Source organism: Solanum stenotomum, chromosome 8, assembly GCF_019186545.1.
Source record: "Solanum stenotomum isolate F172 chromosome 8, ASM1918654v1, whole genome shotgun sequence".
Lineage (NCBI taxonomy): Eukaryota > Viridiplantae > Streptophyta > Magnoliopsida > Solanales > Solanaceae > Solanum > Solanum stenotomum.
In genome coordinates, this window is record NC_064289.1 from 2671312 (window position 1) to 2741690 (window position 70379).

The 70379-nt window shown below is 33.9% G+C and overlaps 9 protein-coding genes and 1 pseudogene across 10 annotated transcripts in view; 4 read left to right on the forward strand and 6 right to left on the reverse strand.

Annotated features, from left to right (window-relative positions):
• Window positions 1-6020, forward strand: part of LOC125872598 (transcription initiation factor IIA large subunit-like) — a 6472-nt gene extending 452 nt beyond the window's left edge. The window contains exons 2-11 of the mRNA XM_049553345.1: window positions 95-265; window positions 374-604; window positions 798-849; window positions 938-999; window positions 1799-1918; window positions 3356-3484; window positions 5025-5085; window positions 5174-5328; window positions 5456-5539; window positions 5654-6020. Of these exons, the coding sequence (XP_049409302.1) occupies window positions 95-265; window positions 374-604; window positions 798-849; window positions 938-999; window positions 1799-1918; window positions 3356-3484; window positions 5025-5085; window positions 5174-5328; window positions 5456-5539; window positions 5654-5677 (1089 nt within the window). The 3' untranslated portion in view covers window positions 5678-6020. The remainder of the gene's footprint in view (window positions 1-94; window positions 266-373; window positions 605-797; window positions 850-937; window positions 1000-1798; window positions 1919-3355; window positions 3485-5024; window positions 5086-5173; window positions 5329-5455; window positions 5540-5653) is intronic.
• A 2802-nt stretch (window positions 6021-8822) lies between these two features.
• LOC125872599 (uncharacterized) lies at window positions 8823-10557 on the reverse strand. Its single transcript, XM_049553346.1, has 5 exons — window positions 10458-10557; window positions 10118-10372; window positions 9481-9999; window positions 9074-9382; window positions 8823-8967 (listed from the first exon to the last, which is right to left on the reverse strand). The coding sequence occupies exons 1-5, from the start codon at window positions 10537-10539 to the stop codon at window positions 8924-8926; spliced, it is 1209 nt and encodes a 402-aa protein (XP_049409303.1). The 5' UTR covers window positions 10540-10557; the 3' UTR covers window positions 8823-8923.
• Window positions 10558-11581: 1024 nt separating this feature from the next.
• LOC125872593 (protein TOC75-3, chloroplastic) lies at window positions 11582-15912 on the forward strand. The gene is made up of 7 exons (XM_049553340.1): window positions 11582-12855; window positions 13501-13722; window positions 13818-13925; window positions 14035-14226; window positions 14550-14798; window positions 15105-15359; window positions 15437-15912. The coding sequence occupies exons 1-7, from the start codon at window positions 11677-11679 to the stop codon at window positions 15674-15676; spliced, it is 2445 nt and encodes an 814-aa protein (XP_049409297.1). The 5' UTR covers window positions 11582-11676; the 3' UTR covers window positions 15677-15912.
• Window positions 15913-16857: 945 nt separating this feature from the next.
• LOC125872602 (transcription factor PCL1-like) lies at window positions 16858-19656 on the reverse strand. 2 transcript variants are annotated; one of them, XM_049553348.1, is made up of 2 exons: window positions 18548-19656; window positions 16858-17237 (listed from the first exon to the last, which is right to left on the reverse strand). In XM_049553348.1, the coding sequence occupies exon 1, from the start codon at window positions 19504-19506 to the stop codon at window positions 18562-18564; it is 945 nt and encodes a 314-aa protein (XP_049409305.1). In that variant the 5' UTR covers window positions 19507-19656; the 3' UTR covers window positions 16858-17237; window positions 18548-18561. The 2 variants fall into 2 exon arrangements, with proteins under 2 accessions (XP_049409305.1, XP_049409306.1); XM_049553349.1 differs by having other exon boundaries at window positions 16858-17242.
• Window positions 19657-21313: 1657 nt separating this feature from the next.
• Window positions 21314-30554, reverse strand: LOC125872592 (pumilio homolog 2-like). The gene is made up of 10 exons (XM_049553338.1): window positions 29595-30554; window positions 27754-28186; window positions 26700-27681; window positions 26451-26592; window positions 26236-26343; window positions 25739-25951; window positions 25550-25660; window positions 24702-24896; window positions 21858-22032; window positions 21314-21766 (listed from the first exon to the last, which is right to left on the reverse strand). The coding sequence occupies exons 1-10, from the start codon at window positions 30171-30173 to the stop codon at window positions 21729-21731; spliced, it is 2976 nt and encodes a 991-aa protein (XP_049409295.1). The 5' UTR covers window positions 30174-30554; the 3' UTR covers window positions 21314-21728.
• Window positions 30555-42676: 12122 nt separating this feature from the next.
• On the forward strand, window positions 42677-45884 carry LOC125872595 (laccase-2-like). Its single transcript, XM_049553342.1, has 6 exons — window positions 42677-42853; window positions 42943-43094; window positions 43747-43991; window positions 44070-44198; window positions 44306-45286; window positions 45691-45884. The coding sequence occupies exons 1-6, from the start codon at window positions 42737-42739 to the stop codon at window positions 45819-45821; spliced, it is 1755 nt and encodes a 584-aa protein (XP_049409299.1). The 5' UTR covers window positions 42677-42736; the 3' UTR covers window positions 45822-45884.
• A 10111-nt stretch (window positions 45885-55995) lies between these two features.
• Window positions 55996-56395, reverse strand: LOC125872611 (cyclin-dependent protein kinase inhibitor SMR5-like). Its single transcript, XM_049553360.1, has one exon. It carries the CDS (start codon window positions 56386-56388, stop codon window positions 56158-56160), a length of 231 nt encoding a protein of 76 aa, XP_049409317.1. The 5' UTR covers window positions 56389-56395; the 3' UTR covers window positions 55996-56157.
• A 2962-nt stretch (window positions 56396-59357) lies between these two features.
• On the forward strand, window positions 59358-62414 carry LOC125872605 (uncharacterized protein C24B11.05-like). Its single transcript, XM_049553353.1, has 10 exons — window positions 59358-59505; window positions 60663-60738; window positions 60836-60901; window positions 61010-61107; window positions 61191-61228; window positions 61313-61400; window positions 61515-61653; window positions 61741-61829; window positions 61921-61986; window positions 62093-62414. Exons 2-10 carry the CDS (start codon window positions 60678-60680, stop codon window positions 62234-62236), a joined length of 789 nt encoding a protein of 262 aa, XP_049409310.1. The 5' UTR covers window positions 59358-59505; window positions 60663-60677; the 3' UTR covers window positions 62237-62414.
• Window positions 62415-62544: 130 nt separating this feature from the next.
• LOC125872343 (scarecrow-like protein 14) lies at window positions 62545-64305 on the reverse strand (annotated as a pseudogene).
• A 1977-nt stretch (window positions 64306-66282) lies between these two features.
• On the reverse strand, window positions 66283-69508 carry LOC125872594 (scarecrow-like protein 14). The gene is made up of 2 exons (XM_049553341.1): window positions 69357-69508; window positions 66283-68731 (listed from the first exon to the last, which is right to left on the reverse strand). The coding sequence occupies exon 2, from the start codon at window positions 68707-68709 to the stop codon at window positions 66451-66453; it is 2259 nt and encodes a 752-aa protein (XP_049409298.1). The 5' UTR covers window positions 68710-68731; window positions 69357-69508; the 3' UTR covers window positions 66283-66450.
• Between the last annotated feature and the right edge of the window lie 871 nt (window positions 69509-70379).

Sequence of the window (70379 nt, forward strand, 5' to 3'; positions counted from 1 at the left end):
TGTTTCTTGCTTCTGTTTTTTTTTCTAATGGTTATGGATCCAGCTTGGTGAATTTAAGGGTTTTAAGTTTGGTGATTTTCTGTGAATATTTTAGTTATGGGAGGTGAAGATGATGAACGCTGGGGCAATATTGGGTACGATTGAAAGGAATTCAGCTGCCAAAGCGACCCCTGGAGGTCCAATAACCCCTGTTCATGACCTTAATATGCCTTATGAAGGCAATGAGGAGTATGAAACTCCTACTGCGGATATACTGTTTCCTCCAGTGAGTAATTGGTTTTTTTTTTTTTTTTTTTTGGTTTTAGCTTGCCTGGTTTTGATTGGTAAGCAAGCTAGGTTCCTAAATTGACATTTGTATGCTCCCAACTTGCAGACTCCATTGCAGACTCCCTTGCCTGGTACAGCACAGACACCATTACCTGGAACAGTGCAGACACCCCTCCCAGGAACTGCTCAAACACCTCTTCCTGGAACAGCTGATAGCTCAATGTATAATATTCCTACAGGTGGCACTCCTTTTACACCTAGTGATTACTCTCCTTTGAATGATACTGGTGGTGCAACTGAGCTGAAAGCCGGTCCAGGGAGACCTAGCCCATTTATGGTAGGCATTTCATTGTCCTGGTTGTGTTCTCTACAAAGGAATCTGCATCTGTTGTGTATGATTTACGTTGGTGACATGCACATTTTAGTTTTTCTAATAGGATAATTTGCTGGCCTTTCCCATTTTTCGGTTGCTGCTAGTATTCTGGTTGCTAGATAGTATGGTATTGAAAAGTTTGATTTTACTTGTGCAGCATCCACCCTCCCCTTGGTTGAATCAAAGACCTCCCCTTGATGTTAATGTTGGTGAGCAAAATATTTAAATATATTCCATGGAAGCAAATCATTTTGATACATATGTATATTAGCATGAGTCGCCTTCCTCCTGCTGCAGCTTATGTTGAAGGCCGAGAAGAAGTTGGTGATCGTGGAGGTTCTCAGCAACCCATGACTCAGGTGAAATATTATGCTTTTATTAAACATACATACACATGCATAATTTTAACTTCCACACCTGGAAAATTTCCTCTTATGTAGACAGGCAAACAAGAGCAACTAGAAACTCCCAAAATGACGTTTAAAGATGATCCTTCTTTTTTCTCTCTGGAAACTACCAAACTGACGTTTTTTAAACATTTAGTAAGAACTTGTACAGTTACTTATCTTGGTAGTTTAGAAAGGATCCTTGCCAATCTTGGCTTCTGTGACTGTAGTGAGCAAGTATTATTAGATGCTGAGAAATGTGTGGTTGTTTAACTGCAGATCGGTCTTGAAAAACTCTTGTTCAGAATTTATTTTTCTTCCTGATTTCATTGACTTTAGGGCTCAAAGCAACACTTAGTAATCTGGAGACCAATTTAATAAAAAATGCAGGGATTCATCCTAATGAGGGAGGTGCTAATTAGAAATTGCTTTGCTTCGTACATATTTTAATATCAGAAAGTTGCTGTGCATTGAACACATGAACTCATTATTTATGTTCTTTAGGATGGGAAGGGGTAGTTGTTAGATGCTTTTCTTTGTAATATTGAGTTTACATCATCATGTTGGATGCAATTGAGTATTGTGTATAAATCCAGGGAAGGAAATATTTGAGTTTGATTTGAACTCTTAATTTCAACCCTCGTGTACTCAAGAACACACCTATTTATATATCATGTCAATGTCCTATACTGCTGAATTTTCCCTTTCTCTTGGCTCTAAACATGTTACCTTTTGGTTCAGTATTGGACTTGATGTCTCAGCTAATTTGCAGGACTTCTTTATGAATTCTGCTGGAAAGCGGAAAAGGGAAGATTTTCCACCTCAATATCATAATGGGGGATACATACCTCAACAAGATGGTGCTGCAGATTCAATATATGACAACTTAAAGGCAGGGTTTTTGCTTATTCACTGAATGGGATACTTGAATATATATCATGAATCTGTGATATTAACTCTTTAACTTTAGCAAACAAGACTTGTGATCATATGAGCATTATAGCTGGAAAGAGCTGTTTTTTTTTTTTTTTTTTTTTTGGGGGGGGGGGGGGGGGGGGGGTGTATGTATCCTTTCCATGTGTCTAAGTCTTGGTGGATAGAGTAATCCAATATCTATGTTGGTGGGAAGTAGCATGTATTCAGTGGAATTGATGCGTTTTTTAAAAAGGAGATTCTCTGAATTTCATAATCCCTCTGCTGATGTATGAGTCTCTAGCTAAAGTGTAGCCACAACTAATCATTAATTCCAACTAATTAGTATCACCTATATCTATCCTTTGCTTTCATTGAGGGTTTTTTTTGGCCGAGGTGTTCGGGCCAGCTTTCACACGCCTCAACTAACTCAATGGATACCTTTCACCTGGGTAACTCTGTCTACCAAGGCGGGAAGAATCACCTAGTGTTTTTTTATCTCCTGTTTTGAACCTGAGACCTCAACCACTTCATTGACCACTAGGCCACACCCTTGGGTGCTTCATTGAGTTCCTTTACTTAGCTACTTATTTCGAAAAATTGCAAGTCTTTTGAGATAACTTTTTGCCATGTTATTTTAGGACTAACTTGTCCCATTGTAATTCATCATTGTATCATCACACTTACGTATTGGTGCATATGGAGGGTTACATAGGACATGCCCAGTCTATCACAGAATTCATTTGCTCCTTCTATCCTTGATATGTGCTACTTGCATCCTCTGTATAATATGATATCCAATCTTGTATGACCACACATCCATTTCAAAAATACTAGATGAAGTCTGTTTTTATATCCATGGATGTAGACCACCTCTCTCTCTTGCCCCCCCACCCACCGAGACCATTATATCCTCGATATGTGCATCCTCCATATAATTTGATAGCCAATCTGGTATGACCACACATCCATTCCAATGAAATATGTTTTATATCCATGGATTGTAAAACACCTCTCTCCCCCCCCCCCCCCCCCCCCCCCCCCCCCCCCCCCCCCCCCCCCCACACACACACACACACACACAAAAACACCTCTTTTTGCTCCTGCTCCTTTTGTTTTGGGTTAGCTTGGGGTGGGAAGAGAAAGTAGATCGATTACTTTGCTGCGAGGTCAATAACATGAGTCATTTCTGGGAAATTAATTCCTACAAGGAGGATGGAGTTGAGTTACCGACATTATTAAAATAGAGTTCTTGGCATGGAATTACATAATCACAAGATAAGCATAGTGGTGCCCTACTTGTCTGAATAGATGCACACCATTTGGTGATCACCCTTTTGAATTATGTTTCTGCATTTCAAAATAGCCTATAGCAAGAACAAGATGTATTGGTTTGATCACAGTTGGTCCTTTACAGAGTGGTGAAGGCAGCAATATTCAGCTTGAGTTGGTCACAGTTGGTCCTGTCCAGGCTTCTGCTTATAGAATTCCTCAATTTGACGGTCCAATTCCTGACTCTTATGATGATGCACTTTCTACACCCAATGTAAGTTCTACATCCTCATTGAGAGGCATAGACACATGCTATACAAAGATTATGTCTTTTGTCCTATTTATTCAAGTCGTAATTATCCTGCTGATTGCACATGTGTTATTTTTATTGCAGTTATAATCCATGTGCAATTTATCTGCTTTTGCTTCCGTTGCCTTTTATACTCTTGAGAATGAATTCCAAATGCTTTTTGAGTTTTGAAAGGTGTTTTTTGTAGATCACCTTCCAATAGATCAAGACGATCAAAATTTAGATTATAGATCTCTTAGCAGAATAAGCTTGTTATAATGATTAGCCGACTTCCTTACACTGCTCACCTGTGGTTATGATCGATTTGAGCATTATCCCATGTGCATCAGGGAAATGGTTATGCATATGAATGGCTGACATGCCTTGTTCCCACTTACCACCACAACCCAATGAAGCTTCCCTTGTCAGGGGTAATGTGACCCAGTAATTCAAAATCTTAGTATTTTATTGACTTGGTCCACAAAGTGCTTATTTGAATGAGAAACAGATATGTTGGTTTTTTCTTTTGATGAACATAGGCATGTATTTTGATGGGATAGACAGTTACCTACGTAGGAAGGCATGGTTAAGTTGGTTTGGAGCTGACCAAGATCCTGAAAACCTTAATTATTATGACATTAAATAAGCTCACGAAAAGATGGTCTAACATTCATTTTTATCTGATTGTCTGTGTCCATCCAAATTATCCGACCCTTCTTGTTGAAGACCAAAATTTTCTATATTTAAGAATTCACGCCAATGCAAACTAATATTGTTTTCTTTTTCACTTATAAAAAGGTCAGAGACTAATTTTGTTTTTGTTTAAGAACAGCACGCACTGATCCATGATGGTTGATGTAATTTCTGTTTAGTTTGACCTGGAAAAAACGTTTTTTTTCCTTCAAAGGCGAAGTCCACTATATCAGGAAGCAGTTTATTGTTAAATGGGAGTCAGAATTTGATGCGACATCTCATACCCACCCATGTCTTCCTACTATTATCTTAACATATTTCTAACATACTCAAATATAACAAATCAGTGGAACTCTTCTCTCTTAACCTGCATGAAAAGTCAACCTGGTTAATACATCAATGAAAAATTGCATAAATAAATAACCTAACTCCATTCTATTTTACTTTTGACTGAAGTTTCACATCTTTTTCGCAAACAATTACCTGCCACGTTTCTTCTATTTTGAAATCCCCTAACCTTGGTATTTTGGTCAGTATAACTTCCATTCCTAGATTCTGCCCTAAATTTTGGACTATGATCAACTAGTAAAGAGAAGTGTTACCTAGTGTTTGTTTCTGAATCCTGTCTGTAATCATAATGTTGAATAACAAATACAATCTGTCCTTACTATTGTGCCTATCCTGTAGCATTTAACTCTGCTTCAAGATCTTTTGTTGGAGTGAGGATGAGAACTTCTTTATCCTCTTCTCCTCAGATTGTTTGAGAAACATGAAATCTGTCTTCTTCAGAATTATATTTTTGTAACCTTCTTTGTTTTCTTGTAACTTGAAGATCTATTATCAAGGGGTGGTCAATGAAGACTATAATATAGTCAACACACCAGCACCAAATGGTAATTTATTCTCAGTTGCATAATTTCTATTTTGCTGTAACTTATCTTTATTCTGATGCTGCATGAACATCTTCTTTGCATCCTTTAGATATGCAAGCACCTACTCCTGCTCCTGCCCTTCAGAATGATGATATTGATGATGATGACGAGCCCTTGAATGAAGATGACGACGATGATTTGGATGATGTGGACCAAGGGGAGGATCTAAACACAGCACATCTTGTTTTGGCTCAGTTTGACAAGGTTATGATGTTTTTTGGTTAATGTATTGAGTGGGGAAGATTTTGTATACCCCATTTGTTGTTTATCTAAAAACATGGAAGTGTCTTGACTTGTGCTACAAAAGCTGACTTGATACAAACTTCTGTAGGTGACACGTACAAAGAGCAGGTGGAAATGCACTCTTAAGGATGGCATAATGCACATAAATAATAAAGACATTCTTTTCAATAAGGTTGGATTTTTAGAACCTTTTGTTCTACTTATCTTTTTTTATTTGCTAAGTAAGTCCCTGTTTTTGTTACTGTTGTTTTTATCCTTTTGAGTTAATCACTGGTTACTTGTCTAGGCAAATGGAGAGTTTGACTTCTGAAGCAGTTGAACGAAAACCTAATGCAACATTAAGGAGCTCAAATTGGGAGTCAATCAAGCTGATTTACTTGTTTTGTTGATGGTATTTCAGTGAAAGTAAAAACTGGAGGAGACGAAGTTGCCTACTGCTTCTTTCGTGGATAAGTTTTTTGGTTGGCCAAGTGTTGTAACACTTTTGGAACATCTTGGTTAATTTTTAATACTAGTGGAATATTTCTTTTTCTCTTATTTATGTAATTTTAGTTGAACTGAGCTCATGAAACCCCTTTTGGGTTATTACCATGACTGTGTGCTCCTTGGATCAGCTGTGTTAATATAAATTCCCAATTTGCTTGTTAGGTATTTAGCTGTGATGTGTCATTTGACAATTTTGTTTTAGAGTGCGGCTGCCGCTTGGTTTCGATGAATTTAATGTGCTGCCTGCATTCAACCATTTACTACTTTGTGTTTTGCCTTGTTACATATTAGACGGGTACCTTGTATAATTTGTTACCTACGTGCTAGCAATTGGAAAGATAAAAACTTTGAGACAGGTCAAGACTTTAGTTAATTGATATATATGCTGTTTTTTAATCTTGCAATTATAGTTAATTGATGCGTATTGTTATGAAATATACTGTTAACGTGAATGTTAGTATTAAATAATGTATGGCAAATTGATATGAGTTGGTGTAAACATCGAATACAATCAAGTATTATATCCCATGGTGTAGCCACCCGGCAGTGCATTCTTGAATCTTACTTTCTATTCGACTTTGATTCATTTATACTAAGTGTCTATTTGTCATCCCGTTGGTTTCTCAGATTGTAAAACATGATAACTTTATCATCTCAAACAGTTACGAATCCTAACTCAAATGAATATACAAACAAGATAACAAAATAAGGTTTTACTTTGTAAAACAAATACACACTACTCGATCCTTATCCTCTTATTTTATTATATAAGAGAAGGTTCGACTTATTAATATCACAAGTTCAGGAAATAGTACAATCTAATTCACCAATACTCAGAAATAACGTCAAGTGTGTTTCGGATCCTTCAAAACAAATGCATATTTTGTAGTATCCTTCACGAGTACAACAACATTTCTGGAGGGTAGGAAGCAACATATATAAGGATAAACCTCAACGCCCTGAATTTGCAAGGGTGCATTGTGACTGAAACAAGGCGAAAATGGTCGAAGGTTGTGTATATGTCCCTAAAGCAGGATGTTGCCAATTACCACTATTCTCCAAAGGACCATTTCCTTGAATAATGTTTTTGGCTTGTCCATTAACGTTGTCAACACACTTAACATTTTCATCTTGAGATGTTGTAGGAGAAAATATAAGTGGAGACAACAAAGGAATTGCACAGTTAGAAGAAGCTTCTTCCATGAAATTGAAAGGTACTTTGTAACCATCAACATTCATTTTGTCATCAAGTTGTAGAGAAGAAGGTGCTTTCTTTTGCAACCTTGTACAAGACATTTTCCCTTTCCCCTCTTTCTTGCTTGTTTCCATTGTCACAAACTAATAATTATGATTCCTTAAGGAATCTTAATCTTAGTTATATTTAAAAAATATAACTAAGTTGATGATGCTAAATTTGTTTTAAGAAAGAAGAAAAGAGAAATGTGTTTTTATGGTGCGGAAAATATGGGGTCAGTTGTGAAGGTACTATTTTACTTTTCACGGTTATAATTTTTATGTACAATAATTAAATGATGATTTAAGAAAATAACGAACAGTTGGAACCGATAATATTTTATTTCAAGGAACATTATATTCACAAGTTCCCATCACTTTACTTTACGCGGCTATTAATGTCGTAACTCCTTGTTCATATTCTGATTTGTCATTAGCGGGGTCAAGATTTTCACTAAGAGATTCAAAATATGAAGATGGATGAAGTAAACATGAGAAAAAGTCGAATGCGGTTAAACATCTTTTTATTTATACATAAAAAATAATTTTAATCACGTATAAATAGTGTAATTTTTTGTAGAAAAAGATTTAGTGATCCGATGAACCTCTCAACCCTACCTAGCTCCCTGTTGTCTGCATATTGCATCGATCATTGACACATGGTTGGATTTGCAGTTTGTTTTATGAGTAAAAACACACAATGACTAGAGACAAATTAATAATAATGGTCCTTATTCATTTAATAAATGTAATTAACAAGAAAAGTTAAAGATTAAACCGGATTTTCAGTAAAACCAAGTTTAGTTTCAAAATAAGAAGGGACCCCAAAGTGCTGGTGGCCCAAATTAATCATTAGCTGGGTCATGATTTTCCCCTAATAGATGGTGTCCTTTTCTATGCGTGGGGTCTGAAAAAGGACCGGACACGAGTCCATTGGCATATAACATGTAAAATGATACGAATAGTATAAAGACATATAAATTAAATCCAATTTAATTATATTGGGACTGTTTTTCTATGGTTACAAGTGAACGGTCATCAAAATTGTGATGAAGTGGTAAGTACTCATCCATTATTAACTAAAAATCTCATGTTAAAGCCACATTTGATAGGGAGGCTTTACCTCCCAAAGTGGGACTTTCATGTGCAAATTCGGATTAATCACATCCCAAAGTAGAGATCGTACTACGGATGAGAAATCAATAAAAAAAGTTTATGTTAATCAGAGCAACAAAGTTGCTTGAACTTTTTCCCTATTTACGATTCGAATTGTGATCAAGTTTGGATGAAAACAATTGAAACCATAGCCAATTTATGTCAATTGAGTGTTAAAGTTCTCAGCTAAGAATCATGGACAAATGCATTATTATTATTATTATTATTATATATTGATATGCAACATATTAACATACATTTACAAGTATACAAATGTACGTACGTATAGAGTTTTCTTACAAAATCATCAAAAATATAATACCACTAAGAAAACTTCTTGTTGCTCATACATAGCAACAATGTTTCTTATAAGATCTACCAAAACTCGAGGAACTTTTCCTACTAATCATCAAACAAAAGTCGCTAAAGACATCCATCCATCCTTCCATTTGATCGAAGACTTTTAGAGTGTCAAGCAACCCCAAAATCTAGCCTCAGAAGGCTCAATAAAGCAGGAAAATGCTCAAGTCCGTTATGTAATTCCTATTTTGGTTTTAAACTAAAAAAAATACAACATTTTCTTTATTTATTTTGCTGACTAATACACAAAACTAAACTTCAGAATCAGTAGATTGATTCTTTATTTTATTTTGGAGATGTCTGTAACCAGTCTTAATTAATTTCAGTTTGGTTGGAGAATCCTCTCATGGTTTTGTTCCTCAATAACTGCAATAAATTAAAAAAAATTCCTTCATTAGAAACTAAATAATTTTTCCATGCTTATTAATAAGTAATTAGTAAACTAAGCATTTCAATTAGAATGATTAATTACCTTCTTGACTACTGGAGGAGATAGGAATGAGTGGTGATGATCTTGCACTGTGGAACTCAGGAATTTGTGATATTGATGAAGGGTCATTAGTAGTAGATAAATGACTCTTATGAGGCATAGTAATGGGATTATCCTGAGGCAAATTATTATTCCTAGCGATAATTACATTCTTAGGAGACATTATGTCACTTGTAGAAACTGGAATATTGGAAGCTGATGCTGATTTGATGCTTTTTATTGTTGATGATTTTGGGGAAAATTCAGGCTGAATAAATGAAGTTACAGCCCCCTTCATTTTCTCCATTATACCTATTAGCAACAAAAAACAGAGCAGTGAAATAGTTTTAATGTGCGAAATAGGCTTTAATTTCCTTAAAGAGATATAGCACGTATACATTTAACGTTACCTATATCACTGGAAGATGAATGCCTAGGGCTCATAGCCTCAGTTATGATCTGTGAAAGTGATCTTTCGCCTTCACCGGGCTCAAACTTTTCTGCAAAGTACTCTTTCACTGAAATACCTTTGTCCCATTTTTTAACTGGACTTGTAAGAGCGTTAGCATTTTGGTCTACATTTTGTCCCAATTTATTCACATTAGCAAAGTGAACATTTTTTGGTGTTTTTTGGATATCAGATTCATGGTTATCGGTGTTTGATAGAGTGAGATTTGAGATTTTAGAAGCAAACACGTGTGTTGCATCAGATACTGCAGCATAAGCTGGTGCCAATCTCTCCGTAACAGTTTCTGTTATGGTTTTACTTGGACTATCAAGTAATTTCTCCATATTATTATCGTGTTCAAAAACCTGATTGCGTTTGATGCTTCTAGGAGTAACATGTTTCTCAGATAACACTGGATCTGCTCGTGGATGTTGTCGTGCTGCCTCCTTTAATGGCTCAGGTGCCAATTCTGATTCATACACTAAACAAAAACACAAAAGTTATAGATAATAACATACGTTTCGATCAACTAGATTTGTTGTACCAATAATGAGGATGTTCGTATAAATAATAACGGAGTAATGTTAAGAACATATTACTTGGAGCACCAAGATATTCAGGATCTACATCTTCTTCATCATCGTCATCCAACGTAACACCCCATGAAGGTGCGTTATTGTCATCATGAACATCATTTTCTTGCATTTTTTTCCTACCACTTAAACTGTGTTTGAGTTTTTTTGCCTTTTCTTTTACTTTGGAGATAACTGATTTCTTGCCATGAGTTGGTGTATATTCTTCATGATCATAATAAGCTGTTGGGGATGAACTTGTTGACCAACTCCTTTCATTTCCTAATACAAAATTAGTGTTAAATTAAGCCACTAAATATAGAAATAACAAAAAATTAAAATTGTTTATGCTCTTTAGAGTATTAACCTGGTAAAAGTTGTTCAAAAGTTGTTGAATTAGACTTGGGACTACTTCTGGATGAGTGTGAAAACTTTTCAAGTTGAGCCATACGTATTTTTTTTTGTTTTTTTTTATGAGATACCTTGAAATCTTTTCTTTCTTTGTGAGTTTGAGTTTTTTCTTCGCCTTTTCGTACATATGAATTCAACGATAGCTAAAGCATGGTTTGCGGGTTCCTCTGGTTGGAAATTAAAAGCCAATTAGTGTTATTTAATCAAAGTGTTTGTTGCTAATTTACAAATGGCGATAGATTAAAGATGCATATATATTTTTAAGAATGTTTTTGATTTGAAATAGGAATTGACCTTGTCTTCAGAGTAACTAATTTCCTTTATGTTAGCCTCATGTCATGGGATAAGATAATTATGTCCAAACATCATGTTTAGAGACAAAAATTTCATGACAAGAAACAGTTTGGTTATTTAAATAACTAAAGAATTTTTTTTTTCACTAAAAAAAGAAGAAGAAAATAAGAAGAAACTTGGCATTTTAAGTTCACTATATAATTGTTGACTCTAAAAACATCAAATATTTTTTAGATTAAGTGGTCTTGAATCTTGATTAATGGAAATTTTATTTGTATTGAGATGAGAAAAAAATGTTGGGTACATATATATTGTTTAGCTTAGAACTATTTCAAATATAGTGATAATATACTACTCTATTATCTTTGGGGTAATAAGAATTTGAAAGACAGTCACTCTCCTTTCAAGGTAGCAATAAAATTTGCATATACATACATGTTCTTTTTAAGTCTTACTTATGACATTACACTGAGTGTGTTATTATTGCACTAATGATCAGAGATAGAGCTATCTTATGGTCAGGGTTCATCCAAACTCCCTTAAGCGAAGAATTATACATATTTAAAATAATTTTCTTATGTATATATAGTAGATGTCGAACCTATTTTACCTAATTAGTTTGTCTACTTCTTCATAATTTGAATTTCATTAGTGAAAATCCCAACTTCCGCAACAGAGAATGAACCTTCGTTTTGTTGGGGCCTCGATATTTCAAATTTTGATTCATGGGCCAGGATTCATATTGATTGGACAGTGAAAGCCCACCCAATGGCGTAATCGGGTCCATCCTGAAATATCCTAATCGGTACACTCATATTACCCTTTTCAAAAGTGTAGAAAATCAGCATTCTCGATTTCTTCACTCTCCATTATCTCCTGCGATGGCGTCCATCGCCGCTCATGGTCTTGCAATTCCCGTCAACCGTTCTCACCGCCGGCTCAATTCAGCTAACACAACCACCGGTACCTCTGTCACTGCTGCTTCACTCCATCCCCTTAAAATCAAGTCAAAACTACCGACATTTTCATCTTCGCAAAACCCTAAACCCTCATCCTCAAACACCCGTGATAATTCTAACATTTTTGCCTCAGAACAGCTCCAAAATGTGGTGAAAACCTCCGCCGCCATTGGTGCTGGTCTTTACGCGCTCTCCAGTGGTGTGTCTAATGTTCTCGTCAGTGGGAACGGTGGTGGTGGATCCGGAGGAGGTGGTTATGGCGGTGGAGGTGGAGGTGGAGGCGGTGGAGATAGTTTCTGGTCGAAGATTTTCTCTCCTGCCGCGATTGCAGGAGAAGAGGAATCACAGGAATGGGATTCGCATGGATTGCCGGCGAATATTGTGGTACAGCTGAACAAGCTCAGTGGGTTTAAGAAGTATAAGGTTTCCGACATCCTTTTCTTCGACCGCCGTCGTGGGTCGACGGTTGGGACGGAGGATTCGTTCTTCGAAATGCTATCCTTGCGGCCAGGTGGTGTTTACACAAAGGCGCAGCTCCAGAAAGAGCTAGAAACGCTAGCAACCAGTGGAATGTTTGAAAAAGTTGATCTTGATGCGAAGACTAACCCTGATGGGACAGTCGGGGTTACTATATCCTTCTTGGAAAGCACTTGGCAGTCAGCTGATAAGTTTAGGTGTATCAATGTTGGGCTAATGCCACAGTCGAAGCCCATAGAGATGGATGCAGACATGACGGAGAAGGAGAAATTGGAGTACTTTAATAGCCAGGAACAGGATTATAGGAGGAGGATTGAAAGGTCTAGGCCATGTTTGTTGCCGGTGTCTGTGCAAAGGGAAATTTTGCAGTTGTTGAGGGAAAAAGGAACAGTTAGTGCCAGGTTGCTGCAGAAGATTAGGGATAAAGTGCAGCAGTGGTATCATGACAATGGGTATGCTTGTGCTCAAGTAGTGAACTTTGGAAATTTGAATACAAAGGAGGTTGTTTGTGAGGTGGTGGAAGGGGATATTACTCAAATGGTAATTCAGTTTCAGGATAAGCTGGGCAATGTATGTGAAGGTAACACTCAGTATCCGGTCGTCCGGAGAGAATTGCCTAGGCAGGTAAGAATTTCTTTAATGCAGTGGACTTCGTTTGAATTTTTAAGTTAGTTTTTTAAAAGAAAAAAAACTTGCATTTTTCTGACATGCTATTAAATTTGGTTCCCATGTTGCATTTTGTTAGTATCATTGTATTTATAAAAGAACGACTGCTTCACTACATGCCAGAGCTGAATGAGAGTTGTGCATGTTATGCTTTTGAATTGCGGGGTTTCCTTCATTGGATTGATTTTAATTTTGTTTGGTTTGATTCACTAATAAACATAAATTTGATTAATGCATAGTCATTGTTGTTTCTTAAAGTGCTATATTATTATTCTGCTGATGGAGGTACTACAATAATTTTTTGCTTCATCGTTTTAATTTTTTACTACACTTCTGGTACAGGTTGATGATTTGAGTATTCTGTTAAATCTCATATCTCTTACTGGTCTGTAGCATGCTTAGTGGTCCTATATCTTTTGGTTCTTATTCAGTAAAATACAGTATTGGTCTAAAGTGATTTTTCTTATCAAAATTTCTTTCGACATTTCTGCACTTTGGTGTAGCATTTTACGTGTATACTTCAATTCTAGTCTTTTTGTGCTCTTATGCACTGAAGCCTGCAATTTGGGATTAACATGGCTCTAACAATGTGTGATAATTTAGCTTCGTCAAGGGAAAGTTTTCAACATTGAAGCTGGAAAACAAGCTTTGAGAAATATAAATTCTCTAGCCCTCTTCTCTAATATTGAAGTCAACCCTCGCCCCGATGAAAAGAATGAGGGAGGGATAATTGTTGAAATTAAGCTTAAGGAATTGGAACAGAAGTCAGCTGAAGTCAGTACTGAATGGAGCATTGTCCCAGGACGTGGAGGTCGCCCCACATTGGTACACCATTAAACATCTGAACTGCATAGTTTTGGTACGGATTACTACTGTTAGCCCACTGCTAAGTGCCTTCATTTTCTGTGTCATGCATTCAGGCTTCAATTCAACCAGGTGGAACTGTTTCATTTGAGCATCGGAATCTTTACGGGCTCAATCGCTCAATTCTTGGTTCAGTTACTACTAGTAACTTCCTCAATCCTCAGGTTATTGTTTCATTATGTTTTCGTTGTTGATGCTTTTGGTTGTGTTCTGCTGTCCTTTTTTGTGGTGTCTTACACATTAGTAATGATCCCAACCTAATCTTTTTTACAGGATGATCTTGCATTTAAGTTGGAGTATGTTCATCCTTATTTAGATGGTGTTTATAATCCTCGAAACCGTACACTCCGTACTAGCTGCTTCAACAGCAGAAAGTTGAGTCCTGTCTTTACTGGGGGGCCTGGAGTAGATGAAGTCCCTCCCATTTGGGTTGATCGCGCTGGACTTAAAGCCAACATTACTGAGGTATGCCAACACTGGTATAACTGTGATGCATCTGGCCAACAGGTCTCCGTTATGAAATGTTTGTCTAATTTGTAGAGAACCTTTATAGCATTTGGTGGTTAATAGCAAAATTCAACAAAAAAAGGATCTCTCTCGTGGGTGCTTAAATGACTTGTTGAATATTATGGAAGTTGGTATTAATTTTTTTTTTTTGATAAAGCTCGGAAGTCGTATTCATAGGACAGTATAGAGTGTCTGTTTTGATTACTCGTTTGGGACTGATAAAAGTTTCACATAGATAATGTACTAATTACCGTATGCATTTAACCATTTGTTTGCTGCAGAATTTCACTCGTCAGAGTAAATTCACTTATGGACTTGTGATGGAAGAAATAACAACACGTGATGAAAGCAGCCACATCTCTGCTCGTGGACAGAGGGTATTGCCAAGTGGTGGAATTAGTGCAGATGGACCTCCCACTACCCTTAGTGAAACTGGCATTGACCGCATGGCATTTTTACAAGCTAACATTACACGAGATAACACCAAGTTCATAAATGGGACAATAGTTGGTGAGAGGAATGTGTTCCAGGTAAGATTAGTTTCTGTTTTTGTTTTGTCTTCACTCATTGAGTTTGTTTTGCAAATCAAAGTTTGGAGTAGCTTTTGGGCTTTCGTAATAAAAAATGCATAGCAGCAACTGGTCGGCTTTCATTGGGAAATTATCTCATAACATTTAATAATTGACTGTTTCCTATGCTCCAGAAGTCCATTTACCTTGTGACTTTTGTTGCTACTCTGACAAGCCCTCTAATTCATGCTGTAGATGTACGAGATCTTGGATATAATATCTGGTTACATTTCTTTTATGGATTCTAATGTAGTTATTGTGTTACAGGTCGATCAAGGACTTGGAGTGGGCACTAAGTTCCCTTTCTTTAACCGTCACCAGCTGACAATGACCCAATTTATCCAGTTAAAGCAAGTAGAAGAAGGTGCTGGTAAGGCTCCACCACCTGTTCTAGTCCTCCATGGCCATTACGGTGGATGTGTTGGAGATCTTCCCAGTTATGATGCTTTCACACTTGGGGGACCTTATTCAGTCCGGGGTTACAATATGGGAGAGATAGGTGCAGCTAGAAATATTGTTGAGGTATGTATGGTTTGTACTATTTTCTCAGTTTTTGCTACAAAACTTATCTAATGTAGTGGTTGCAATGCTTCCTCCAGTTGGCTGCTGAGCTGCGGATACCTGTTAGAAACACACATGTGTATGCATTTGCAGAACATGGAAATGATCTTGGGACTTCAAAAGATGTCAAAGGAAACCCAACAGAGGTCTATAGGAGGATGGGTCATGGCTCCTCATATGGTGTCGGAGTAAAACTAGGTCTAGTACGAGCAGAATATGCTGTTGACCACAATTCTGGAACTGGGGCAGTATTCTTCCGTTTTGGAGAGAGATTCTAGTTTCAGATTTCGTGGTCAGATCCTTTTTTTGCAGCTAGTCGGATTTAATGAGTCAAGAACTACACACGGTTGAGTTTGGTATTCGGTAAACTCTAAAACTTTGTTTGGTAAAAGATCTTCTAAGATTATGGTTAGAACCTTGTTGAAAGAAAGTGAGTATCCTCTCTAGCTTTGATGCTTCATTCGTGTAACCCAAAAAATGTAATATAGGAATTTGTGCATTTCTTGTTCCAAAATTTCATTTCTTTCCCTTGGTGGGGTTTCTTGAAATAACTAAGTAGTAATTGCTTTGATTGGAATCTGCCGTTATGAGATGATTTATAATGACAATATCTATTTCTATTGACAATACATAATTTAACTATTTTTCACAAGATTTCTGGATGATCATCAACACTAGAGTAGAGAAAGCATCATCTTAAGATAAAACCTAAATGGCAACTATATAAGCAAATTGTGTGCAATAATTACAACTTTGGTTAAGGTAAATACAAAGAATTGCAGAAGTAAATTATATTTCAAGAGATTTCATCAATTATTCAAAGAATAGCAAAGTAAATACAACAAGAGTTGCAGAGCTTGATTAAATTTCAAACTTTTGAATACACAGAATCTTATACCAGCAGGATAGGGCTGCTGAATTTTACCTACTCCATATTTTTTGAAAGAGGAAACAGTACAAACCAGACACTCACTAAAAGATAGTTCATACAAGCATACATACAAATAACCTATGTAGGGAAATACATCTGCCATAATAGAAGGCTCAAAGCAGGACAAATGAAGGAACCAACGCTTCCATGTAATTGTCAACAAAATGATGCACAAAAAAGTCATCTATAGCTCTCACAGATTTAATCCCCATATAATTTTAGTCGCGAAGTAGATGAACATAAGAAATATATACAATAAATATGAAGGTGAGACATACAATTACTTAATTCAACAGAAATTCAGCAACTTAATTCAACAAAGACAGTATAAGAAATTCAGTTACTGTATCCTCCCAATGATTTGATTATCAAGTTTGTCATATTAGGGAACCGGGGCAGCAAAATCTAGGTGAATTACGAAAATATATGCTAGAATCACTCCAATAATATGTACAGACAAGTTCTTCCTCCTATTACAGAATTTGAAGCAAGCACAAAACTAAGGAGACATAAAATATGTTGACAAAATATGGAGCAAATAATTAATTTCTTATAGAAGAAGAGTGAAAGAAGAAGAAAAAGAAGGATGAAGATTCAAATACCCAATATGTTCGGGCTGCTGACAACGTTTTATATTACTCTCTAGATCATTGCGGAAAAAGAAGGTTCAACACACCCATTACTACAAAAACGATACACCATTTAGCATTCAAAGGACACGTCGGTGTTGTACTGCAAACGATTTGCTGCTGCTGGACGAGACATATTTCAGGAAAAAGACAACTAAAATGCATCGCAAGGATAAATCAGACCAACTGCCTATCTGCTGTCTAACTCAAATTTGTCCCAGATTTTACCAGAGAACACCACCACATGAATCTGCCATGATTCCTCCATGATTTGCAGGTCTGCACTACAAATGAAGTTATGTTGGGAGCTGTTCTATAATGACTAAATTTTCAATAAAACATAAGTACATGTAATAAGGCATGCCATAGAATTTTCCAGATGTGTAGAATGCTCGTCTGATCTGCGAAAGCATCTCTGCTCATCAGAAACAGAAACCAAGAAAAATGCCTAACATGAATAAATGAAGCTCTCCTATTTACTTAATTTGTCCTTCCATCTTTGTTTGCATCAATTCAAAAGAATAGCAAAGAAGTTACTTCTAATATCTTACTTTACAGATGCTGAGAAGGCATATTCACCCAACACGATCTGTACTACACAATAATATCTTTCCATGGCAATAATCTCTTAATATGCTATGACCGAGACCACTTTTGCCAGTCTTACTCCCAGATAAAATGGTCAATATCCCCAACCCTCTACAGAAGCATTCTACCTTCAAGTCCTAAAGCCCAAAAATGACATCTGCAAGCTATTGTAATTGTAAAACCCAAAAATAAAATCTGCAAGCTTTCGTATGAAAGTCTTTCAGCTTTATTAAGTTTCACAACTGAATACACTAAAAAACCATGAATATGAGCAGAACACAAGATCTATGGACTATGAGTAGTGGGGTGATCCTAAGTTGCTTTCTCTCATTTCTACAAAAATCATGGATTCACCTCCAAATTCATATATGAAGAGAGTGCCAGAACACAAACATGTAAACCACAGTACTGACCAATACACAAGGAAAAAGTGAATTACATATATTATTCTATGAATTCTTCTGTTATGTTAGAAGATCTTTCGAGTTAGGAACCTACAGTCAGAAACAAAGAGCTAACAGGAAAGCTAGGGAAATAAGTCTAGTATTTGACAGGAGACCTTTTAGACTGGCTAGAAACTTGTGTTTCCATAAAAAAAAAGCTTGATATTTAGAAAACTTCTACTTCTAAAGAACTTCTAATTTGCTTTAAAAGATAAATGATTCAGTATCGGAACTATAAAGGAGTGGAACCGTTAAAGGACTCATATAGCCAACACAACTAGTTTGGGACCTAGGTATACTTGATTGATTGTTTACCAGATTGATCAATGCAAATTTATTTTCTTTACCACAAATGCAAGATTATATGCTCAAACTCGTTGTCCTAGTTGCAAACCACCAAGTCAGACTTCTGATAACTTAAATCAGTATTCATCCCTCTACAAGCAATTGTAAATAATTGAGTTCGGAAATCTATCCAAAAAAATGATAACTTTTTCCTCAAAAATACTCAAATAAACATTTTAGGACTTGGCAGCTCGGATAATTAAAGGACCTTACCCCAGCTTCTGGAGCTACTTATCATTAGAAGCAACAGGATGATAGTAACCAAAATTATTTCCAGACCAGTCCCGCTGCGGCACCATATTATAGTGATGATGAAACCCAAGTGGCGGTCCACCCCCGTAACCAACAGGCATGCCTACATGTCCTCCATTTGGCATTCCCATCATTGGCATAGGCACCATTTGTGGTTGGTACGGCATCAGAGTTGGCGTTGCCATGTGGCCATTAGTATTGCGCAGGTGACCACCCTCACTGGACTCACGCATACTCTCTGCCGCCGGTGTGGAAGTAAACAAATGATCAGACGAAGAAGGACCCTCGTTCGGCTGCATTCTCTTCGTATACAATCTGTATTTCTGTAAATGACTTGCTACGTTCTCTCTCGTCAATCCTTCCACATTCATAAGCTGCATAATTGTTTTCGGCACAGCCCCTTTGATACCTAAGTGCGCCACCACTTCAATAAAACGCTTGTGTAACTGCGGCGTCCAAACAAGTCTGGGCCGCTTCGGAGTCTTAGCAGAGGAATCATCCGCAAAATTCTCGTTACACAGAGATGAATCACCCTCCTCAGTGCCTCCGGATTCAACCCGTCGGAGCTTCCTCGGGTCGGATCCCTCTCTTATCAGATCCGTTTCATCTCTTTCAGTAACAGTCTCTTCTCTAGTCCTCTCATAGCTAAACGGCTTGAAATATGAGTTATTCATCGAAGCCATATCCTGTGAGTGCCATCTCTGGAGAGAAGAAAACGTATTCTGCGAAGCACGATTTACATCGGCCATCGTCTTTGACAATTCCGGCGATATTCTGAACGCAGCAGCGAGTTCCGAGGGAATCAACTGCAGAGTCAACGGCGTGAGATCATCGATGTCGGGAAGTCCAACCTCCCAGAGAAGTCTGTCATCGTTACCACCGCTGTATTCATCGTCGGTTAGGTTCACTTCTTCACCCATGGTAACAATATTTTGTAACTACTAAATTATATTCCGGTCACCAGAAGATATTCCGGCGAATTTGAGAGAGATGCCGTTGAATGAACGAAAATGGAGAAGGCGAAGAAGATGAGGAAATGGGAAAGCGATAGGCGGTGGAAAATGGAAATAAATAAGCTAAAAGGGAAAAAGGTCGATAGCGTAATAAAAAGTACAATATCTCATTGCAACGTGGCACTGGCCCACTACCAGCGTGGATGCTTTACCAGATATTTTTCATCTCTTCTCTTTGTTAAAGGTCCTAAAACTCCCCCCCCTGAATTATTAAAAATAGTATAATTACGCCCTTTTTGTACAAAATTACATTTACTTTTTATGAACTGAGATCCAATGCAAATGATCAGCATTCAGTTCTAAGTCTTTAGCTAGAAAATGGAAGTAACGACTTAAATTATTAGGTATAAGCGTTTTTAGATGTGAGATCTTTTTATTTAATTTAAAACTAATTCATTTAGTTACAAGTAGGTTTAAGAGAGTTCTAGCATATGCCTTGAAGGACTAAACCCCTCGTATGTGGCGATGACTTGTAGCTAAGGGGGAAAAGTCCAACCAAGATCGAATATAGCTGATTTTTAACCCTTTTCCCAATTTATTTTAATAAAGTGTATGAGGTGATGGTCTGAAATAGAGCATATATGCTACTGAGGTTTATAAGTAGAGCATAATAGATTTACGGCGTTCTATATCCGAATTCACAATTAAAAAAATTTAAAGTTTAAATTACAGAGAAGATATTATTTGTTACTCCGTAAAGAAAAGTAGTAACTTTTAGAGTGAAACGTTTTATGAAAAAAAACAGTAATAAATAATAATATTAGTTTAAGTAAACTTTATTTGTTAGTGCCATGGTGCTCGTAGCTCCAACGTACGATAAATCAAATATTAAAGTTACTACTATTTGCTCTTTCTTTAATATGCCACCTACGTTTATTGCACTTTGTTATGTATTTTACCTTTTAAAGAATTGACCTCACCTATTATATACTATATATATAGATTTTCTTTTTAAAGAAGCAGATTCTCATATTATCCAGAATCAACTCTCTTATTTATTTTAATCCTTTTTTAACAATATATTTAACGTCCATATTCACAATGCACTCAATTCCCATAAAATAACTACAAGTGGCCGAATATTTCCAATTTACTACGTATAAAAAACTGTAATGACGATTGAGGAAGCTTACGACTTACGAGTAGTTAGTACACACGTATGCTTTTTATATTGTTAAATTCTCACCATTATTTTTATGAAAAAAATGAAAGAGATTTACCAGTGCATTATGAATTAGTTCTTTGCTATGTATTCACCTTACATTAATAATCAACTATTAATTCCAAACAAACATATATAACAATTTCTCCTTATAATTATGATTACTACCTCACAAATAATCACTGATTTTTAGTATTGCTAAGACAATTTAGACACTCACAAACTAGAGATTCTTTTTAATGCCCCACACTTATCTACCCAAACATTAATCCGCTTTTAACCTACTCTGAACTAGTATGTATAAGTTCAACAACAATAACTAACCTTAATTCAGACAAATTTAAGCTGAGAGTCAATTGAAAACAGTCTCTCTACCTCACAAAGGTACGGATAAGGTCTGTGAATGTACATCTATCCTCCCCAGACCCCAACTTGTGGGATTATACTTGGTATGTTGTTGTAGTATGACTTGCATAAGCCAACACAGGGAACATAGCAAATATTAAGCAGAATCTAACTGCGGTGAAGTTGCAAGTTCAGCAAACATAAACATAGAAGGAAATGAGACATACTTGGCCATGATAGAACATTGTCAATACCATACATAAAAATTCTGGCTTCACCTAAAACATCAACTTTCCACATGGCGACATTTTGTACAGTCTTGTTGATATAAAAACTACCTCACTTTTTTTATCATTTATACACCGTTTAGAGACTTGATTTTTCCTCTGCATGGCTATCAGGAATATTTGACATCCGAGCCCCAGCATACCTGATCCTATGTATAAACGTCCAACTACACAATATACAGTTCTCTAGTACAAGCAACAACTTTATTTGCAATCACAGCCCATACTGCCCTCAAAGAGAGTTCTAGAGCCAGAGCACAAGACACGGGGGGAAATAAAGGAAGAGAGGTAGCTCAAACTAGCCTCGGTCAGCTGTACAACTTTTTTCCTAAAAGCTAAGCAAGATTTGGAGACTGAGCAGCAATTCTTCGTTCTGCAACATTCATAAAAGCAAATCATTCAGTATCATTGTAACAACTAGATAGGCAAAGTTCTAGTCAAATGCAAGCAGAAGAGCTGCTTACCTCCAGCTGCAACAAGTTTCTCAACACGAGCAACAATGTGTTTTCCATAAGTGTATTTCTTCAGAGCATTCAAGTGAACCTTTATTCTAGAAAGGATCAGCTCACGTTGCTGATCACTGCACGTTTCCAAAACTTTCTGTACAACATAATTTGCAAACTGATCTTTCATCATTGCCTGGGTAAAGAAGGAAGAAAAATGAGAAAATAACACAAATTGAAAGGAACGGCGACATCCACATTAAGACATAGTCAATCAGAGACAGACATGAAATGCATAAGCAAGGCTTGCAGACTTGAAAAGTGAAGCCTTGACTTAATATTATAACGAGTGGAGAGAAGAAGAGAAGGGAAGAGATGGAGATTAGCAAGTCAAGCCAGTTTTAAGGAAAAATGTGGACTTGAAAAAGTGAAGCCTTAATTTAGTATAATAAACCTATGAACAAAATTTAATGGAAAAGACAAGAAAAGGAGGTGACGGAGATTAGCAAGTCAAACCAGTTTGAAGGGAAAATGCAGACTTGAAAAGTGAAGTCATTAAATGGTTAGTATAACTGGATGCATTTGTCAATCCAAGGAGAGAAGTAATAGCACGTTAGATGCCATAGACAGCCATGAGTCCATGATGCAAAAGTGGATGAGATTTTGAAAGATATCATGGACAGGAGAGTTATAAGGCTTTCCTGTGACAATTAAAGTAAACCATGTTTGGCAAAGAGTTACATGATACCAATAAGTACTTCGCTTCTTTTAAGCCATGAAAGCTAACTGCTTACTTACTTCATGCAGAATTTTATCAATCACCTGATCCTGGAACAATGGAAAGGGGATCAAGAATGGCTAAATGTAGTACCACAAGAAAAGGCAAAATGATGTCCTATCGATTTTGTAATCTTCACGAACCAAATGAAAAAATGATTCGGAGAACTCATAGTAAAGCATAATTAATGCCAAGTCTTGCTACAAAGTGAACAGTCTACACAGTGTGGACTTCGAAACAAGCATTGCTCAAGGATTCAATTTTTTTGGAAAACACGGGCACCTTCCAAAGTGGAGTGCTTCTTATGGTTGGTGGACAAAGAGGCTTGTTTACATAGGAGATCTTCAAAAATAGGTTTCTAGTTGAGCAGCAGGCACCACTAGTGTGGAAAAGATTCTCGTAGTATTGGTTTATTAGCCACCTCGTCATTCACAGTAAGGTGATTGCCTTGCTATGGCTTAATTTTCTCAACATATTGGGGTTTCGATGGGTGATGTTCAAAACCACAACTTGGTTGTCGCAATATTGGCACTGAAAGAGAAGGAAAAGGGAAAATAGTTTGATGGAGCACTATTCCATCTTGCATTTGGACAGTGTGAAAACGAAAGGAATGTATCATGTTTTGAAGACAAAATCACCTCAATATAACAGATCAAGTTTAATTGCAAAGGTTTGTTTTGGTTTGGTGCAAGGAAAAACTTGTAAATGAAACAGACTCTACAGTTACCCTCTTAGAATCCCTACAAGATTATATTAGGGTTCTTTTTAGTTTTAGCTTATTTGTAGGTCTGGTCTTCTTTAATGCTTCATATAATAATATATTTACCTTTCTCAAAGAACGGTGAAAGGCCTTATCTTTAAAAACTTCCTGCCCTTGGGAAAAGAAATTTTGACACAATATTTCATTTTCAATTGAAGTGATACCACCTAAACAACTTCTCATTTTCAATTGAAGTGATACCACCCTAAACAACTTCCTAGCTGCCACTTTTCACCAACTTCAACTTTTACAGAAATGAGTAGCTATCAACAAGCTCCATGCTGATACCTTCAAACTCAAATACAGAAAAAGAAAGGCTTCTGGCCACTGTTCAATTCTGGAGTTCCTCGAGATCCAGTTAAGGAAAATGACAGAACAGTGTAACATGGTTTTTTGAGCTCCTTGTATATTAAAGTATTTTCCTGCCTCTTCTCATACCTACCGTTTTGATCTAAGATTCCAATTCTTCCATACCCTATTGTTCTAAAAAAATGAAAAAAATATTAGATATCCTACCAATCTCTCCAATCTAGTTTATGGATACATTAGTAGACAATACATTAATACTAAATGGTAGAAATAAGACACTTATCCTATTAGAACTAACCAATACTAGAGATATTAAGGTGCATAATAGATCAATATGAACATTAAGAGCTGTCTCATATAATTACCAGTTGTTGCTAGTATCATATTCTATTACCTGGGCTCTGCTTCACAATAAGTACACAGGAGCCAAATCTTCAGCATTGTGAGTTAATAGGTTGTTACAAGAATGCTACAACAATAAGGGACCACTGAAAAGACCGTATAAATATCATGGCTTCACCAATTCAATAGGTACGTACATCCTAAACTGCAAGCTATGTTGCTCGACACTTCGAAAATGTCGAGGGGTGCGTGTGGGATCCTCCAAATATAGTGTGTTTGAAGGATCCGACCAACTGTGGCAACATTTTTGTTGAGTCGAGCAACTTAGACTGCAAGTACCAAAATATCCTGCACCACCGTAAGGGCCTAGTAAAATGATGTTATTCATGAACATTGGTGTTTTTGACCAGATATAAGAGTTAAATTTTACAAAAAGAGAAAAATAGAGAACGCTCAACCTCTATTACATCCAAGGGTTGGAAATTTTATACCTTATTCCCAAACTCTGATGAGGATATCTCAACATTACATAGATCCAAGCCAAACAAATGAGGGGAGGTTAAAAATGTTAGAAGGTCCAGTACAAGGCAGTATAGAATAATGGGAACATAATAATTATACACAGCAATATTATACTTGAAACTAAGACTAGAAATAAAATAAAGCTTAGACAAACCTGAAGAGGTTCATTTTCATCAGTCGTGCCGAGCATCTCATCCACCAGGAGCTGCCTTTCGCTGGCACCACCAAAAGCTAGACACTTCTCAACAACATTAGAGGCAAACTTCTGCTGGCTCATTTGCACAATCTTCCCAGCTAGTTCCTTAATAATAGCAGAACGCTCGTGTGGCTTCCCATGCTCCAGTACATGCTGCCAGTGTTGCATTTAAAATAAAAGGGGGAGGGTGGGGGGTATCTCAGCAACAGATGAGAAAAATCTTCAAAGAAACATGAGTACTAAAAAACATAGCATGGTTGGATTCCAAAAATTGAAAAGAGCAAAAAGAGCTTTTTCCCTCACAGCAAGCTTATAACGAGTCCTTTAGCAAGAAAAACACTATAACTAAGGGGAGCAAGAACTGAAGGTTAGTGAGGTATGGAAGATGGATTGACAATAACTTTGATCTAAGATCCACATTTGCCTTTACAAAGAAAGCATATTTGGCGCCAGTAACGAAGCTACGCAAATGTCCACGGTAGTTAAGGTTTCCACACCCTTCCAACATTGCTATAAGTCCGATTTCGAGAATGTACCGTATTAGTCCTCCTTTTAGATATTTATTAACGGGGTCAGCATTTTCTTAGACATAAATAAAAGGCATTCATTGGAAAATCAAATCAAAATGCACAATACTACATTTCTTGAACAAGTGACTCCATATGCTATTTCCGCATCAAATTTATGAAATGGATGCATTGTGTGAATTGTTCCATAATATGTTGTAAAGGATATGAGAAGGAGAACAGGATACATCACAATACTCCAAAAGCAAAGCATGCAGGTTATTTCAGAAAAGCACATACCTGAATAACATAATTACCATATTGATCTTGTGCCAACATGCTAACAGATCCCAGAATTTCTTCCATCACTTTACTTTGTGTAATTGCATCACAGCAGTGTTCCAATACTCTCTGCCAGATGAAGAAAATTCTTCAAAATAAACTACAAATGACTGTGATGAATAACACTACTGCACATTACTCATCTACCTGAATTACACGACAGCCATATGGATGGGTGGAGAGATTCACAACTTGACCAAAAAATGTAGAGATGATGAATTGAATGTGTTCTTCTGGTACACATTCAATACACTTCTGGACGACATGATTCCCATTCTGATCTCGTACACAACGCATGACATGACCATCAAGCTCCTCAACCATTTTAATCTTCTGGTCCACATCTACCACTTCTATTGCCTGCAAGTGAACCAAAATTTTGTTTGAGCAAAGCTTTGAACTCACAGAGTTCATACACTTGGAAAGCAGCTCATAATCCGCCAATTAGTTAGAACTCTTTAACATTTATCACACATCAGGGTCACTGGCAGAGCAAATATAAATCTCCAGCAACTACATAACATTATTGCTTAAATAGTTATATTACTTTTGAGCTATTTTTCTTATTGGGATAAATATCTTTTGAACCAAAGATAAAACGGAAACAAGTCTGCATAAACAATTTATAATTCAGTTCTGTGAACCTTCTGAATCACGCGGCAACCATACATCTGAAGGCTCAGTGTTAATACATGGCTAAAGAGCTTGCTAGCCAATTCTCTCCTCTGACATGCCATTCCATGTTCAAAAAACTGAAAGGGAAGTATTTGAGTCAGTCTAAGCAAAACACTCTAAGAGAGCACAAGACAGTGGTCATTATCCACCTCCCACTCCACACTGAAACCAAAGTTACGCATACCTTCTGGATTACGTAATTACCAAAAACATCAGTCATCAAAGTAAGAGCTTGGGGAATAATTTCCTGAAAAACCATGTTTTTCTCCTCAGGGGTGGCAGTTTCCAGTTTTTGTTGGATGAACCGGCTACCATACTGATCCGCACTGATTATATATGATACAGACAATTTCAGAATCATTTCTGATCAACTTACTAATAAATAGGAACAATTCTAAGTAAAAAAAAATGCACGACAAAATTCACTAGATACCTGAACTCGACAACGTGACCAGTAATTTCTGAAAGCTCAAAACACCTGGTCTTATTACTCTTGAACTCTTCCAATAGAGAGGAAGCAAAGCTGTTTTCCATGTTATCCAAGTGCCATGATCCTATTACACCTGAAGTTATGTTTCTCATTGCACCAGGGAACCTCATATTATAATCACCGTGCCTCATTGGACTACCAGGACCAACTGGAGAGTTTGGAACGACAGGACTTGCCAAGGGACTTCCAGGATATGATAAACCGACTCCAAATGCAGGATTGGCATAATAGCCATGATGACTTGAACCACTACCTTTACTGCTGAGTGGGACACCATATTGTGACTTCGGAGATAATGCATTACCAAGATAAGCTTTCTGAAGCAAGTCCATATAGGAATTGCCCATGTAGTTCCTATCCATCGAAGGATCATTCAGTGCGGCAACCTGTGCAACATATTCAGCTGTCAAGTACTGAAGATACATAGGATCCATGAAGGATGCCTGTAAAGCACTCCCAGACATTTGATTTCCCATTCTGCCGAGATTCTGCTCTGAGACACCAGAGTTCAAATGAGATGCCCCTAGCATTCGAGAGTCCATTCCAGGTAAAGCCATCCCAGACGCGGCAGCAGCAGTTTCAAACAAAGGAGGCAGATTATAGTTGCCAAGATGGCTTGTCACTGGATTGACGGAATGACTACCTAAACCATAATTGGAAGGACTATCCATATGCTGATATTGAGAAAGTACACCACCTCCACCATTCAGTGTGGACGTTTGAGATCCTTTCACATAAGAATTATTAGAGGCAACTGCAGATCTGTGCAGATCGTCATGGAGGTTAGAACTGTTAAGGTCTGACTTGTTGCCAGCACCAGTGTCAATATATGGTCCTTTAGCAGAGTGAGATTTAGACGACATATTAAACTGAGCAGATTCAGATCTCTTCAGATATGCATGCTGCTGAGAGTTATTCTGACTACCTGTTAAATTGTAAGAATATTATTTGTAACAGGCATTGTGTACAATCTGAGAAAGATCTATATCTAACATACCATTTGAAAGATTCATGCTAGACAAAGCAGCAAGCAGATCTGCAGACTCGGCAGTGTGAGAGACACCATTAAATGAATTTGGACTATTAACGCTCCTCTTCTCAGAAGTGGCTACCCTTCCTCCACCGATAGGAGTGAGGGAAGGGCTAGGAGCCCTAGCAATGCGCTGGGCATCAGGAGTAGTGCTTCTTGATAAGGAAGCCCCCAAAGCAGCAGCATATGTAAAGGAAGCAGGCGCCCCAACATGTTGAGCAGCAGATGAGCCTTGTCCATTAGATACTGACCTTAAAGGATCTGAAGTTGAAAACTCATGACGGAGGTGAGACAGCTCAGCTTCTGCTGAACCCAAGTTATCACTACTTTCATCAAAAGCATTGCGGCTAGCTGGTCGTGAAGGGGGACCAGGAGCAGGAGTCACACGGCTCAAGTCATCCTGAAGTAACATAATTTATAACCCATCAGAATGGTCATTTCAAAAAAAAAAAAGAAATATTGACAAACTGTAACACTTTCTATTGGAGAAACCTAAAGGGGTTTTTCACCTTGCAGCTAGAATTTTATACTACATAACAGATATCATTAACGATTTATTACATTGGTTGGATCTCAAGTTACAAAAACGGAAGAAAAAATTAACAAGAGACATCTATATCAGCATAAGAATGGCATATTAAAAAGAATCAGATGACAGGCAGCAAGCAGTTGAAGATTCTCCATTACATTCTAAAAGGTATACTTTCCTAGATGCAGTGCAATTACCAAGACTTCCCTATATACAGTATGAAAACTCCAGTTATATACACAGGTAAATAAATCCCATACACATATCACCAAGCACAAAAAAAAGATGCAAAAATAGGAAGGACATAACATGGCCGAATGTAATTGCAGAACGAGCAGGGAACATTTCCACTGTTTTGCCAGTAAGGTTAGAAGAAAATTACCAAACAGCTACTTCTGTTTTTCTCCAAGGGAACTCGATTTTGGGAAAGCAAAGAGGTTTTAAAATATTGAGTCAAAAACTCAATCCACGCAGATGGAGTAAAAGTGGAATCAGCATGACTGGACCAGATCTTAATTAAAAGAAACATCAACTAATCATTCCACTTATTCCTTGGTCCATCAAAAAGTGACACAATATGCTACTGATACACAGATGAAACAAATATATAATAAAAACTTGTCATGTTCATATACCCACTAATTGGACAGAGTTATGGTTTTCAAGTTATCACTTGTTATTACACTATTTTGTGTTTATCCTGCCAGTGCAAAAACCAGTATCATCTACGGAATATGCTATACTCATTTTTGCAATTATAGGTGGTTCTTGAAGGATTGTAGAATGAAAAGAAAGAAAAAATAGGACTATCAATAGCAGAATTTCCTTAAGACGCATAAGTGCCTAATATTTTCATCATCCTAACTAAATGATTGAGTAAATGGAGTTATGAATCTATCAAAATATGTCATGAACAAATAGTTTAACAGAGACAGAAATGAAAAGTATAATTACTAATGCACACATATATGCAAAATATTTCAAGGTAGAAATGCTATCATGAACACATACAGCCATAGAACATTATACTCTAGTATACTACAATTTCAAAAATGAGTTTTACAAATTTGGAATCTCAAATCATGCCTAAATACCTCCAAAAAACCTGTAGATAGCTGTTTGGTTCTATTCCAAAAACATACAGCTTTGTACAGTAAAAATAACAAGATTATTTCTTACAGAAAAAATCCTAATATTTAAAGCATTTGATACCTCAATATGGAAGAAACATCCATTAATCAAAGTTCAAATTGAAACTAACAAAGTTTCATGTGTGCACCTGAAATATTTCAGCAATGCTCTTCTGTTTACTACCTAGTCCTAGTCCTGGTAACCCAATCAGCCCATCACCACCCCACTCTACTGAACCCTGCAATTTGTCTGACTCATTCTCGTTCTCAGCTTTTATCGAGTTAAACCCCGGAGGCATAGCAAAGAGTGACCTCCCACTACTACTCCCATTATCATTCTTGTTCACCTTCCTCCTATCCCCAATTGCAGAACTCCCTCCTTGCATCCTCTGTGCAAACCTCCAATCCTCCTTAGACAACAGTGGTGGAGGTAACCTAGGGTTAAGATTAACATTCGCGTAATAGTACGATAAGTAAGCAGGATCAGACCTAAGCTCCTCTTCAGACCTGAACCCATTATTGTTAAACAACCCACCTACTGCACTTAAAGAACCCTCAATAGTAGGTGGAGCTGACCCACTTCTATACAAATTCAGCTCCTTTTCATGATCATCAGCTTCTTGTCTCCTCTGTTCACGAAGTGACATTCCTATCTCTTTGTCAAACTCATCACCAAACGAATTCTCATTGTTTCCAAGCATTGGACTTGGACCAAATTCAGATAGCATCTTTCACAAAAAAAAAAAATTAAACACTTTATAGTACTCCACTCATCACCACAACAAAATATAATTTATACCCACAAACCCTAGCAACCCAAGAAAGCTAAAAAAATCAAAACTTTATGATACAAACACCAAAAATCAAAAACCCCACATATCAAAACATGAAAATCAAAGATTTAATTCAAGAAAAATCCAATCTTTGATCACATAACTCCATGAAAGTTATGTATAAACATGGAGATAATGAAAGCGGTGTAAAGAGGTTGAGGGGATTTTATTGAATATGTTGTGAGAGAGAGAGAGAAAAAGTGAGAGAGCAAGAAAAATTCAATCTTTGCGGCGAATTGTAGTTATAAAGGTAGTTTTAGGGTTTTGTTTTTCAACACTACAAAAGATTATCATTTTCTTTTTTTTACTACTTGGAAATAGGAGTATATAAAAATAAGAAAATAATTCCTCAATAATAAATTAAATTACCTTTCCTTAATTAAAGGGACCTAATTGACCAAGTGAAAAAATAAGTGCATATTTATAGATAGATACTTGTTGAAAGTGCAGCACAGTGATGTTTGTCTACCTCGTGTTCTTGTAGAAGAATCTAAAGATGACACGTGTACATTGTAGATTCGGAAAAAACTAACCAAACACTGTCTTAACCAATTAAAATTTAACAAATGGCTTGTTGTGGTAAGTTAATATCTCTGTAAAAATTTAGTGTTTTATTTCCTAATATTGAAAAAAGGACTGGGTTTAGTTGGGTTTAATTACTGGCAGGTGGGTTAGTCTTTATTACTTTACAGATTTTTGGCAAGTGTAGCTGATATGGTAAATGTCAATTTCAAGTCTTTCCTCTTTTAAATAAAAATATACCAACAACTAAGGAAAAAAGTTCAGATTTGTCTATGTGTATAATTCCAAATTGTTCAATTTTATGTGCTATTATGCTTTTGGTTCATTCATATCGTTAGAATTATAGTGTGAAATGGGCAAAATTAATGTGTCAAAGTATTTTCATGACAAAGTTTCAAATCTAATTCAATTGTTCTTAATTAACTTTTTAGATTAGAATTTCATTAGGGGGTTAAGGCCTAAGGATAAAATGAGACTTTTCCTTAATGCAGGGTAAGATTAAATTCAAAATATATTAGAGTGAATCTGCTCAAGTTCAGATAGTAGTGCATGATCAAATTTGAGAATTTTTTTCCTAGAATATAATATTAACAAAGCAAAGTGCGATGCACAAGGTACATTCTAAGTAAACTACAAACTCATTGGTACAAGTATTTTTCTACAAGATTGAGTAACAGTATTTTAATCATTGAAAACAAATGAGAAATATAGGGCATGAGGGACAATTTATGACAATAATCAAATTTTACACAAAATTACTAAAAATGAAAAAAAAAAGTGGTAAATTTTCTCTTAATTTTTCAAATAGATAAGTAAAAATAAATATATTTTTAATATCAGGTAAAAATGAACGAACGAAACAAAATTAAATATATATAATATAATAAATTTGACAATTACTAAGGAAGAGACAAAGAACTTTCAAAGAGATAAAATCAAATTTTGTGTTAAATATGTGTAAATATGAGAAAGATTCTTGGAGTCAGAAAGATCTGTTCTTACTGATAATAAAAACATTTTAAGAAGGGTTATTAAAAGTAGAGTTATTGAAGATGAATAATAAATTGTTGCGTTTAACTAGGAGTATTAATAACTAAGGTCAATAATTTATTTGAGCCCATAAACTGAATTATACTTATATTTAAAATGAAAAGGTAAAATTATAACACTGATGTTATTTGTTTTGAATTTTGATCCCTAATTAGGAAAGGATGGCTAAACAAAAAAATCAATCGAAATGAATTAATCTTCAAATATATCTCCACCTTATTGGGTACATTATATTAGCTCAAAAAAACATATGCACTGATATAAAATATAAAAAAAGTCCATGTGCATAATCACCATGGATCGTAGTAGGATAGTTGTATTTCGAATTTAAATTTTTTAAAATATAAAAATAATTTGAATATCAAAAATCGGATGAAAAATCTATTATATGTAAAAAGATTTATTATAAATAGTAAAAAAAATCTACATGAGTTATCAAGATAAGTCAAAATGTAATGTGGATGGCAGTTAAATTAGCAAGATCGCATCACTATTACATGTTTAAACTTTAGAGTAACAACCAAGAATGTGATTTAATAATTAATTTGAAAATGATGGATCAAATGTCAAAGGAGATAAAAAGAAATATTAGGTATTTTTTTATATAAATATATTTAATTTTTTATGGGAAGTAATAAATACCCAAAAAATAATCGTTATAGGTTTGGGGCATTTAGAATAGATTCCTAAAGTAGAGAGGCTAGAAGAAAGTGATGGTGGGCATGTATGTGTCTACTCTGTATTAAGAGATTGAGACTTATGTGATGTGATGGAAATAAGATGATTTTATTAGTTTTTTTCATGCAACATTTGTTTTTTCTCCACACTATTCTCTAATGAGCCAATGTTTTTAGCTACGAATAGTTTTAAAAAGTTATTTTAATAATTAGAACTAATATTATAAAAGTTCAATAAATAAAAACACTTATTTGGAGTTTGTCATTTACATAATAATAATAATGATAAAAGTTTGAAATTTCAGGTTAGAGTAGGTAGAGAAATTTCAACCATAACATGTAGAGTAATCTTTAAAATGGAATTGGAACACCTGTAATCATATTAGTCCTTGGTGTATTCAAGTTGAATTATTTGCCTGATTAAATTAATATATTTTATTAGATCACCTTTATCGATGTTAATAGGGTAATTTTATCTATATATTGTAGTAAGATAATATCACTTTGTAGAACTAGGGGTGTGCATTCGGTTTTATGGTTTGGTTTTACACTATTCGGTTTGGATTTTCGGTTTTTGGTTTTGTAAAAGTGTAACCCAATCCGATCCAAAATAAATTTGGTTTAGTTTGGTTTTTCTCTATTCGGTTTGGCTTTTTTCGGTTTAGTTATTCGGTTATGTCAATAATTAAGAACATATATAACCAAAGTAATAATATTTAATCCCTTAAATATACTTTCTAATATAAATCATAAGTAAAACTTAAAACACAATACTTATAAGTATACCTATTGTAGATGTAATTCAAACATAAAAGGGAGAAGACACAAGTACCCCCTAGACTATGACCGAAATCCCAGAGACACACATTAACTAAATTAAGGTCCTATTACCCCCTTGAAATAATTTTTTTTGTAATTTTTTGTACACCTTTTGACTTATGTGGCACACCACGCAACTCCACACAGTATATATATATATATATATAAAATTCGGTTTTTTTCGGTTTTTCGGTTTTTATCTTTTAAAATCCAAAACCAAACCAAAAAACCAAACAAAGTAATTTATTAATCCAAAACCAATCCGAAAAACCAAAAAACCAATCCAAATAAAATTTCGGTTTGGTTTGGTTTGGTTATTCGGATTAATCCGAATAGTGCACACCCCTATGTAGAACGCTAATAATTTTTGCCACAAAAATTAAGCTAGCGTTTGGCCCCAATTTTTCAAATATTCTTGGCAATTCATATTTGGGTGAAGTTTTTGGTGAAGATTCACCATGTGTTTAGCCCCAAATTTTCCCAAAAATATTTGATTATTTCAAAAATATGATTTATACCCATAAGTTCTAAAAATTATTAAAAATACCCATATATTTATATTATCATTTTATAATGAATATGTTCCATTAAAAATAACCTATAATATAATTGATACCAATTCACAATAACAAAATAACAATATAGGCAAGACAATATATTAATTGCATATTCAAACTTGTCACTGATTCAGTTATAATTATTATCACATTAAACACAAATTGTTCTTTTTTTTCTCAATTTTATCACTCAAATTAGAATTCAAACTTATTCGGAGGATGTAGTAACAAATATTAGTTGAAATTAATAAATAATGGTATTTTTTATAAAATATAAAAGTTTAGAGTAATTTTTAATTTTTAAAAAATTCCCAAATATTAGGATTTGATCCAAAACTAGTTATTCTAATATTTGGAAACTTGGGATACTTGGCAAATATATATTTGCAAAGTTATATAACAAAACACCACTTTCCAAGTTTTTCCTGAATATTGTTGGGGCCAAACGGGTTCTAATTAGGATTAATTACTTGGGTGGATCCTTTTAAAAAATAATTACTTATTTTAAGTATACTTTTTAATTATTACCATTTATATCAATATATAACAATATTATGTATTTATTTGATTTATGTTTCTCTCTCGCCTCTTTCTCCTTTTTCTCTCTCTCCTCTTTCTCCTTTTTTATTCTCTCTGTGCAAGGTATCAATATTTTAAAGCTACAATTGAAAGATCCACAATCTTGAACCCCAAATTCAATTCGTTATGTCTCTAAAGGGAGAAGAAAATCTTGAGCTCATTCTTTCTCTATATATCCCTGAAAATTATGTTGTCAACCACTATAATGGTATTTAAGTTGTTGATCCTTCAATATTTAATGTGGTACAAGAAATGATATGGATCAAAATAAACGTTAACGAATATGTAGCTCTTATAAAAAATTAGACCCTAAAAGTTATTATGTATGCTGTTTTTTAAAGATTGTACTAAATTGGAATGATGCCTGCAATATGCATTAAAAATGTATTATACATGTATTATAAATCATGTGATTGGGATCACTAAAAAGAGAGTGAAGTCTGCAAAATGTATTATAAATATATTGTTAATGAATAAACATATATTATACATGTCTTATAAATTGAAGTAAATCAGCATGACTAGATTAGTCATGTTTTTTTTTCTACGCATCACCAATAAACTACAAAATGAATTAAACTTGAATTAAAATTGAATTAGAAGAGAAATAAATATGAATGCAAAATGTAGCAAACAAAAGAGCAGTCAATGATTCGTAGACTGAATAAAATTTGTATCAATAATGAAGTAGACAAGTAATTAATCGTAACAAATGAANAATTAGAAGAGAAATAAATATGAATGCAAAATGTAGCAAACAAAAGAGCAGTCAATGATTCGTAGACTGAATAAAATTTGTACCAATAATGAAGTAGACAAGTAATTAATCATAACAAATGAAGAAACATAATAAACTGCCAAATGAATTAAACTTGAATTAAAAATGTATTACACACATATTAAAGTTGAATTAGAAGCGAATTAAACATGAATCCAAAATGTAGCATACGAAAGAGCATTTTGTGATCTGTAAACTGAATAAAGCTTGTATCAATAATGAATTAAACAAGTAATTCAATCGTAACAAATTAACCAATAAACTGAAAAATGAATTAACTTGTATTACACAAATATTAAAGTTGAATTAGAAGAGAGAATTAAGCATGAATAAAAAATGTAACCGATGAAAGACCAGACAATGATCTATCAAGTGAATTAAACTTATATCAATAATGAATTAAACAAGTAATCTAATAGTAACAAATAATAAACTACAAAATGATTTAAATTTGCATTAAAAGTGTATTACATAGTATTAAAGTTGAATTAGAAGAGAAAATTAAGAATAAATGAAAAACATAACTAACGAAAGACAAGATAAACTGAATTAAACTTGTATTATTCTTGAATAAAACATGTATTATATGTGTCTTATAAATTATTTTGGTTTGTATCACTAAGAACATGAGTGATATTTGCAATATGTATTAAAAATGTAATGTGCATGTATTATAAATGTAGTATAAGTGTGTTACCAATTATAAACTTAACCAAACCCTCTCAAAATTGAGATATAAACTACAAACGTCATTTTCAATTATTTGTAGGAACAACCATCCAAACTAATCACAAATTCGTAAAATTCAAATAATGAATCTAAAATTTGAATCTTTATAATGACTAACAATGGTGAACTCTTATCGCTGTAATTTTAGAGAATTAAAATTTCTACTTGAAAACATATTTCTATACAATTTTTTAGTTTTTCTGTTCCCCTTCTTGTCATGTTCTTGAGTAAAGACAGTAAAATATGAGCAAATATTAATTTGAGAATAGTTAATTAAATGAAAATTTTAAAGAAGAAGAAAAAGAATAAAAAGAAGAAGATGAGAAAGAAGAAGAAAAATGACGGAGAAAGAGACAAAGAAGAAGAATTAAAAAAAAGAAGAGGAAGAAGAGAAGAAAAGATAAACCGTACAACATTTTCAATTCCAAAAAAATGTTATATTTAGCTAAAAAAGTTATATTGTTATTGATGGTAAATATTTTTTTAATATAGCATATTTATGTGATTTACCCCTCTAATTATTGTTCAATTATTTACACCACATTCTTGTCAAATCACATATCTATTCCTCAAATTGGGCCCATTGGTCTTAAATCGGGCCCAGTATTCCTCCTCTCTCCTACTCTGGCCCATACATTTCTTCGTTACTACCTAAATCTCTCGTTATAATCCTTCCTCATGTAACGGATCCACATTTTAAATGTTGATATTTTGAATTATGAAATACTCTTATATATTTAATTTTGTTTCTTCTTATGTTCGTAGGAATATTGGCGGGTTAAACTAAATTTGGGTGGATCGAAATGAGTTGAATCTTATTAGACCCCCACCCCACCCCGGCTCCTCGATCTACACTTGACAAGGCATTTTAATTGTTTTAGAAAACGAGTCATTACTTTTCAAATAAATTTCATCTTGTGGCTAATCACTTAATTAATACAAGCTGGTAAATTCATAATTTATGAAACAACAATTATCTCAGATAATTATTGTCAGTGGTGTGTGTTGTCTGTGTTTAAAACAGAATTACTAATTCCAATAAACTTTGCAGAAACACGAAGTAACCAAAATTTTAATGAACCAGTAAGAACAGAAGAACGTGTATTAATTCAGAACAACTAAAATTTGTAAAATTTACCAGAATCTGGAAAAAGACAACGGAAAAGATCAAGCCCACTGAATGCACAGTGTCCCCTTAAGGAAATTATTCTCCTCTAGTATCCGAGGTTTGTTTTGGAATATGTCCTCCCAGGATAGAATGATCTCAATCACCAGTGTATTGATACCCAAAACTCTGGTGTCAGCGAACCACTCAACAACAGTAAAGTATACGAAGAAACTTTGTGCAGAAGAAGAAAAAGAAATCAGAAAAATTCACAAGGAAAAAATCTAAAGAATCAATGTATTTATAGGCAAGAGGAACTGGTTCCGAAAGGTTGCAACCCTTTCAGAATCCACACGACCATTCATGAAAGTTTGCAACCTTTCAAACGGTCATGGTTGTTTCTGAAAGTTGCAACATTTCAAAACAGCCACTTCCAACGGCGGGAAATTCAAATAAAATGGGAAAGAATTTAAATAAAACGGGTCGCGCGCGGATTCGAGTCGGGTCGATCGGTTAATTAACTAATTAATTGAAACGTTTTAANTTCTTCTTATGTTTGTAGGAATATTGGCGGGTTAAACTAAATTTGGGTGGATCGAAATGAGTTGAATCTTATTATACCCCCACCCCACCCCGGCTCCTCGATCTACACTTGACAAGGCATTTTAATTGTTTTAAAAAACGAGTCATTACTTTTCAAATAAATTTCATCTTGTGGCTAATCACTTAATTAATACAAGCTGGTAAATTCATAATTTATGAAACAACAATTATCTCAGATAATTATTTTCAATGGTGTGTGTTGTCAATCTGTGTTTAAAACAGAATTACTAATTCCAATAAACTTTGCAGAAACACGAAGTAACCAAAGTTTTAATGAACCAGTAAGAATAGAAGAACATATATTAATTCAGAACAACTAAAATCTGTAAAACTTACTAGAATCTGGAAAAAGACAACGGAAAAGATCAAGCCCACTGAATGCACAGTGTCCCCTTAAGAAAATTATTGTCCTCTAGTATCCGAGGTCTGTTTTGGAATATGGCCTCCCAGGATAGAATGATCTCAATCATCAGTGTATTGATACCCAAAACTCTGGTGTCAGCGAACCACTCAACAACAGTAAAGTACACGAAGAAACTTTGTGCAGAAGAAGAAAAAGAAATCAGAAAAATTCATAAGGAAAAAATCTAAAGAATCAATGTATTTATAGGCAAGAGAAACTGGTTTCGAAAGGTTGCAACCCTTTCAGAATCCACATGACTATTCATGAAAGTTTGCAACCTTTCAAACGGTCATGGTTGTTTCTGAAAGTTGCAACATTTCAGAACAGTCACTTCCAACGGCGGGAAATTCAAATAAAACGGGAAAGAATTTAAATAAAACGGGTTGCGCGCGGATGAGTCGGGTCGATCGGTTAATTAACTAATTAATTGAAACGTTTTAACTAAATAATTAAAACAAACTTTGTCCAAAAATAATCTCTCGATCGATCATTTTCCAAAGCCGAAGTCGAGCAAACGACGACGCGAGGGGGTCCCTCTTTCCAACCCTTTTAACAATTAATAGGAGTGTTTCTATATTTAAACTCTTCTATTTTTCTTTCCACCACCTATGTGGGAGAAATGCCTTTTTCACAAAAACATAAGAGGACTTTTCAAGTTCCCAACTTTCCAAGTTCCTCTCTTTTCATCTTTCCTCAATTTTCCATTGACTCTTGCTACATCCCCAACCGTGTGAGCCATATAATAATTTTTTTTCTCTTTTTCGCATTGACATTTGACAGTGGCTTTGACGAGTAAACTCGTTAGTTTTCCACAGATTGTAAGAAAGTTCAAAGTAGGTAAAAGAAACCTTTCCACCATTCCATTAAATAAACAAAAGACTCAAATTTGCCCATGTATTATTCGGAATTGCTTGATTTTTCATCAATAATTGTAATTTCGACACATACATATATTTTTCATAGTAGCAATCAATTTGTATTTGTCCTTGTCGTTAATGGAGCTTTAAGCGTGATATTCATAGATTCCATGTGTCCAAATTATTTCAAAGAAAAGATCCAAATTTAATCAATAATTTGATTTAAAATTATACTTATCTTGGAGCTCCGTCAATAATAACAGACCGAATAAGACTTTTTCCTGAATGTGGAGGTAATATTATTAGAAAAAGAAAATATATGATGACAAAAAGTTTCTTAATTAATATAAAAAATTTCAATTTTGTCTTTAAGTTTGGCAAAGAGTACATGAAAATGATTTCGACTATCTAATTGTAGGGTGAATAAACTTGAGATTAACTCAGTTTTAATTAGTGTAGGAAATCACCAATTACAATTTGTAACAGTGGCCAATAAGTAGTACCCTTTATCCTAATGATTAGGGGTGTACATTGCCAGGTTGGTTCGGGCTTTTCAAATATCAAACTAAATCATTTGTGTCGAATTTTTAAATTTATAAACCAAACCAAATTAATAAAACTCGGGTTTTTTCGGGTTTTTCTAATAAAGTATTCATACAAATATATAATTTACTTGTACTTCAAATATTTTTTTAGTCCTACCAAAATACAACTATCTAAGATGTTTCTTAAAAATATAACACAATATGATATGATTAATGACACTAAAATATCCAACAAAAATAATAATAATGAAATCGCGTAAAATAAATATTGCAAATTAACAAGTCATAATGAAAATGATCATAATTTAAAAGTATTAAATCATGCTAAAATTAAGTTTAATAAGTATTAGTTACATGACTAAATATTAAAGGAAATTAAATTAGATTATGTATTTTAATTGTCTAAACCAATGTAAAACTAAAGAACAAATATTCAATATTATTGTCATTCTTAGTGTTGAATTGATTTTCTTTTTGCATTAATATTAATTTGATTTTGATTTAAGCTTTATTATAATTAATTAATTACCAACATCTGTGGACTATAATCTTTATTGGCTCATTCATAATTCTAAGTTTCAAACTTGAAGTAATATATTAAAAGATAAAAACTATGAAAAAGTATAAGAAATATTTAAAAATTATATCAAAGTAAATATTTTTATGTATAAAATAAAATTTTAAAAATATATATATAATGTCGGGTTGATTTGATCTCGGGTTGATTTTTTTTAGTTAAAACCAAACCAACTCAAATATAGTCGATATTTTTTTTTCAAAACCAAACCAACCACTAGTCGGGCTTTTTTTTCGGGTTGACTTAATTTACGGTTTGATTCAATTTTTGGTTCGGTTTTATACACCCCTACTAATGATGAATAGCTAATGAAAATAGCACAAACCTTTCATTACCTCTCTTTCTGGGATATTTATTCAGTTTTTGACCCTTTTTTTTTTTTATTTATTTAAGAATTTTTTAAAATCACGATTTCAAGATTCATTTTGAGCTAATTAAAATTTTTAGGAGAATATGTTAGACCATATTTAAAAATTTATAGATGTTAGACGATAATCTAATATTTTGTCCATCTATTTGCACAACTTTTGAAAATAAAGAAAAAAATTAAAATAATGGCCTAAAATGGATTAAAGGATTATTTATGTAAATCGGTCAAAACAACACAAAAAGGAATTCTCACTTGACCAAAAAAAAAATCGCAAAATTTGTCTCAGAATGTTTTTGCGACTGTGCCTACGATCAAACTTTCTTTTATGTGATCTTTCTTAAATTTTTTGTGCCTATAATAAAAAATGGAACAATCGAGAGGTCATTCTTAATGTTTTTTGCGTAATTATATTAAATAGTGTCACATAAATTGAAACAGAGAGAATTAATGATGAGGCTTTCTTATATTTCAGTTTAAGTTGCTTTATTACAAAGAAATACAGTCAGTAGCAGTGCTCCCCTTCATTACCCTTTCCCTCCATTTCGTCAAGTGCACGACTAGATGAGAGACATGTGTTTTATTTAAAGTTTAAAGATCAAGATTTTATTATATTAACAAGTGTCACAACCATAGTTAAGTCAACTAATTTTAAAATACTATTTTCCAAATTTGGTAAGAATTACAATATATTCCATACAAAATTTGATATTTATTAATATCATTAATTTCATCTTATATTTTTATATTTAAATGTAAAAATATAAAAATCTTGTAATCATATTAATTAATAGCTTTTGAAAATCAATTTTTGCTATTTCCGTATTTATTTTCCTCTCAGGATATAAATTACGAAGAAGAATTTTAATTACTCGGACACATTTCTTTACCTTCTCTTTTCTACTTTTTTTTTCTTTTAATTTGTTGGGCAGATTCTAGTAAGAATTGGATTTTAACTATGAGTGGGTAATGATATGACCAATGTTACCGTGCTTTACCATATATTCTATACAAAATTTGATATTTATTAATATCATTAATTTCATCTTATATTTTTATATTTGAATAAATATAAGATGAAATTAGTAATATTAATAAATATCAAATGTAAAAATATAAGATGAAATTAATGATATTAATAAATATCAAATTTTGCTTGGAATATATGGTAATTTTTACTAAATTTAGAGAGTGGTTTTCTAAAATTAGTTGACTTAACTATGATTATGATATTTGTTAATATAATATAATCTTTACCTTTAAATTTTAAATAAGACACATGTTTCTTATCTAGACGTGCACTTGACGAGATGGAGGGAAGGGAAAAAAAAGAAAAACAATTAGCTATACCATTGTAAATCCAAATTAATTAAGAATAACTAATTATACCAAAAAGGAATTAGAACACACACTTAAATACATGTTCTCCTAATTAAATTTTCTTTATTAAAAAGAAATAGTAGTAAGTAATGCTTTGATCACAGAACAAATTTAACGGAACGACCAAATGTATCATCATTCTTTTCTTGCTTGGAAGAAAGGAGTGGGTCAAATGTCACACTTTTTTTTTTTGATAAATTAATTTTCTAATTAAGGTACAGTCCCACATGAAAATGATGAATTAGCATATTGTAGATGAATATGACATATGATGAGAAAATATTATCTTGGTCAGCAAGATTAACAGTTGAAATTCGAGTTTTTGAAACTAAATAATTATGCAAATTTGCTAGAACACACTCCAACATAGGCAATATAAGGAGTACTTTAATATAATTAACTTATACGTTGTCAATATATCTAAGAGGAATTTTTACACAACCAAACTATCTAAACGATACTATAGGTAACCATTCATAAGAAATAAGATTATCTGCTACAACATGTTAAATTATACTCAATATAAAAGTTATTTTGCAGTTTGAGTGTATACTAATATATTTGAAATTTTATATCCCAACAAGTGTAACTTTTTGGTTAGAGATATCATGTGTATTTCTTGGTAAGTATTTTTAATGTTATGTGTAGATAGACTTTAGGTACACTCTTACCAATTGGTGAAATATCTCTTTCATGTAGTCTTTTTATTCCTTTGGCTGCAGGTTTTTCTTCACTGTATACTGACAATTTAATTATATATATATTATACATAATTAATTAGTATCTAATAATAAGTTAAATAATGTCTAAACATGCCTATATAAGCATAACTCATAGACTCATGCAAATAAACCAATTAAACTTTCACATTATCTCTCTTGTTTTCCAAACTAAGAAAAGAGGAAACAATATGAGTGTTTTTGTTTTTTCAAGACCAACACTTTTATGTGTTATTTTCTGCATTTGTAGCATTTTGCTATTTCCAGAGTTTGTCACTGCTGGCGTTACAAGGCATTACAAATTTGACGTAGGGCTCTTGAAATTTACTAAATCAATCAATTATACTTATGAATTGTTTTTGAGCAATTTTTTTTTTAATGTTTTAAATTTTTGCAGATAAGATTGAAAAATGTGACAAGGTTATGTAAAACAAAGACAATTGTCACTGTGAATGGGAAATTCCCAGGGCCAAGAGTTGTTGCTAGAGAAGGTGATCGTTTAGTGATTAAAGTTGTTAATCACGTCTCCAACAATGTTAGCATCCATTGGTATGAATTCTTATTTCCTCAATTTTCAATTATAAGTATACTATGTATTGTGATCAGAGATGAATCTAGAGTTTAGAAATTACTTTATTCACATTGATAGTTAGGATCAAGCGTTAATCTCTATCATGCCGAAAATTATACTCCTGATTTGGGCACAACTATATTTCTTAACTAAATCTACAAATCAAGTGCGTCACGTTTGACTATGACTTTGACCGTTAGGGGTATCCGTGAACCAGCAGTGGATTTATAGGTAGATTTGCGATGTCCGTGAACCCTTGATCTCTCTGTCATGTGCATATTTACTAGAATTGATTTCATGTTATATGCTAGCACCTGTGTTTCGAAAAGGATAAATGATGCACTTGATTGAATGCTTTATTTAGCTAAAGAAGCAAGGATCAATTCCCCGCGACATCGCCCTCTCATCACTCGAACCTCGTCGTAGACATAATGTTGACGTTCACTGACATAGATCATAGTTCGAGTGAGGAACAATATATGAGTAGAACTCGCATAACTTGCCCTAGATTCGCCTCTTTTTACTATATAACTAGCTTTATTTTTAGCAATCTTTAACTGTCCATATATATTAATAATAAAAAGATTAATTTATCTATATCTGCTTAATTAATTATTTTCAATAAAACAGGCATGGTATTAGACAACTACAAAGTGGATGGGCAGATGGACCAGCATATGTGACCCAGTGTCCAATCCAAACAGGCCAAAGTTATGTCTACAATTTCACCATTACTGGCCAAAGAGGAACTTTATGGTGGCATGCTCATATTTCATGGATGAGAGCTACACTCTATGGACCTCTCATCATCTATCCTCAACACAATGCTTCTTATCCATTTGCTAAACCCCACAAAGAAGTCCCCATAATTTTTGGTAATATCAAATTATAATTAAACACTACTCAATGTCTCTATATTTTACTTATAATTATTTTAATTAACATGCATGTAGGTGAATGGTGGAATGCTAATACTGAGGCTGTGATTAATCAAGCACTTGTTACTGGAGCTGGACCTAATGTCTCTGATTCATACACCATTAATGGTCTTCCTGGACCATTATACAATTGTTCTGCTAAGGGTACACTTTTTTATCTTACGCATACCATGAACGTTTTTTTTTTTTTATATTGTCAGTGTATAGATTGACTAATCCATGAGAAATTATTTTGACGTTGCATGTTGCAGATACTTTTAAGTTGAAGGTAAAACCAGGGAAGACATATATGCTTCGTATAATCAACGCTGCACTCAATGATGACCTTTTCTTTAGAATAGCTAATCATACAATGGCAGTTGTTGAAGCAGATGCACTTTATGTCAAGCCATTTGAAACAGACATAATTGTAATTACTCCTGGGCAAACCACAAATGTCCTCCTTAAAACACATCATAATCCACAACAAACCACTTTTGTTATGGTAGCTCGACCCTATTTTACTGGACAAGGTACATTTGATAATTCCACAATTGCTGGAATTCTTATGTATGACGACGATCATCATAATTCACCATCATCATCGTCTAACAATATTTCAATTAAAAATCTTCCAATTCCAACGCTTCCACCAATTAATTCCACTTCATTTGTATCCAATTTTACTAACAAATTTCGCGCTTTAGCTAGTGTGAAATTCCCAGCTAATGTTCCGCAAAATGTTGATAAACACTTTTTCTTCACCGTAGGGCTAGGTAGTAACCCGTGCCCAAAAAATCAAACATGTCAAGGTCCTAATAATTCATCAAAATTTGCTGCTTCTGTTAATAATGTTTCTATGATTCTCCCAAACACAGCGTTACTCCAATCTTATTTTTTCAAAAAATCAAATGGAGTATATACTAGTGATTTTCCAAGTGTTCCTTTAGTTTCCTTTAATTACACTGGCACCCCTCCAAATAACACAAATGTCTCTAATGGCACAAAAGTTGTGGTGCTTCCATTTAATACTTCAGTGGAAGTGGTAATGCAGGATACTAGCATTCTTGGTGCTGAAAGTCATCCTCTTCATCTTCATGGATATAATTTTTATGTTGTTGGACAAGGTTTTGGTAATTTTGACCCGAAAAACGACCCTGCTAGTTATAATCTTGTGGATCCTGTTGAAAGAAACACCGTTGGAGTTCCATCTGGTGGTTGGGTCGCTATTCGATTTCTAGCTGACAATCCTGGTGAGTACATTAAGTTCTATACATTAACGATGATGTTGTAAAAATATTTAAACAATCATGTCGCTTATTATACTAATAACTAATAAGCATTAATTGGTAACGTGGTAAAATGGATATTTAATCTGCTATCACATGTTAAACTACAGTGTCAGGTATTATAACTAAGTTTTATTTATCATATATAAGTTCTTTTCTCCCTGATAAATCTAGTTGTTTTTGATGCCATCTCAAGATAATTGAAGTGACAATTTCATAAAAATGGGATTACTAATTACATGAAAATAAGACAGGTCGTCTGTTACAATAGATTAAATTATATATAATGAAAACGTAGAAGTTATTTACATTGTCGGTGTAAACAAATTAAATAGACGTAACTAACTTTTCTTTTGTTGTATGAGCAGGAGTTTGGTTGATGCATTGTCACTTTGATGTGCATTTGAGTTGGGGATTGAGAATGGCATGGATAGTGTTAGATGGAAAACTTCCTAACCAAAAATTGCTCCCACCTCCGGCTGATCTTCCAATGTGTTAACAAACTCATCAGTTCTGATTCTTCTTTCAATAATAATAAGTTAATTATACAAATTTTATTTGAGTTGTTTTGCATTTGTGTGTTTTGTTTTTCTTGCTTCACATTCTTCATTGAAGAATTGTCGCACCAATGAGGAAGGAGATTTTGTTTGTGTAAAACTTTTGTCATGAATCAATAAAAACAATTTGTTTGGCTCCTATTATCACCATTAAAACTATCTAGCACCAGAATTTAATTTGCACCTACATTAAATTTTAGAGGACAAGCAAAAAGCGATAATAGATCTCGTCATTAATATTAATAAAAAAATCTAGATCCTAACACCTTATGTGAGACTTTATTTGCACATTCAACAATACTGACCTCTCAATGATATTGTTAAAAGATAGATTAGTATTGTGTACTTGCTTTAAACAAAAAGCCTCGATAATAAGTCACGTCAATTATATGGATTCTGTTATAAAATAATTGCTTAGCAAACTTAAGATTAACATACTTAAAAAGAAGAAGAACGGAGAGAGTAATGTCTTTCAATCTATATCTTCTCATTCGTAAATGTAGTAGCTATTTATAGCAGTAAGCTAAAGTACAAATGTATAACTTGGCCACTAATTGCCAAGTGTTGATAGTTTTTCAAAGGATTGTTTCCACATGGCATGCATCTTTGCCTTAAACCATGATAAGTGATGAAAGTCACTCACCAAGTGGCACCCTCCATTTTCTTACAACAGATTCATCATTGTGTACTTGCTTTAAAGAAAGGCCAATCAAGTATATATATTTCCTGTCCCACCGTTACATTTCGTTCCAATTGATTTTGTTTAGTGATTGTTATGCCTATTTTATAAATAAAAAATCAACTTTCTTTATTTGCTTCGTCTCAATTTTTATGACACACCTTTACATAAAAAAGAAGAAGATTAACGTGGGATTTACTCAATTACTCCTACGTTATTGACGGTTGATTGAGTTTTTCCCTATTAAAATTTGGGTTTAAAAAGACAGGATTATTTGACTATAGTATCCATAAAAATGATATTTTGCGGCAATTAATTAACATCAATAGCTTAATTGTTGCTAAATATGTATTTTTAACGGCAATTAGCACTCTTTGTATACATCCCTAAAGCTTTTAGCGACACTGGATCTAATGACACTTAACTAATGCCGGTAAAGACTTTAGTACTCTTTATTAATGTGTTTATTTATTGCCGCTAAAAGTTATTTTTGTTGTAGTGCCAAAGGATTGTACTGATGATATGGTTTTTCATCAAGGGTGTTATTGGAATTCAATTTTTCGTTTTAGGGCTTAAACTTGACGACAGAAGTTGGTCAATGTAATAAAAACTTTATTCTAAAAACACTATAGTATATCTTATATGGACCACCAGTTGATATAGATAGATTTCCAATTCCTACACAATGTTTGGTTGAAGACTATATGTTCCTTTATTATGAACTGTAAATTGTAATTATTATCCTACCAAACCAAACACTCCTTAAAGACACTATCAACAAGAAATTCCTTGGTTTTGTGGAATCACCGGCTTAATGTAAAGAAAATAATTTATTAATTATGGGTGTATTATAAAAAAATTATAAGAGCATGTAACTTGGTGAGTTAAGACATATGTATTCTTACATTAATTTTAAACTGTTACAATTAAATTATTTGATTTGATATAAATATAGAATGCTGATAAGTAATCGTAGCTAATGAACATTCCTTGAACTTGAAAATGAATGCTTACAAACGATGTATTCCATATTAATGTATTAAGTTGAAAGGGGTAATTTAATGGATATATGAATTCTTCTAGACTAAGGTAAGTATAGTTTTATTATGATCATGTGGCATATGTTTTCAAGATTTACTGATCCCCATGAGTTCCTTTGTGTATGGAGACAAATGATGACCATTTCTCTATGTTTGATAGTTCCAATTACAGAAAAAAAGAATCTTTCTAGTTTTTTTTTCAGATCAGTGAGTAAGAGTAGCAGAAAATACAGCTTTCCCAGACAGTACCATGTGACTTGGTTTTAACGGTCTATCCTAGCTTGATCAAAATCCATATCATTCGGCTCGTTTGATACGTGAAATAAGGATTAAAGATAAAGTTAGAAATTAATTTTATTACAAGTTTAGTTTAAAATATTAATTAATTTTAAAATTATTTTATTTCATTGTTTGTATTAAAATGATAATCTCATACAAAGTACAATAAAAAAATTTCATTAAAATATTTTTATTTATCTCATCTTGCCTATTAAGCGGCCTTTGAATTTTAATTTCTTGGAATCAGTTGCTATACATATTGCAATTTCACCGCCCTTCCACATTTCACCTTTAAGTATCTAATTCGTTATTTATTGTTTTGAACTCAAATTAAGCTATACAGTATATATATGCGGAAAAAAAGGATAGCTTGATACACAAAGTATTCAGCAGTATACATAGTTCGAGGTAAACATAAATGACCGATTTAATGAGTTGAACTCACAATTTATATGTATATATGCAATAAAAATACATTAAAGATGTATACGTATAATAAGACCAGACTCGTTCTGAATTCAATGATTTTAAATCTTGAATTCACTTGAGTACAAAAACATACTACTACCACTATGATCGATCTGCTCTTCTCTATAGGATGGCAGAGAAATTAACTTATATTCTCACGCATAAAAGGGTAATTAAGGAGATCTTACTTGTGGAAATAATTAACTCTTGCAAATAATATCTCAATTAATTTCAAGAATCTCCATGTTTTTTCCATCGAACAAGCATACCAATGCATCTCTTTACAATATAAAATTTTGACTTCTGTTCCTTAGCCAAATTACTGCATTTGCTTCTAAAATTAGCACACCTTTGTGATGCACTTTTTGTAAGTCGACATTTTGAAGTAGAACTCTTTTGTGAAGAACTCCTTGAAAGTGATGATTTGTATGGATTTTTTTGTGAAAAACTTCTTGGAAGAGAAGAAATATTTGAGTTTGGGCTTTTTTGTGAAAAACTCCTAAATAATGATGATGACTTATTATTTGAGGATGAATATGAATGACAACATGGATCATCCTTTGATAATTTCCATCTCTCATCCATGTAATACTCCATTTTACGAACTACGCACAACTGATTTTCAAAAAAAAAGGAGTGGGACAAAATAATTGGATGTAGATAATGTATGGAGGAAAAATATAGTGGAAAATTGGTATATAACAGTAGGCAGAATGGTGTTGGTCTGTTGGAAGTGTTTGTATCTATTTATAGCAATTTGGGACAAATGAGGGATTTTATTATAACAAAAAAATTTGAATAGGTTTTTTGAATTTTTGACCAGTGTTTTTTTAATAATAATGTGGTACCATTGCACGTTATAATGCTTACGTTTAATGTCTGATATTTTTTTTTTTTTGTAGATGTAATATTTTTATATTCCTGTATTGCTGTTGTGGCACAATGTAATTGGTTTTTGTCTCAAATCAGTGTCAGGGCATCATCTATTTCTAACGTCCGTTTTTGGAAAGGGTGTCAAATGAACATGTTAAGTTATATTTGAACTGATAAAATTAAAGCGTATTGAATTAATAAATATTGAATTGTCATTTGTTTAATATGCCTAATTATTTATAATTAATTTTTCAAATTCGAATAAATTAGATGATTTAAATTTTTATGGACAAAATTTGACAACGTTAGTTTCTGGTTCTTGAATCTCCTTTTGGAGATCATGGAGATGCGATCGAATTCTGTATGGTGCTCCATTCGACACTCATACATCAATCCCATATTGTTGTGTTTATATTATTTAATTTTTATTTCTTTAGAAATGATAAAGCAGAGACGAAATCATGATTTAATATTTATGTGTTCAAGATTTTATCCTTTTTTAAGTTACTGTCACGACTCAAATTGTCATGATGGCACCCACACTAACTCTCCGGTGGGAGAACCACTATTACAATCCAAACCAAACAACTAAATCAAAACTAAGGCAATTAAGTTACGGATGCAACTTAAATATTAAGGAAATAAATAGGGAGTTTCCATAAACTCCAACAAAAGTCTAACAAGAACTAAACAATGCGGAATAAATAACCTAGAACCTGAAAATCAATGTACCAAAACATCTAAAATTCAACAAGTCTAAACAGGAAGGGATACAACCCAACTAATGTACTAATAACTAATAGAACTATCTAAGCCCGAAATGTGGACATAGACGAAAGGAGAACTCATGGCAGCCCGGAAGAATTGGCTCACCCTTGAACTCGAACGACAATCACTGATCTACTAAGCGAGGTCTGTCAGTAGCCGCTTGAAGATGTCCTGTACTCGACAAAAATAAGAGCAAGTGCAGTATCAATATACAACCACAGTATACTGGTAGGATCACACAACTATCCCACTAAGTGTAACATACATAAGTCATCACAACAATATAATCACATCCATATATCAAACATATACAATATTATCAACATTTACTAATAACGAACAACTTCACATTTCTCAAGATACACAATTATATCAAATCATTGGCCCTCTCATGGAATCCAAACAATTAGCATACCAAAACGTGGTACCCGATCCAATGTTTATGCCGGAACGTGGCAACCGATCCCATAATTATGCCGGAACGTGGCAACTGATCCAAGTTAGTTATGCCAGAACGTGGCAACCGATCCATTCAACACACCACAATCACAAGTACAAGTACATCCTCAAGATCATACATTTAAGTCATGATTTCATGGAAATCATCATTCATCTATCTCATTTACATCAAGTGTGATCAATAAATGCAACATTCAAATACATGCAAGTATCATAATGAAGCAAGAACAAACATACATCACGCAACATAGAATCACAACCATCACCTGCCTCGAAACAAGCTTGAAACCCTAAGAAACTTGATCCTTCCCTTTCCGGATTCGTTCCGCTTGTTCTTGGTCTACAAACAATCATAAAAACACGGGAATCAATAAACAATCACTAATTACCCGAATTACTAACAATTCTATGAACCCTAGATCAAACCCATGATCCCAATTATCCAAATTAGGGTTGTTTCCACCATAGAATCTATAACAAAACCCTCCCCCATCATTAATTACCCATTCTATTACGTTATACGGATCGAAAAACGAATTCGGAGAGTGAAAAACTTACCTTTAGCCTCAAGAATGGTGAAAAACGAGTAGGAGTCACCTGAGGTTCGTTCCTTAGCTCTCAAAATTGAAAAGTGCCAAATAAGGTCGTTTAGGGGTTTATTTACGATTTTAAGTCGCGTTTGGCCAGCCACATCGGCCACCACCCTGCTACAACGGCCCCGCCAAAGAGACCAAAATCCCCGCCAAGGCGGGTTGCACGAAACAGAGAGCTATTTAAAGAATTCCAAAATTCCCATTTCACAACACACCTCTAACCAAAGACACTCAGAAAATACCCTTTATGCTAAGATCGATTTTGAAAGTTCTACTCGCCCGAATTCAATTCTGTAAAGTCGTACGGATTTCTTAATGAGTTATCTAACTACTCATGTAATCAAAATCATAATTAACTCATCCGGTTGTTACCATATTTTCCTACACCTTAAAATTTCCGATTTTGTCCAAATCTGGACTAGGTTGGAAAAATTCAAATACTACGAAAAAGTTTTCCGTCCCTAAATTTTTCCCATTGGCATTTTCTATAACGACGGAAACATATTGTTACAATTACTGTATTCTAAATTTTAATAAATCATTTTCATTAAATGAATTTCTATAAGAAAAACTTTGATGCAACTATACAATTATTTTCATGTAACTTATAAAAGTTGTAAGTTCAACCATAAAAATAACTAATAAAACTTGTATTAGGATATACGTCTACCTCACACCTAGTTGCCTAAAATGAGTTTTTTCTTAAAATAAATATCAAATCTATACCAAAATTACCCTAGGCAAGGGCACACACATACTCACGAGGAAGTGTTTGATGGTAGATGGAAAATGTGACACTGATTTTAATATAATTTGATAGTATATAATATTATCCTAGAAATTATAATGATGTTGAAATTCGAAACCCATATCGCAAAATGGTCGGTAGGGTTATTAAATAATTGAAAGATTTTGCAGTTTTTTTCACTTGTATGATAGACAATTGGTCAATTAGTGTGGTGATTTCTGTGTTCTGTGAGATGCCTTTTTTTATTATTTATTTATTTCTTTTTTCTTAGTCAGACTTCCCTGTCACAAACTCCCTGCTAGATTTCAGTATTCCATTTAAAGTACTGGAGTATCCAATGCTTAAATATACTATTACAAGCATATTAATTTCTCTTCGAATTTTGCACTAAGAATTTTCCAAAAAGTCAAGAACCTTTTTAGTTTGCACCACATTTAATCGTTGGAATAATAGTTATGATGCTCGTGTTAGCTTGCACAGACCTCTCGTATAATTCAATGTTGGGTTCTGAAGGGTGATTGGGCGCATGCGGAAGCTTATAATTTGTAAATCATATAGTTGATAAATCAGATATCAAAAAACTTATACTAAAAATCAAAATATTATTATATCAAAACTAATATAAAGAAAAACATTGAAACTTTAGAGAGAATAAATCTCCCCATAAACAAAACTCTTAAACGACTACATTGTGGATGTTCTTGTTTTTTTTTTTGTTAGAAGAAACAAACCTATATTTATAGAGTACTAAAACCTTTTCTTACTAGAAAAAGAGTCCTAAAACCTTTTCTTACTAGAAAAGGAGTCCTAAAAGGAGAAAATAAACCAAATATGAAAGAATATTGTATTTTCCTTTCAAGAAAAGTAAAAACATTTATGGTAATATTTTGTCTTTTTTTTAAGAAAAAATAAATTTTAAATTATGGTAAGAAAATCAAGGCAAAACCCTAACATTCAATACTTTCAACTAGTACAGAGCATGTAATTCCATGGATCAAAGTTTATACAGGCACCAAAAAACGATCACTTGAAATTTATTTTTTGAAATTTAAATCTAATTACATGTCGCTAAATAAATAAATTGTCTAGACATTTTCAAATAACCAACTTAAGAACTTCTTTCAACCCAATTACAACAATAACAATATAGTCAGTATAATTTCATAAGTTGTGTATAAGGATGATATGATGATGTATACAGATCTCACCCTTTAATAGTGGTTATTTTCGATAGATATTCTGCTCAATTATTTCAACTCAATTGAGAAGTAAAGTGAAAAATAAACGTGATTGGATGCAGTACCCCATATGTGCACGACTGGTTCTGATCACTGGCAATTATATTGTTGCTAGACTTTGGTAAAAGTAGTTTCAGTAACTGTTGCAAAAATTGACTTTGGTTTCCTTTTATCTATAGTGGGCGGGGGGATGGGCTTCACATCTGTTATAGCATATATTGATAACTACGTTTCATGTAAAGGAGCAATTTTAATCTATGTGAACTATTCAGTTTTCTTGGAACTAGATTGAATTAAATGATTCTACATACATACATTGAATATATAAAACTATAGAGTAAAGATTTCAAATATCACTACCTCATATATTTGTTTAGAATAAGAAATTATAAGAAGAGTGGAAAAAGACAGGGACAACATGCTGTGTTTGTATCCGTTACGTTGTACTCAGAGGAACTGATAGATGGAGCTTCGAGATATCGGGTTTATCTAAATTCAATAATTTTAAAGTACAATATAAATTTATGTGTAAAAAATTACTCATATTTTAATAAATAATACATACGAAGTATGAACCTATAACTTAGTAAATATATTGAGTTTAAGGCGAAAAACTTTAAAAATTTAAAGTAATAAAGTTAAAATTTTGAATCCGCATTTGTCCGAGGATACCTCCCTTAGTGTGAAATGAAGATGTGAATGAGAGACGAGGTTGAAATACATGGCTGCTATTGAATTTATCATTCCCATGAATGCTTTGACTGTATAATATATATGAATCCAATGCTGATTGCATAATAATTTATAAGGTTTCGACTGTCTTCTGTGCAGCAGACTTTCAGATATTGCAGTTTTTTTTGGGAGATTTAATTGCTAATTCAAATTCGTGTCATATAAAATTTTTTTTATTAGAAATTGCTTTATTTTCAAAGTTTAAATTTGAAATATTTATTTAAAGATGGGGAAATTCATCATTACACTATATTCCTTATGGTCACTTTGGGAAATTTATTGTACGAACATAATAAAGATAATTTTTTCCTTTTATGACAATTTATTTACTCTAACTTTTGATATGATGTATTTAAGACCATAAGATTAATGACATTTTGATATATTGTTGGTAGGTTTAGTTTGATACCACAATATTTTTTTAAAAGAGTAACTATTAGTCTCTCTGTCTCATTCATTGTTTCGCTTTCCTTTTTTATCGTTAAAAAGATATCGGTACATATTGAGTAATTATAATAATGATAATATTCATTTTCAGGACAAAAGGGAATATTTTGTGTATATTAGATAATTTACACTATAGTTTCATTGATAATTACTGATCAGTTTAGTAAGGGAATCAAGTGACTGAAAAATGAGTGTGGTCAAAGAAAGTAGAAAGTTGGGTCAAACTTGAAAATCTAAATTGATCAAAGTTTTGCAGAATCACATGGTCTGTACGAAAGGTAAATTATATAAAGATAAAATTAAAACAATACAATGCATCTTCCACACATTAATATTTATTCTAAGGTAGTAGTATAAATTTGTGAGAGGGCATGTGATTTTGGAATAATTGCATCTCAAAGGGAAGGACCACATGACACCTTTGAAAGAAATATTGTTAATACACTTTTTTTTTTTGATCAAAATTTATTAAAATGATATAGCTTCATCGGTTACTTCTGGAAGTTGTATTTTTTTTTTCTTCAAAAAAAAAAAACCTAGATTCGGACAATATTAAATATTTAAGTAAGAAATTTGAGTTTTGACTTGTGATCCCTTCCACACAGTATGAAAGAAATAGGTTAAACTGAATACATGAATAATCCCATACATGAACAGTGTTCTGCTATAATTGAATACATTAAATTAAACATTGAATAAAAAACACTTGCGTCTAAAATTTTGAATTTCTTTTGACGCATTGTTTAAAGGAATCGTACGTAACAGACATATTTGATGGAATATTTTCAACCGCATGTTACATAATAATCACATAAATATTATACTACCTTCTTAAGTTATAAATATTAACATAAATTAGACCATATTTGAACTTTTGAAGGAGTTTGGCAAATAATTGCATGAGTGAGGTTTTGTAAAGTTTTACCTAGCTAACTTGACTCGTTATCAAAACTCAATGAAGGCCAACATAAAATCAGCATGTTAACAGTGGCCCAATGGCCAACCAATTTTACTTGGGCCACCCTCTGTCTAAACCGAATGAACATTTTTGGAAAAATTACAGAAATTCCGCTTACTTATTACCATTATCCTCTATAAATTTTACAAATTTCCAAAATTCCTCATTTTTGCGCATCAAGTGTATTTCGCGCATCAAATTAATGTATCATGTATAAAATGTGAATCAGATTATTGTATCATGTATAAAATGTAACGTATTTTACTTAACGATTAATGTATCTCGCGCATCAAATTAATGTATCAACACTTATATTATTGTATCCGTTTAAGAGATTTCTGTAATTATAAACTTTAAGGGATAGATTGTAATTTTACCTTAAAAGTATGTGATTTCTGTAATTTGCCCGAAATTTTTTACTACAAACCACCTAGCTTTCTGTTGCTCTTTATGTTTTTTTCTGAAAAGAATTTAACCCCATAACTTCTTAGGAGATTCTTATGTTAGGTCCTAAGAACCAAAAAATCGCTCATCATCTCAAAATTACTTATTCGTCCATTAAATTAGATAATAGTATTTAAATATCATAATATTATATTCAATATATTTTCATTAATTAATGAAATATGAAAAATGTCGAATGCGCGCACCACCTTTTGTTTTCGAGAGTTTTCGGCTCAATAGATATATACTTGTATTTATTGAAGTGTTAGAATTAAATTTAAGATAATGGAAAGTGAAAATCACCCAACCAGGAAAGTTGAACAAAACTTAAAGCATTTTAACTACGATAAGTATTAGCACCACCTATATTTTGTAGGTACACATGCACCTCCTAGTAATTACCACTAGTACTAGTAACAAAATAACAAAACGTTTAATTGGCTAAACAAAAATTAAACCAGCCAATTAGTGGGGACTTTGGAGTTTAACATCGGATTAGGGGGGATATATACATAATACACTAATCTATATAAGTATTAATTAATTAAATAACTAAGCAAAAGTCCCTTGAGTACATCTAGGTTGCATGGCGAAGAAAAGTTCAATTTCAGGCGCTTGAAAATACCCATTTTCCGGTGGCTTCCTTTTATCTCCGCCGCAGTCGTACGTCCGCTTCTTCCTCGGCGGCGGAGGTGGTCCCACCATCGCCGGAATTTGACAATCATCGCGTTTTGGCGTCGAACATCCTTCTTCTTCTTCTACTACTACTACTACTTCCATCATCGTAACAACCTCGTACTCTTTTATCTCCATTTTGTTATACTGAATATTTTTTTGAAGTATTTGTTATTATACTAAAGAGTTATCGAATGAATATGAAAAACGTGTGAAACAAGTGTCGTATATAAAGGAGGAGTTGAGGTAGCGTACACTTCAATTTTTAAAAGGCAAGTCTGGAAGGTGCCATTGAGAAATAGAAAAGTTTGTGGTTCCTGGACAGCTAAGTAGGGTTTCATGTCCACGTGTGGCCACCACAGAACTTTCTGGGTTGACGTGGATGAAGACATACGTGGCCCTTTCTGAGCCGTTTAAGACAAAAAGGAGGATGTTTTTTTGGGCGGGAAGATCAAGGCATTGTTTGGATTCGAATTTGAGACACTAAAGTCGACAGTGTTCAGAGTTGAAAATACAACCTTCAACCGTTTGGATTGAATTAAAAAAAAATAGATTTTAAGTTAAAAATAAAAGTCAAATTTAAATGTCTTTAAGTTAAAAAATAAATAGTAGGGTGAATTCTACTTTTTTTTTTTGACTTATTTTAAAAAATTTTTTGACCTTGTCAAAATACTTCCTAACTTATTTTAAGTTATTTTTTATATTTGTCACACACTTTCAAGAGTCAAAAATTAACGTAAAAGTAGGTTTGATCAACTTTTAAGTCAATCCAAACACCCTCTAAATGTTGCCAAAAAAGGAAATGAGTCATTCTTTTTTAAATAGACTAAAAAGAAAAATAGGTCATTCTTTTTTAAATAGAGGGAGTAATTTTTTTTTTGTCAACTTATGTAATATATTTTAATTTAATATTGAGTTTAATAAGGAAAGATTTTTAAGATTTATGATTTAAAATAAGTCATAAATGTTTTTTCTTACCCTCCCTAGGAGCTTCCACCCTTTTTGCTCCCTTGGTGACTCGAACTCGCAAAAAGTGAGGGGTGCAAGTCATAAATGTTTGTGTGAATAAAAGCACTTATTTTGAGGGGGGAAATATATTTTGTTGAAAAATTGAAGTAATTGGCTAATTAGTAAAACTATTTTTAGATAGAAGCAGAAGCAACTTTTCGATTAATCAAATCCAGCTTGAAATCAGCTCAATATAATGGGCTACATATTCTTTACCTCTTAACCCGAAATGGGAATATGAACTGTTTACAGGCCCACTTAAGATCCATAATCTCAGCTGTATCAAACTGTTATAAGCCCAGATTCTTTTTTTATGTTGTAAATCCAATTTCCTATTGAGAAGTCGCGATGTTAGGTAAAAAGCAAAAGTATTGTTGAACGACATAATATAAATCAATACTATAACATTTTTTGATTTTTTTTCACTACTATTAACACATTACTATTGAATGCACTCAGATTAGTTTTTTCATGAATCCAAATTAATTAACGTGCCTCATAGTTTGTATGATTCCTTTTTAATGAAAAATATCTAAATTTTGAATTTTTTATTTCTAAAGAGGGAATTATTATTTCTTTCGTAAATGAAAAGGAAAAATGTAACAATCTGGCAGCTTAAACTAACAAAACATTCTAATACACCAAGTACATGATTGTCGTCCTCGTGTCATAGGCCATAGGGTATTAAGTCTCGCAACGAGTGCAACCTCCTATTTAGTTGCTTTGAGGTTTTGTTGGATCTTCTACAAAATTATCATCAACTTAAATTTTCCTAGCAAGACAAAATGAAAGGTTGTTATAAATGTCTTCTTTTTTCTTTTAACAAACAAACAAAACGTTGAAAATTTACAAGGCTCCTAGTCAACAGTATTCAATATCCAACAAAGTTGACGGCATGATTAATAGAAATTCAAATAGTTGAATATTTAAATTATGTTATTGTTTAATTAGAACTTTCTCTTTTCCTGATCAAAATCAAGAAATGAATCACTCTAATTTATTCACATTTTAAATTAAGGAGATAAACGTGAAGTATTTAAAACATTAAAATATAAAACGTATCGTTGAAGAATAATTAAGCCGTGTGAAAACGCGGATTTTTTGTATTTATTAAAAGAAGGGTCTTGCCATGTGGCTGAAGACTGAATGTGAGAATTAATTAATGACATAGGAATTTGATGGTGGGTGGATATAACGTGTTGTACTAATAAGTATACCCATTAATAATTTTAAAATATCTCCTTTTTTCTTTTTAGAGGGAGAGAGGGTGGTTGATGATTTGTCGGTTTTTATGTTGCTAAATACTAGTTATTTAATTTTATGTCAAATATGGCACAAGTAGAAAATTAAATTGAAAAGGTGAAAAAAAAATTAAATTGAAAATGTACTCTCCGTTCATTTTACTTGTTACATACTTGACACACCTATTAAAAAAATAATTAGTGATGTGATATAGAGTTTTTACCAAACTATTTCCTATTAAATGATGTGTTGAAAAAGTAGCCCTAGACAGATCATTGCTAAGAGGAGGGAGAATGAGGACCGCCAAATCGAGGGAATGAAGGCAATAGCATAGAGTTGTAGGCCTTATTTCTATTTAATGTTGACGGTAAAACATGAGAAAAAAAGTATTTTCTTAATATGTCAAAATTGACAAGTAAAAATAAAAATATATTTTAAAAATAAGTGATAAGTAAAAGTAAATGGAGGAGTATTAAGAAAAGAGAAAGACATCTCATTGTCAGGTATAGGTATCTGATTGAAGTTGATTAAATTTGAATTTATGCTCCCTAACAAAGACGATTTCATACCTAGTAAATTTAAATCTGAAATTTATAGTTAAAAATAAAAAAATACGTATCAGTTCATTACAACCGTTCGGATACTTTAGTTGACAGCTTCCTGTCAAATTGAGAAATCAGATACTTATGTGGTTCGAGAAAGGGAAGAAAAAGATCAATATTTGAATCAATTGGTCAGAATTGTAGACGTAGGACCCAAGACTTTTATTCAATCCCTTTCGGCCCATCTTCCCCCTACTTTATGGAACAACAAAGTAAGTCTTTTTTTCTTCAATATCTTCATTTCAAAGTTTCTGCTATAAATAGCTTTGCACTCTTTCATTGTCTTCCACCTTTATTTTCCAGCCTTTCTTTTTCTTATAGTAATCCAGAAAACTGCTCAAAGTAACTTCCCACATTCTCCTAGAGAGATCTGGTAATGAATCTCTCTTTTTATTAAATTGGGTTCTCCATTTTTATGATTTTGTTGCAGTTTTATGTGTTGTATTCTTGATTGTACTTGAAAGATTGTGTTTTTATTAATTCTTTCAAGTTTCAGTAATGTTGTCTTTGTAGTCGTTTTCTCCAAATGGGTACTCCTACTTTTTGGGACTTAAGTTGTAGTTTTAGGAGTATTCTTGTTTGTTTTTGCCAAGACTGTATTTTTCATCTTTTTTTGTTTGTTTGTTCATCTTCCCCTCTCTTTTGTTAAAGTAATGTGATTGAATGCCTTGTCCCTTTGAATCATTGTGAAGTAAAGGTTCAGTTTTTATAAGCATTGATCTTCTTCCTGGTTTGTTCCTCCCCTTTTTTATTTTAGATGAATAAACTTCCTAATATTGTGGAGATAGTATGTTAAAGAAGAATATACTGGTTGCCCTGTTTGATTGTTTCCTCTGGTATGATTTTCTCAAAGATCAAGATTGAATTTTGATCAACAGCTAATGATATCCAAGTTTATTGAGGTTCCTGTAGATATTGAGTTCTTGTCATGGTGTATTTCCTTTTTATGCCTACTTTGATTTGTTGTAATCCCATAGGGGTAAGGTCTGCGAACACTCTACCTCCCCTTAACCCACATGTTTGATTTCACTGTGTATGTTGTTGTTTGAGTTTTCGAGTATTTCCAATTTTATCAGAAGGAGGGACATCCAAGAAAATTTCATTCTTATCTGCTAATTAAGCAGTTTTAAACTAAGTTCTCTATTAGTAACTCTTATGAAGCTTGAAAGACCATGTTTGAGGTTTAATATCTTCTCCTTTATTAGCTGGACATTTTTAGTCTCCCATATGTTGATCTGCTCATGATATTGATAATACTGAGTCAATCACCTTAGAACCAGTACCAAAGACGTTTCTGTTGCAGTCCATGTTGTATTCCTCTCCGTTGTTCTGTGGGATAGGATTCCTATTAGAGGAGCTTAAGGCATGTTTCTATTTTCTTCTTTCAATTGTTGTGGAGGGAACAAGTATTATCAGTGCGATATGTCGCTCTCTAACTAGCTTTATCATCTATACTTAAAGGAGAATTTCTATCACAGTTATATCTAATTTGTGAGCCAAATACTAATTTTGATGTTTATATTGTTTAAGACCCTTTAGAACAAAATGGAGCATGCAGACAGCTACAAGGGAGTTTCGGAGCCAAAATACGACTGCCTTCTCTTTGGTAGGGCTTTATATCTGTTATGCGTTCTCTTTCCAAAGGAAGAATGGAAGATTGCCTTGTGTATTATTCCTAAAAATGCTTGTATTTCAATTTGCAGATGTTGATGATACACTTTATCCACTGAGCTCTGGTATTTCAGCACAATGCACGAAAAATATCATTGGTAATTTTGCAGTTCTCTTTAATCTGATATCTCCTCATATAATTGCTTCCTAGATAAATGTTTGTTGGATCGAATAATCAATAATCTTCCCATTGTTGCAACTTTTAGATTATATGATTGAAAAGCTTGGCATTGATGAGACTAAAGTTCCAGAAATGTGTATAAGCTTATATAAGGAGTATGGAACAACCATGGCTGGTCTCAGGGTAAGGTTATAGCTTGTGTAAATTGACTATGAACAGTTAGTCTCGGTTGTTCATATGCTAAACTTGGCATTCAATTTTGTCAGGCCATTGGTTACGACTTTGATTATGACGACTACCATAGGTACCACCTCTTCTCTATGTTTCCGTACACGTCTTTTTATACTGTTTTTAAATGAGAAGTACCTTACCCGATCTTCATTGACAGTTTTGTACATGGGAGATTACCTTATGAACTTTTAAAGCATGACCATGTTCTGAGGAATCTTTTGCATAGCTTGCCTGTTCGGAAAGTTGTAAGTTACGCATACTTCTTCCATAGCACTACAAATAAACAAGTACCTTTGTGACCGTATACACTTTGTATGAAAATGTTGGTGTAATGTGTATATCTGTTGTGATTGAAACAGATATTTTCAAATGCAAATGAAGCCCATGTGGCAAAAGTTCTTAGCAGGCTCGGATTAGAGGACTGCTTTGATGATATTGTATGCTTTGAGACTGTGAATCCTACCAACAACGGCAGTGTACAAGACAACAACAATGGTGGTGAGTCTGTTGTCAAATCTAATTCCATTTCACTCTCGAGACATTACAAATATATTAACTAATACTAGATACTTCTTCTCCTTCCAGTATCCCCTAGGTCTCTTATTGTTTGCAAACCCTTCGAAGAAGCCTATGAACAAGCCTTTAAAATAGCCAATATTAACCCTCAGAAGACGGTATGTAATTATCCTTGATTTCTGCATTTCCATCTTGTACCAATTTACCTGAATTCTAACTTAATACTTCTTATCTTTATGCTTTCCTCAGCTGTTCTTTGATGACTCTGTCCGTAACCTTCAGACTGCTAAGCTCACAGGCCTTCATACTGTGTGGGTAAGTTGAATTACTAACTTTTGGAGCTACACAAAGAAAAAGAATCTCATTTTCATCCTCCTTAATTCTTACTAATATGCATATGAACTTCGCTTATTTGGTATAGGTGGGTGCCTCCCATAGAACAGAAGGCATAGATTATGCACTAGAAAGCATTCATAACATGAAGGAAGCATTACCGGAGTTATGGGAAGATGTTAAACCAGACATTCGCTATTCGGAAAAGACTGCAATTGAAGTGAGAGCTTAGTTGTGTAATCTCACAATAAAGACAACCACATAGTTGTAGTTATTTATTTATTGCTTTCTCTTTTTCTTTTCTAGTTTCCTCTTTTCCCTGTTAACCTGAATAACAATTGTTACATTGATTTCACAGTCTCTAGCAGTATTATTATTGCTTAGTGGATGTGAAATTTCTCATGTGACTAGTTGTAAAACTTCTCTTAGAAGTAAATGTTGGCATGTGAAGTCGATGATGACTGCTGAAACAAGTTTGAATGTTAAGTATTTGGTTGTGCCATGACTTTTGGTGCAACCACCTTTCATCTTCAATGTCTAGCTCTGCTTTATTTATTTATTTATTTATTTTTCTTTTCTTGTTGAATTGTCTTTCAAAAGTTGAGGTCGAAGGGTTTATTTCGTCTGTTTAATAGCATAGCGATGATTGTCATTCAAACTTGGCACTGTACAGTACACCTTGTTAAAGCCTCAGCATGTTGAAAACCATATTGGTTTTAGTGTATTTTCCAGATATGGGAGGATTGATGAGTGATGAGTATCGTTTTGTTGAAGAATTCTTTTGTGCTTTTTTCTCTTTGTTCTTACCCTCTAAGAATCCCAGAGAGTACAGATATACAACAGAGCAGCATTAAAGAACACCTGTAATGAAATTAAGGTTGCAAATGCCACTGATATGGTTGAACAACAGAGGATTCCACAACTACAAGCCCATGAGACAATGCAAAAGTGGTTTCCATGAACCTCTATTGTTGCTGGGAATGTTGGGGAAGTTCACAAGCTTACAGCTTTATGAACTAAACGGTGTGAATGCATCGAACTATTTGTTCTTGTTAAAGAAACATGTAGTTCTAGCCCCTTGAGACTTGTTGGTGCACTCAAAAACAAGTGATTGAAATAATGGAGTAAACAAGGATTCAATAGTCAAGAAGGTCACCTTACACCAATGAATGTTTCAGGCTTAATCAAAGATGACAGAGAAGAAAAAGATGTGCAAGAACCAAAGGGAGACCATATAAGTGCCAGTACACATGATAAAATCAAATAGTTCAGTTTGTTTAAATATAATTAGACTTCTGAATGATCAATTATCAACAGGTTTCCAACAAGAGAGAGCATATATAACTCTGCCTTTCCATCCCTGCAGCATCCAGTAACCATCTTCATCCACCAAAAAGTCCTTATGGTATCGCCGTTGCACCTTGGCCCTCACTTCTTTAACTATGTCCTGCTCTAATGGAAGCTGCCTAAATCCTGCTCTCTGGTTTCTCTACTGCCACTGCTTATATGGTTCTGGCCTTTCAACTCTTGCAGTACCTTCACAAGCCACAATGTTCATAATTTCATCCCTTGGACTGTTTTCGTATACTGTTTCATCAGGCACATTTATGAGCCTGTATAAGCAATTAGCAACAAGCATCTCATCTCTGTTTATCTTGAGATCCTCCAGCTGTATAGAATCCCATTTCTTAGTTATAGCATTATAATAAAAAAGGGACATTAAATCTCTTGCAATACTTTGCTAGTCGACGCCCTGTCTCCTCAACTCTCTCTGCTTGTCTGAATCCAGGTTGTGGAAAATCAATTCCTGTGACGCGACGTTTAGGAGGTCCTGATGGCCTAAGGGAAATTCCCTGAATAAAACATGGCCATTGGAAACCATACAGAATGCCAAAATCAATAATGTGTATACTTGTCGCTTCCTTTGTCAGCATCCCAATTGACTTGTTAGCAAATATGTTAGACATCTTCCTGAATGGGCATGCTGTAACATACACCTGAAACAAAGGCGAATTTAGGATCTAAAGTTTGTGAGTTCAGTGAGACAGTAAAAACCTTTTTCTGTACATGATAGCAATGGATTCAGTTGCCTCTGACCTGAAAGGCTTTTAATATGTCTGCAGCAGATATTGTTCTCTTTGCAAAAGCTGTATACAGTTCTATTCCAGTGCCCGTCAAACGAGCCTCGAGGGCATCAGCAAAGTAGTGTGCCATTCTTTCTGTTGCTTCACCATATGGAGAACAGTGTAGCCTAATCAGCTTCAGCTTATCATGGGCAATCCTAGTATCATAATTTGCCATAGCTTGTGCACATTGAGTTAAGAGACTCCACAAATCTACTACTCGTTTTGGCATTCTTGATTCAACATACGATGGCTTATAAGCTAGTTGTTCCTCTATTTAACCATCAGTATTCTGACAACATGGCGGATCGCTATAAAATCCAGGATTCTTGGAAGAACAAAGTAGTGTGGTATCATACAACTCTGTCTGATCTAATCCTTCTGAACAACTTGCTAAATGCTTACTACTTGTTGGCCCTTCTACAGAGTCACTAAAATCTTCATAACGTCGAAGGTATTTTTGACCCTTTTCCCGTACAATAATTCACACAAGTATGTTGAATTAATTGTTGGCCTGCAGAAAGGACATCATAAAAGGATTTCTCAGTAGCTTGAAGAGCTAATGAATCTTGAAGCATACAAGGCCTATTCTCTAAGTCTTCCTCTTCTTCCATTAGCATCTGATTAATGTAATTAAGGACTGCATCAAAGTAATCAAATTATGCCTGAGATGAGTGTTTATTCGATTCCATTTCAAGAATCAAAGATGTTTATAAAAATCATGTAATTAGCAGTACAAGAAACAAATAAAAATCCATCTAATCACCTTATTGTTATGTGGATGTCATTGTTTTAGACAATTTGTCCGTTTGTTTGTTTCAGACAAATGATGAATAGTAAGTACTCTTGTTTTGAAGCCTCACTTCCTAGGAAACAGAGGCAGAAAAGCCCAAGTACATTTGGGTTGAACGTAGCCGCCTAAGTAGTAGTACCGGAATCAGTATTTTTACTAAGTGATTTGAAATATGAAAAAATAAATATAAAAAAATAGAAGGAATTCAACATCTACTATATATATATATATATAAACAGTGTAATTCTCTGCCGAAGGGATGTGAATGAACCCCTCCTCCTACATAGCTTTGCCGATGAATGACAAATGTCATCTAACCATCATAACACTTGTTGATTATTCAAAGTAACCAAATAGTCAACCCCTCCTCCTATCTGGCTCTGTCAGTGCATATAACTTAATTTTTTTTTGAATGACAAATGTCACCGAACCATCATACTACTTGTTGACTATTCAAAGTAACCAATTATTCGGTTTTATTAAGGATACAAAATCGAATATCAAAATGATACATTTTAATTTTGACATGAATTGAAGTTTCTAATGAAAACACCCTGAATTGAAGTGCCAAAATAAAAATTGAGACCTTAAGTTTAAAATTCTTGACTATATATTTGGCCTACAATTGTTGACATCTATTTTGGGATGTAATGATTTCAGAATTGCGTTATTGCTTGGACCATATAGATAGAAAATGACAAGCACAAAACACAAGACGACATACGATGTAAGAAGATAGTATTACACTGTACAAACCAATTATTAAAAAAAAAAGAAGTATGTTTTCTAATCCAAACGTCAATTCTATGTCAAGCTAAATTGACAAAACTATAACAACAATCAAATTATGGACCAGCTTCGTTCCCCCCAACAACTAAAATCTCCTGGTTTACAGGCCTACAAATCCAAAATAAAAATAAAAATGTTGTCAATGAAAATATTTGAATTAAGCTGGTGACACCATTTAATAATTTAGCTTTTTATTTGTGAATACAAAATGATTTTTTTTTTTTTAATAATTTAAACTTAAAAGGACCAGATTTCCTTACCTCTAATCCTTGTTACACTCCTTATAAAGGTATCAATTAAAGGTTTAAAAACTATATTATAAAATGAAATAAATAATCCCTATATTCTTGAAGTTAGTGTTGGGACAATTATTAGCAAAAAAGTGTCTCAGAATCAATGACAGTATCCTTTTACTGACATTATCTTTTCGGACTTTTTAAAAGCATATTCACATGTCTTTTTAAAAGCATATCCTACAAGCTCCCACCCTCAAAGTTCAATGTGCTTACCATTTGAGCAACCCCTCGAATCCTGTTATATATTAAATAAACCAACAAAACAAAAGAAAAAGAATTGAACTGCAAAGAGAAACAGAGTTGTAATATCAAAGATTAGCAAGACTAATCCCTTCTAAGGCCAGCGTTATGTACATATAATAGCTAAAGAACACATCGTTTTTGGCTAACATAACAGCATCCCTATGAACTAAAAGTTTGACTACCAAACATGTTTCTGATACTTCTATGCTGGCACCCAACATGAGCTAGCGCATACTACCCGGCCTTTCCAACCCTGTAACATCCATTTACCATCCTCATTAAACACAAAATCGCGGTGGTATCCAGCCTTTACCTTGCACCTTAACTTCTGCACGAGTTGTTGGTTCAACGGAAGAATCTTGAATCCAGCCCTCATATTGCGGACCTGCCATTGCTTGTATGTCTCAGGCCTTTCAACTCTCTCGGAACCCTCACAAGCAATGACATTCATTGCCTCGCGTCTGTAAAATTCTTGTTCAAAATGCAACCTCTGCTGATCATCACGGGGTAAGGTAGTATCAAACATGTCAAAGAGAGTTGAGTAATGGAAGAGGGCCTCCCTGAAGCGAGTGACAAAGAAGGGCGCACTATAAGATCCGTTGATTACAGCTTGCACGAAGATATCCGGATTCATCTTTCTAATTAAGCCCAGAACTGCATCCCTTGGACTATCCAACATCACTGTCTCATCCAACAGGTTCTTAAAACGAAAAAGACAGTTCACAGCAACAGTCTCACCACTTGCAAGTTTCAAGTCCTCAAGTTTGATGTTCTCCCAATTCTGTGTTGCTATGGCATTATATTCAAATGGTACTTTAAAGCGCTCACAATATTTTGCCAAGCGGCTCCCTGTCTGTTCTAAGCTTTCTGCTGGCCTGAAGCCAGGTTGGGGAAGGTCTATTCCAGTAATGCGTAGCTTTGGAGGCCCATCAGGTATCTCTGAGAGAAGCTGGATGAGTATTGGCCACTGGAAACCATATAGTATACCAAAGTCTATGAGATGCAATGTCCTGGCATTCGATGCTGTGTGGAAGATCATTTTATTCGCAAAGAATATTGATATTTTCTTGAACGGGCATGCTGAAAGATAAACCTGGTATGCTTTCAATTTCTCAGCAGCTGTAATCTTTTTAGGAGCAAGGGCGGCATATAGTTGAGTACCAGTGCCAGCCAACCGGGCTTCAAGGCCATCAGCAAATACACTGGCCAGCCTTTGGTATGCATCACCAATGGAAGAACAATGCTGCCTGATCTGCTTTAGCTGTTCATATGCTGTCCTGCGATCGTCAGCAGCAACAGACTGTGCACAGCTAACTAAGAGAGTCCTTAGATCCACAGCTTCATTTTTAGTTCCTTGTTTCTTAGCACGAGTTTTTCCACCATTTGATCCATGTGCTTGTCCATTCTGATCTAAACTATTGTCTACCGGCATTTCAGACTTGACATCACCACATATTGTCTCACCTTTATCTGTACAAAGCAGAACCCTGTCAAACATCTCGGATAACTCAGCCTCCTCCTCCACATATATTGCTGATTGTTTGTTGCTCCTTTCATCTTCAAAATCACTGTCCTCAGGATACTGATGTTTTCTTCCTTTAGTGCCATTATGTGAGTGATTCCTCTCATCCTTCTCTACCTTGACCACAGCCTCTTTGGTCACTTCTTCCACCTTTGGAGGAAAGGTATATTTATCCAAATCAACAACAAATTGACTAACATTTGGAAGGAATTTATTAGCTTCCTCCACCCCTCTCTTGAACTGTAAGATAGACTCGCTATCAGTAAACATGTTTGAAAGAGCATTAGTATTTAGAAAAGAGTCCATATGGACATTCAAGTTGTTGATGTTGTTTAAAGAACCATGAGACCTCTCTGAGTTACTGTGAATCAAAGGCTGGATGGAGTACTCTGATGGATGACTCTCCACAGGCAAAGGCAACCTAGATACACCAGGATCAACAATCCAGTGAGGATCCATGGAATTACTATGGGCATTGCTACTACTTGTACTATGATCACTGGAAGTCTGGAAAATGCTGTCAGGGCTTGGGCTTTCTGACTGATGGTCAAGATGATAAGGGGTACGATAGGGTGAAGGAGGGTACGACTTGCCAAGGGCTTCATATAAGGACTTCTCAGCAGCTTTTAGAGCAAGCGGATCATGAAACATGCTGGGCTTATCTTCAATATTCTCCTCCATAAGTATCTGGTTTAGGTACTTAAACAGAGAATCAGAGTCATGATCATCTGGAGAGTCCACTTCCGAGCTCACGTTTGATGACGGAGCGAAATTACCAATGTCTACACTTGGGGCAGTATACGGAACACCAAAAGCAACATAGTCATCATTATAACTGTGAGGAGGATTCAGAGACCCCTCATAGCTAGACAAATTGATCTGATCTTCGAACTCGAGAGTGTTTACAGGATCAGACAACGGAATGAATCGAGGATCCATAACAGTTTGTGTACAAACCAATCTACAAACAAAAAAGAAAGAAGGAAAACATCACGCAAGGGGAGAAAAGGAATGAAACAGGCATTGTTAGGTCAAAATAAACAATGAGAATATACAATAGAAAAACCAGCTAATGGTGGAAAAAAAAACCCAAAGATTACTGAAAAAAAATCAACTTTTTTTCCAACTTCATGCCTGGTTTAACATCTGAGCAGGCCCAACAACAAACAACCAAAGGCAAAAGGTTACTATTTTTTTCCACAAACTATAAACATGAAGTAACTTTATACTCATATAGATACAAATTCTACAAACACAAAAATCATCACTGATCTTAAAACCCATTAATGGCAACAGAAAGAAGCAATCAATACAACCCACATAACAGAAAAGAACAAGAAAGATCAAATCTTTAGTTGCAAAACTTCAAGAAATGAAAGAAAACACAGGCACAAAACACCAAACTGCTACAAAACATCATGATTTATTGTTTTTCAAAAAAAAAAACAAACAGGGGGAACAAAGCATAAGCCACTCGTTGGAAAAATCAACTATAAAAAAACATGAAATAAACGAAAACCCAATTCAGAAATGAAGAAAAATCTCAACTTGAAAAACAAAAATCAATATTTATTTAATGAGCATACCTTAGAGTGAAGTGAAACAAGATGACAGCAAAAGTGAAAAAATGAGAGGCAGGCGCTTGAAAATAAAAAGAGGCAAAACAAGCAAAGAAGATAGTATGTAAAAATTGATGCACACGAGTCAAGGCTGCGCCTTTATTAAGCCAAGACAAGAAAAAGGAACCTTCTGTGAAGGAGAAGGAAAAAGAAAGTAAAAATGTGATGAGATAAAACTTGATGGGTCAACAAGTGTTCATGGGTCGGGTCGGGTCGGGTTGACTCATCTTCTTTGGTTGTCTCTCTCTGTGTACTGTGCCAAGCTGATTGGTAGTTTTTCTGCTCTCAGAGCGCGGCGCCAAGTGCCCCACTGTCCCATTTTACCCCTTGAACGAGTAGACGGTGACTCTATCCACACAATTCATAGGGAGAAAAAAAATTACGATATTCGATATTTATATCAAATTATATTTGTTTCGTTTTAATTTATTTGTTCTATTTTTTTATTTTAATTCATTTTAATAAATGTTTTTTTCCATTTCTAGCAAATCATATTTTTCATTTTAATTTGGTGGAGGACATTTTAGTGTATGTTACCTATCTTTAGTTTAAGATCATAAAATTATTTTTTTCTTAAAATTCGAGTCAAATTATAAAGAAAATACAAATTTATCATGATTAATTAAATTATGAATTATACACGTGTTAATCCCTTGTATAGAAAATTATTAGCGTTATATACTAATCAATGTATTTGCCTTAATGGCTTATATAGCACCCTTTTATGGATCTCTATTTCCAATTAGCTACGTGTATCTGTGTATGTATCATGGATTTATTGTGTTAGTTATAAATATAGGATCCGAATAAATTTTCACTCAGTTAATAAAATAAGAAAGATTAGATGAATTTGAATTACGTGTCATGATAATTTAAAAGATTCTATAATGTTTTTGAATTATAATGTGAATCAAATTAGTACTATTAACTACTTTTTTTTAATCAAAACATTAATTATTTTTAATATAATAACAACAATGTTGGTGAAAA

Excerpts from the sequence above, each read along its gene's own strand:
- LOC125872599 (XM_049553346.1), bottom strand. The coding sequence starts at position 10,539 with ATGGCTCAACTTGAAAAGTTTTCACACTCATCCAGAAGTAGTCCCAAG. Across the intron at positions 10,373-10,457 it reads TTTTGAACAACTTTTACCAG|GAAATGAAAGGAGTTGGTCA; the intron begins GTTAATACTCTA and ends ATTTTGTATTAG. Across the intron at positions 8,968-9,073 it reads CTCCTCCAGTAGTCAAGAAG|TTATTGAGGAACAAAACCAT; the intron begins GTAATTAATCAT and ends AATTTATTGCAG.
- LOC125872593 (XM_049553340.1), top strand. The coding sequence starts at position 11,677 with ATGGCGTCCATCGCCGCTCATGGTCTTGCAATTCCCGTCAACCGTTCT. Across the intron at positions 13,723-13,817 it reads GTGGAGGTCGCCCCACATTG|GCTTCAATTCAACCAGGTGG; the intron begins GTACACCATTAA and ends TCATGCATTCAG. Across the intron at positions 15,360-15,436 it reads CAGCTAGAAATATTGTTGAG|TTGGCTGCTGAGCTGCGGAT; the intron begins GTATGTATGGTT and ends TGCTTCCTCCAG.
- LOC125872602 (XM_049553348.1), bottom strand. The coding sequence starts at position 19,506 with ATGGGTGAAGAAGTGAACCTAACCGACGATGAATACAGCGGTGGTAAC.
- LOC125872592 (XM_049553338.1), bottom strand. The coding sequence starts at position 30,173 with ATGCTATCTGAATTTGGTCCAAGTCCAATGCTTGGAAACAATGAGAAT. Across the intron at positions 26,344-26,450 it reads GTAATTACGTAATCCAGAAG|TTTTTTGAACATGGAATGGC; the intron begins GTATGCGTAACT and ends CTTCCCTTTCAG. Across the intron at positions 21,767-21,857 it reads GAAACTTGTTGCAGCTGGAG|AACGAAGAATTGCTGCTCAG; the intron begins GTAAGCAGCTCT and ends TGAATGTTGCAG.
- LOC125872595 (XM_049553342.1), top strand. The coding sequence starts at position 42,737 with ATGAGTGTTTTTGTTTTTTCAAGACCAACACTTTTATGTGTTATTTTC. Across the intron at positions 42,854-42,942 it reads CAAGGCATTACAAATTTGAC|ATAAGATTGAAAAATGTGAC; the intron begins GTAGGGCTCTTG and ends AAATTTTTGCAG. Across the intron at positions 45,287-45,690 it reads ATTTCTAGCTGACAATCCTG|GAGTTTGGTTGATGCATTGT; the intron begins GTGAGTACATTA and ends TTGTATGAGCAG.
- LOC125872611 (XM_049553360.1), bottom strand. The coding sequence starts at position 56,388 with ATGATGGAAGTAGTAGTAGTAGTAGAAGAAGAAGAAGGATGTTCGACG.
- LOC125872605 (XM_049553353.1), top strand. The coding sequence starts at position 60,678 with ATGGAGCATGCAGACAGCTACAAGGGAGTTTCGGAGCCAAAATACGAC. Across the intron at positions 61,108-61,190 it reads CAACCATGGCTGGTCTCAGG|GCCATTGGTTACGACTTTGA; the intron begins GTAAGGTTATAG and ends CAATTTTGTCAG. Across the intron at positions 61,830-61,920 it reads ATATTAACCCTCAGAAGACG|CTGTTCTTTGATGACTCTGT; the intron begins GTATGTAATTAT and ends TGCTTTCCTCAG.
- LOC125872594 (XM_049553341.1), bottom strand. The coding sequence starts at position 68,709 with ATGGATCCTCGATTCATTCCGTTGTCTGATCCTGTAAACACTCTCGAG.